Raw genomic sequence first — 60,948 nt, 5'->3', positions numbered from 1 at the left:
TCTAGCCCACTGTGTCCCACTGCTGGGCAAAGGCCTCCCCCAAATCCTTCCACGACTCTCTATTCTGGGCCGCATGTAACTAGCCTGCGCGGTAAGCGTTAAGGTCGTCTCGCCACCGCTTCCTAGGTCGCCCACGACGACGCCGTCCATTCGTTGGCTCCCATAGTGTGATGACTTTGGCCCAACGAAAATTAATTTTGCTAGAAATTAGATTAAACAAATTAAGTCAAATAATACCTACTACTAGTGGAATAATTTTATAGCATTATTCAATATAACTGGTCCAGTTTGAAGACATACATATATTTTTAAGCTTTTGTACCTCAGGGATGAAACGGAACCCTGTCCCTCAAGCTCCATCGATTGTTCATTCGTCTGTCTTAACCGTAATAGATATACACGTGAAAGATTCACTTATGAAGATTTTCTGTTTACGCTCAATCAAAAACGAATGCAAAGGTTGTGTGTGGGAATGTGTACGGTCATAATTATAACGGGCGTCAATTTTTTTTGGAAAATTGTTATTCTTTAGCCTACTACATTTATATCGGATCCCCAGTGTAGCGAGTGTGACTCGTGTTTTACCAGTTTATTAGGGGGAATGAACCTTCTACTAAATTTTAAGCCGGTGTCAACAGCTAATGGAAAATTAAAAATATTACCTTATGTAACTTAGAAATATTTTTAAATCTATTGAAGAAATAAAACAAAGTCAAAGCTTTAAAAAAACTCCCTATAAATAAAGTTTGTAAAACATCGCGACATAAAGAAGTGTGGAGCCACAGTTGACTGAAATGTATTATTTACCACAAGACTTGGGGTCTGTCTGTCTACCTATTCTGCGCATGCGTAGAATATTTATAGAGAGGGGACACGACTAGCGTTTCGTGTAAAATCGAGTCGGTAAAGTGTAGGATATTTTGGAGGCTTTTAAGATTGTCATTATTTATGTGTTTAATTTTGTGTGTAATGGATGATTTTAAATTGTCAGATAGTGTTTTAAATTGATTTTCATGTTTTTTGCATTTCGTTACTTGACGTTGTTATATAGTTGCAGGAGAAGATAAGACGTCGATAAATGCCTTGAGATTTTGATTAAGAAACGTATGTTTGGTATTCTGTTTATAATTACAAAAACTATAGCACTACAGTTCAAAATGTTATTCAAAATATGATAATATAGTATGTTGACGTAATTTACTTTACCAGACGCGATAACTTTTTTACCGACACTTGGCGTGTAGCACGTCACTATATACTCGAATAGGGTAGTTCGCGGCTGTGCGGTAGTGGCCGCGCCCGCTTCCACGTTCGGCCCGAAACAGTCCGCATTGCACTATAATATAAGCTCATTAATATCGAACCTAAAATGCAATTACCCAAAAGTTGCAAGTGACGCGTCCTTGTCAAGTGTTTTAATTAAAAGTGCGAGCGATTTTGACACATGTGGCAGAGGGGAATAAGATTCAATACCGCTTGGCACAAGCCCGGATAGCTCAGTGAAAAACAGCCCTTTGTGCGTCGGAATGACACGGTGAGTTTCTGGGTCTAATTTTAATACGCTTCAGGTACATTATGTGTGTAAAATGGGTCTATTTTGTGATATAAAGGGAAGGTTTTCTTGGTTAGAATTTTATTTTTGCGGCGGTTTTTTCTCTTACTTCTTGATGTGGGTGATTCTTTATTTACTTTTAAAGTTTAGTAAAAGTTTATTTGAAACTGTAATGCAGTTTTTAGTTTGCTTGGCTTTTCTCAACGTACAAATTCTGTTACTTTTTCTTTAATCATTCTGTTTAGTTATTTATGTATTTATGTAGATAAGGATAGTACCTGTTAGTATACACAATTTTTAAAGCATTATGGCATTGTTTAAATCTTGACCGCATTTTCATTTATATAAGTAAAATACATTGGTCAGAATACACTCATACACTTATGCTTTTTTTTACAAAATAATATTACATCATCTAGTAAATGTACTAATATTTTGGATAGCCATTTGTCATTGTCCATGTAAGCACGAAAATTTGTTCATTCTAGTTAATGTAGCCTATAATAATTATGAAAAATAATACACGAAACAATGATTCTTCAACGGCGACGTCCCCGTGCATCGTGTAAAAACATAAGGGAATGTATTTGGTGAAGACTCGTTCGCAAGAAATCTCTTCCTTTTAGAACAAGTATTATTTTGTAAAAAAAAAGTTTTTTAGCATGTAAGTAAATAGTAAGGCACTTCTCGTGATTTAAGCGTTGGGTCACATTTTTACAGATTCATATGATTCTTCTTCTGAAAGAATAACGAATTTTCTTAGCATTATTCAAAAAAATCTATACTAGCTTGCGAGTTTATACATTTGAATTATACTTATAATATAAACAATCACCATACCAATTGATTATCATTAACAACTTGAAGACAAAATCCCTAGAAAAAAGTAATTGGCGTGTAAAATATGCTTACGTTCATTGTTTTGACACCACTTAATCGTTTGGTCTTTGCTTAAACGATCTGCTTTAAAGGATAACAATGCTGTATTTTTGACGTATGTTTTTTTATACACATAGAAAACTCCGCAATGTCTCGGCAGCGACTTGGCGGCGTCTCCACCCACAAAACCCACCCATACATTTTTAGTTCAATGTGAAACATTATGCGTTTTTCCCTGGCACCCTGCCAACTACAGCGCCATGAAACCAGGGCATTGTTCACGGATTAAGAAAATTACGACAATGAGTCAACGTAGTACTAAATTGTTTGGGTTTTTAATCTAGGCTGAAATAATTACTGGCTTTTACTTGACCTCTTTTAAAAAAGAATAAAAAATTAACTACATTTTATATAAGGTGGTACATTTCATTTTTGTTTTAAGCAATACTTAAATACTACCCTTAATGCAATGATTCAGAATCATTAACTGTTTCTCAGATATAGAGATTCATCTCAGAACCTATAGTTTAAAAACTAGTTCTGGGTCTAACCTTTTGGAGTCTAATCGTCAAAAGAGTGTAAATACATTTGCAGAAGTCGTAAGTTTCTCAGTTGTTTTTTTCGGGAAACGATCAAACAAATTCTCTTAGAAAGGTATTGTTCATTTTGCCTTTGTGTGCCTTATGTGAGAGCAACGCCAACAAAGGGACCGGATTTTAACACAATGAATTTTTGTATACACAGAGACAAATCACCTTCAAAATTCTTAAGATAAAAATCTCTTAAAGAAGCTTCAGAGAGGCTGTATTGTTTGATTATATATTCAAAGATATATATACTTTGATTTATTTTGGCACAAAAGAAATATAAAACCATCCAATCTCTGCAATCAACAATTTGTCGATTCCACACAATTTACTTTCAATCCAGAATCCAGTGTTTATTCCCATGAAACAAGTTTACAGTTCGAATACAAGCCTTGGAAGTTGTTCGTTGTTGATTGCTTAAATTGACTGGTAATAAGAGTTCTGCTTGGACCTTTGAAAAACTTCGAGTAGACTGTTATATTCAGTTCAGTTAACTATTGTTGTCTTGTTAGAGACTTTTAATGCTTTAGCTTTTGTGTAATGTGAGTTTAATGAAATAGGTTTTACACTTTGAATTTATTTACTATTTTTCAGGCATTATGAGTAAATTACATTTTAGAACCTCGAAAGAAGTGACGTTTCGATTGAGTCCAAAAACGGACTAATTACTTTACTAACGGAACATCATTGTCGTTCCCTTTCCAATACGTAGTAACAGTTATTACTGCAGTATTCGAGTATTATCTATTCAAAATTTCACTTCACTACATGATTTCCCCACACTATTCATCTATGACAAGAAAGTGTCGAACCAAAGCGGTGTTAGGATTACGTATTGCCCAATACCCCGCCTTTTCCGCAACTAGTTAAATATTGCCTTGTACTTTACAAATCGCAGTCAAACTTTGAAAAATTGTTGAACTTTCATGAGATTTAAACTGAAACACGTGTTTTGAATTCGAACGCTGAAACCACATGTTTATAAAAATAATAATATGTTTTATTTTCTGGACGTCAAATGCACATTTGATTAAATTACCTATCGATACATTTTCGTAGGTACTGTATTATTTCTCGAATCTACGCTAAAGAAAATTTCCTACATATTCACAAAAAATATTTATTACCAAACCACATCCCTTATTTCCCTGGTGTGGGATATAACTAAAAGCAATTTCCAGCTTAATTGATCCGAATACTGCGTCCGACCAATCACTGGTCATAAATGGTCACCCATAACGTTTGTTGGACTTTCAACATTATAGCTGGCTCTCGTAAGTGGATTACCGATCATTTTAATTTTACTGCTACTATCAATACCATACTCTGTCCACACTAAGTTGACCTCTTAGACAGTTTGTCAAATTGAGCGTAATGCAACCTGCAGTATGTTGCTGATATGATTTTGGTCGTAATCGATTTTAAGTGAACAATCGATTATCGAAGAATCGATTTGATGTATCGATATTGATATAAAGAAAGAACGATATAAAGAACCTAAGTCTTATTCACGGTGGCGATTGGTGCCATTTTTCTGTCACTGGTTCACTAGTCTTGTTAATCTAATAAATATAATCCTTAATTTTTCGTTCGCCAAATGTCCTTTTATGTCCTTTTCTTGAGTTTAAGCACATCTTTCGTTATTTCCGTTATGAAAAGCATTTTACTCATTTAATAGCAATCTTTAACAATTTTGTATTAATTTGTTTTATTCTGTTTTTTTAATTATTTATGTTGACGATAAAAATTATCGTTCTTTATTTTGATGTCTAAAACTAGATATATTGTGCACGCAATAAAAAAATGTTGTTCACGTATTATAACTAACGGACAAGAATTTTAAGATTTTTATTTTTAACTCAACGAAAAAACATTTAGACAAAAAAGTGACATATCAAATTAAAATGAAAGTTTGATAAAACAGAAATAAAATAAACCTGAAACATAATATCATGAAAACCCGAAAAATATAGAGTTCTTTTTTAGAACCCGCGAACGTAATCTATATGTAGGCTTTATCGGACTCGGCAGGCAAATGTTTGCTAGCCAAATGGTTTCTAGGGGAGCGCAGTCAACTTTGATAGAGGTCGGTGTATGCGGCAGTTCATTTGTAAAACATGTACTCTGATAAAGTCTCTCTTTTTTACTGAACCAAATTTTTATGATCATGATCTACATATGATAGTCGTTGCCACAGATCACAGTAAGAATTCACTTTCTTTGAGCGTCAAATAGGCCATGCGTTCCAGAAAACAGAAAGAGAGAAACTCGTCGTTTACAATGACGTCGTTGTTTCACTTTTGAAAAATATTTATTATAGACAGTCCATCATCTCAGAGTACAAAGCGATGACTTATAGTTGACACCTAATTTCACTGAATTAATCTGTATCAGACGATCAATGTTTAATTACAACAGAAAACAGCTTTTTCTCAATATCATGTTTGCATTAATTATTCCGACCACTAAGTGGGTGCTTGGCATTTCTTAATTTAAATTGGGTCCCGGGGTCGTTGTTATTTGAAACCAAAAAACACCCTGTTTTTCTGTGAATTTGTTTATGGTTCTTTTGTTTTTCTCATTGTTTCGACAACCTTTTTTTTAAGCAAGCGTAGGCTGTTTGTTTTACTGGGTTTATATTTTGACGTACCAGTGGATGAATCGACCGGTTTCTATCAAACACTTGCATAAAATTTACCTTTAATACAAAACAAAAAACACAGTTTAAACACGTTTCTCAAACCGTTGACTTTAGTAGGTATATTTCTTTTGTTTAAACGTATTTCGATTTACTAAAAGTATCATTGTAAAATTTTTCGGCTACCAAGAAGTTCATGGCACTCTATCACAAGCTCATCAGTGACATAACCAATAACTGTGGTGAATGTTTAGCCAACCAAATTGAATGAGGGATGCAGAGCACTAAGTGTAATGAAAATTCAGTCCGAAATCCGAAGAGCCAACTTCCATCCCACTTCATACGTTAATTAATCATGATGGTCACTCGGATTAAACGACAATAATTCAACTGAAATTATTGCATAAAATTTGCATTCATTCAATTTTAAATAATGAACTGAATCTGAAATCCCGAGTCATTTAATGCATACCAATGACTTGTTTGCTGAATTGTCCGTTCGTGAATTGAATTTTTAAATAATATGATTTGATGCCCCGTTTATGTTTTGTTTTGTTAGCATCATTATAACAATATTCGATTATCTTTTGTTTTGCTTTTCAATAAGGTCTTTGTTTGTTTAGATTCTTTTTTAAGGGAAGGGAGAGATACGTTACCGTCGACATGATTTTTGAAATACTGCAGTAGTTCACGCTTATTAGTTGCTCAAAAATACAGGAGGAGAAAATCGTTGTGTGTTGCCAGCTCGTTCCTAGCAAGCGTCATTAATTCCTAAGTGTGCCAGAGTCTTGAAACTTTAACGCTACATTAAGCAGCGGATGCACAGTCCTTTCTTTGTCTGTCTGTCTCAAAATGTCTCCTGCAAATAATGAACGATAATAAGATCGTCCCTTTCAGAATGTTTGCCGATACATTTGTTAGAATACCAATTGAGTATCGTGTTACATTCCAGTAGAATCCTATTGTCGCTTTTGGAATCCGAGCTAGTACAGACATTGCATTCTTTTTTTTCATTTCTACGATTAACTTAAAAACTTTTTGTACACTTTTCTAAGATTTTATGTCGGTTTTAAGGGTTTAGTAGCAGAAGGATGAAACGGAACTCTACTTTCGTATGAGTCCGTCAGTTACCAGTGTATTTTGTATCTTTGATGGATGAACATTATAAGTATTTTTCGCAAATTAAGTTCTTGTTTGTCTATATTAGGAAGCCAAATTGTAGTGAGAACGAATGTCATTTGGCAGTTTATTTCAACTTCGTGTCTCACAAGCCAGTGTTATTTTTTTAGCTAGTATTTCTACTAAAGTTTTTTTCAAGGGAGCTACTATTCCTAGAAACTACTAACTGTCACGTCTATTGACTTGTAGTACAATAGAGTTCGATCCCTGACAGTATCAGAACATTGACTGCGTTGGACATTATCGTTTTACTTGATACAAGTTGCTTTACATTTGTTATCTTTCTCTTGAGAAGATTTATTCATGTTTAAGATAAAATGAAATCAGTTTTATTGAATAATTTATTTATATTAAGATATTGTACTGTCGAATCATAATGAGAAATTGATAAGTTAAGTGGTAAAATAAAGACATGAACAATATGTTTTATACAGATTTGTAGATAGAGTTGAGATAAGAACGGAAAATTTTGACACATACATGCTCCTTGATTGCCCTGTTTAAAATCATAATAAAAAGTAAAATATGTCCATTGAAAGTATTATAAAATAAACCATGGAAACAGAGTCATGTATTTTACAAAATGCAAAGTATCTGCATTTGTTCTACCTGTTACCAGTGTATGAGAACAAAGAACGATTTTTAATTTCCCACGACTGCATTGTAACTCTACCCCTCCTTTACAGAGTCATTACCGAAAAGCTACTCAAAATAAATATCGCAAAACGCCTAGCCCACCATTACTGCAGAACGTATCTTTTGTTAAGCAGTCTTGTGGAATTCCAGTCACGTTTTTGAACTGATCCGGCCTGCCTCAAAAGAAAAACTTTATAGTTTTAAGAATGACGTCACGACTTTTTAGTCCTGAATTCTTGACACGTTTGTCCTGACCTGTTTTTTTCTCACCCCAAATTTAAATGTTATTTGGACTGAACGCTGAGGTACTTTTATTTTATTGCTTATTTGGAAAGTACAGAAAGAGTGAAATAAAAATGTAGTAGGTACTTATGAGGGTTTTATTCTTAATGGTTTGTATGGGAGATGAATATCAAGTGGTTTGTTGCTACGCGGAACACGTTTTGAGTAAGTCATATTCGACATTCTCTGCAGAGTCGTGAATTGTTGAATTAATGAGAATTAATTTTGGTTTTCTACTTCCGGATTTTTCCATGCGATATTTAATATCAAAATTAAGTTAGGTTACCAATATGTTTGGAACTGAACGTGAGAATTTTTTGGTGAAGGGCCATTGGTCTAAAGGTTACCCAAGTAAAAAAGAAACAAGGAAGTAGAAAGTTGTATCACGTACTAAAAGTTTAGACTTTGAATCATACTCTAAGTTACAAAACTTTGTCGAAGCAAAACTTGTATTAGGATTATGAATCTTACTGAAAGGGAACTTGTCACAACTTTGTAAGAAATGAACTGGATAAAGAATTATCGATAACTTGCGCCCCAAATACTTTCACCCTTGAAAGCTTTCTCAAAACTCATGTAGCCATGAATATAATTGGGATAATAATTTAGACAAGTAACGGTATTCCCAATTATGTATTTCTGGTTAGGTGAGCACGAGTGAACGACTTGCAAAGTTTGGTTCTGATGTAACAGTTCGGGTATCAAAAGATCCAATTATCGCTTTAGAGTTTGGATTGGAAATCAAAGGGTTAAAAGGGCTGCGGCTACCTTGCGGTTTTGAGAAATATTACCTGTACACCTGTACCGACCATCTAAGTATTGTATGTGCTTTGCTTTATTGATACGTAACGTGATATCCCTTTCTTATTAAGGTAAGATTGGTAAAACAATGTATATTTACATGAAAACACTATTCAGTATTGAGATTGATAGTAAATAATTGGCAAGAGGCCTCCTAGACGAACCATTTTAATAAAAGGGGTTTAACAAGGAGTAGGAGTATATCATATCAGAATTATCAGAAAATTATATATTAAAACAGTTGGTGGAATTTAGACCTGCAACTATGTGCATAATAATTCAATCTTTGAAACCCTAGTACACATAAATACTTAGACCTTTGTTAAGTGTGATAATTAAATAAATAAACTAATGTCGGGATTCAGTAGATTTTATGTTTACTTAATCACGAAAATTTTAGATTGACTAGCTTTACTTGTTTGATTAAACCGGCTGTTAAAGTAGTCGATTAATCGTCTCAAATTACTAAGTGGCCCGTAATTTAGATGACTGAAGATGTCGGAGTGATGTAGGTATGAATTGCTACATTCTTCACCTTATCTTGAACTTTAAGTTGTTTAGGAGTTAAGCTCCATTAATCAGAAAAAAAATCATTTTTTAAGATTATTTCAATATACTACACGTTTGTGTTTCTCTTTTGACAAATATCTGAAATTTTAGGCAAAACCAGCACAGATGGTCGATTATTTTTGAAGATGGGACGGGACGATCTTAACATTTAAAGTTAACTGCCCTCATTTGACTATATATTGCATCTTGAACATTAAGTTGCGCTAGAAATCTCGGTGCCAGTTAAACTTTAATATAGTTTAATGTTGCAAGAGAACCTCGCTAGCTTTTAGTGCGTTTGTTATAAAACTTAATCAAACTTCATTAACATGTCAAAAAAATCGTCTTTAGTCAACTGTACAACAGGTAGTAAAGGTAAAACTAAGAATTAAAAAAAATATACTAACTAGGGATTTTACAATATTCCGAACCTTAAGATAATTAATTAGAGTTTGACAAAGTCTTTAATGAGTTCTATTTTATTTTGATGTTTTAAATTTTCTCTGTCAAGAAAACAAGATCTAGTTTAAGCTTTAAGAGTTTAAATTGTAGTACATTCATTTTAATTCAATAAGTTCTGCCTTATTTTATTAATAATTAGTAACACTTAGTTTCATTCTTTGTTTTTTAAATAATTTGTGAAAAATCCAACTAAGCTAGCATTAGCGTTCCAAAAACCAAAAATTACTAAGTAAAGCTACTTTCACCGACATTAACACTGGTAAAGTCGCAAGTAAAACTAGTGATTCATAATTTATTATAGTTTTATAAGAAACGTCAGAGGAATAAACCTGTCGTTTTTACATAGTATTATACCCACTTATTATCGCACCGGCACGCAAGCTGTAAATGTCAACTGTTCATTTCACGTTCCTAGGCGTCGAATCCTTACTTTAATTGCGTCACTGCAGTACTAAAAAGGCCATGTTTTTTGTTTAATTTATTACAAGAATTTTGTTAAAGTAGGATTAAATCCTAAGAAAATTATTTTAATTTTTACCTATTAGTTAGTGAGCGCCGGTGATATATGTAAGTTGAACAGTTCGACTCTCGACCCCGCCTCAGCTTAGAGCACCAGTTGAATCCAAAACTAGTTGGGAGATCTTGATAAATACTCGTGAATAAGCCTATATAAGAAAAATAAATAATTATAAATCCCTAAACTAGTTTTAAATTTTATTGTTTTGTTTTTAACTTACCTACCTACCAATACTACATCTTACGACTATACAATGTACTGTACACAGAGCTTTGAATACAGAACATTACGAGGCACACTATTTAGTACCTAACACAAGTGCACCATTTAAGTACTTGCGTCCACAGCTTAATAGGGTGGCAATCTGACTCAACCGCGAGCAAAGGCGCAAAGCCCGAGGCTTTATGTGTTTCTTTGTAACGAGGGTGTAACCGCCAACTCGCTAACTGCGGCCTCTGTGTAAATGAAGTCAGTTTATTGACCCGCTGAAGAATTGTTCCTTGACCTTCTGATTCATGGGTTTTTAAGTGAATAGATAACATTAGTTTACAAGGTTCAATCTGATTAGTGTATTATATATTGAATGAAAACTTTTTTATATCGCCATCAAACTAGTATTTTCAAAGATATATGCATAACAGGTAGAACCACAATTTTAACGTGCCTTCCAGAACTTGTTATGAAATAGGTGGTTATCCAAGTATCAAACTATCAATTGTAGCTGAATGTGTGATCAAATTAGAAAAAAAAAACAAAAAATAATTTAGCAACGTTGCATCAAAAGTGAAACTATGTAATGTCTATTGTCTAATGTCTGTTGTCATACCAATATCGCCAGACTATTAAACAAAGAAATCCTTTGCCCAGTAGCGAGACGGTAAATACAATTGAAAGTAAATATATACGATATCATTATACTGTATCTACACTGAACATTCTTGCAAAAGGAGTCCATGATCCGAATAGGTTGTATAACATAAAACGTCTGATATTTTCATAAGCAAGGGTATAAGCAAACTAATACAAATGTGTGCGTTATGTCAGGACTTTGTTTGTGCCAGGCTCCACCTTGTACTGATTTAAACCTTTAATATTAGGTATATTTATCACTAATGAATACAACTGATGGCTCCAACGAACTTTCCACTCTTTCAAAGTCACAAGTTTTAATTTTATGGAGACATTTCCAATGTAAATTACGTCAAAATGTTTTGCATAAAGTTTATTGAGTTGATTTTAATTAGCTAGTTTGGTTAAGAAAATGATATTGAATTAAATATTAACAAAAACAAAATATTAACAGAATGTAACCTATTCTGCTGATTGTTTTTAGTATTCGTTATCTAATCTTACTAATTAATTGGTATGAAGTATAAATTTAATATTGATTAAGGGCTTCAAGTTTAATTTTATGTAAGCACTCATTGTCATCTCAGCCCGGAATAACGACTGATGAAAATACTCCCTCCTCTCCATTTTGGTCACTCTAGAGTATTTCATACTTCATTATCTTATGAAGATTTATCTGGCATACATATTAAATAACTATGTTTATTTATTACCTTTAACTTGTAACATTATACAACAAATGAAAATACAAACCACACAGCGTTATTGCAATGAATAAAATAATAAATTCAACTTCGAAAAACAGAATTCGCAACAAATATTACATTGAAAGGAATCCACAATGCCGCATGCATGAATGGCCTGCCCGCGGCATGCGAGCTGAAAAGGGGATACTTTTCATAAAAGTTTAATGCTTGTTTGCTTGCAAACGTGAAACGAAAGTTTTTAATACCCAAGAATACTAACATCATACCTAAGTGTGAGATACAGCAAGCAGACTGTTTCTTTCTCTCTTTCTCTATATTACAGCTGGTAAGAGGAAACTGCTATGCCAATTTTAATAAAATTACAAATTAGCTTATAACAATAAAAATATCTAGGGTACTTTTGTTCCTATAACCCAGGTATATCCACACTGACAAAGCTATGGTAACTGAAATTATATTTGTTACTACAGCTAAACCAAACAGATCATTAAATTGTGTTGCCGTTGCTAGCGTATGTTAGTTAAAACCTTAAGTGTGGACACAAGCTACATTTTGCTAACACTCAATATTCTCGAAGGCGAAATTGTGGGTGACAGCCAGTCTTAATATTATCATGAAATCGTGATGTAGTGCGGTTGCTAACTTAAAGTTTAGCCATCTTGCTGCAGTACTGTCGTTAACTAAAGATATTCGTATTTCCTCCTCTTGGATAGCTTGAGAGTTAAGATAACAGACCAACTTTGGCTAGATTGGTTAACTTGGTACGTGATTTTCAGCTGCGCCAGTATTTTCGTTCTACTCTTAAAAGTTTTGTATGTTGGCTTTGGCATCCTGATTCGCACGTGTGTACATACTAGCTAATAGGTAATAACTTATTATTGACGTTTTTGCGATTTATATAGTTTTGTAGACACAAACAATCGAACGTTTTTATTGCTTTAAAATATATGAATCTCATACTAGTCTTGAAAACCAAACACAAAAACGAATAATGTACGAATACCTAATTCTATGTTGAGAAACATCCCGTATCTGGAAATCTTATCAAATGAACGATTCCTTTTTTGTTTAAATTCTCTCGTATTAAGAAATATTGTACTGCAGACGCTTTACAAACAATCAAATAGTAGGCAAAAAAATCTTCTTCACATAAACTGCCGATTAAAAAATCTCTGATCTCATATTCTCGAATGTACGTACACACGGAGGCAAAATTTAATAAAGTAAAATATTGAAAACGAATGTAGATTATATAATATTTGAACCCGCATGTTACTGGCAACATGAGGGCAATCAAAAAGAATTTTATATCGCGTAAAGATTTTTTCTTTATAATATCAAAGTGAACTTTATTCACGGGAAACGTGGTGTCGTCATTTACATATTATATTTTATACTGTGACTTTTCCTGGTTCTTTACGTACTTTTATTTCTTTTGTCTTGAAAATATCCAAAAAATCTTGTGCAAAGCCTTTGTAATGTTCTAAAAAACTTTTTAAGTTAGTCCCTTTTTCCCAGTTATTGTTAAATATGGGTTCTCAGATTCTTATATTATGGCGTTTTGAAAATACAGACCAAGTTACTTACTAACCAAACTACTGCAGATTATCCAAGCAAGATTTTGTTAACGCAAATAATTATTAGGAACTAGGTATAAACCAAAAATATTATATTTATATTTTGATGACCTTTTGATGAGGATAAATCGGAAGCGACGGAAACGATGCGGATATTACGTTATCTCGAACCAGACATGGCTGCCGCTTACAAACCCGATTAACAAGTTATTATCGTTTATGTCAGTTGACTTGAAAATAATGTTATAGATAAGTGTAGTTATAATAACAAAAAAACTACATGAAAAAGTGACTACATTTCATGTGATTATCATGAAAAAGTTTTCTAACTGACTCAAAAAAAGGAGATTTTCACATCGACTGTATCTTATATGTGTATATGTTAAGTTGTTGTTTGTTCAGATTCCCTCTTGTAATCATTTGCCCGCTATATACCAATGGTGGGCAAAAGCCTCCGCCAAAGACTTCCACGTCGATCGTCTGGCCACCGCTTTCTAGAACACCCATGGCGACGCCGTAAATCCAATGGCTCGCATAGTTTGGTAACTTTGGACCAGCGTGGCAGCGGTCACTGTCCATGTGACTGACGTGACCCGCCCAATCCCATTTTAGCCAATTTTGTTAAAACTAGATTTTTCAATTGTTTCCAAAAATGTTTTCAACCTTAAAAATCGTATGCAAAAATACAAGTATTGTATACAAGTAGATAGAAGCATATTTACTACATAAGTGCTATTTTTTACACAAATTTCAAATTGCTTCGCTAAAGAGAGGTTTAACATTCAGTGATTGCATGCACAGTTCGACTAAGTAGCCAATTCCTAAAACCGTCTGCAACGAATAAATTCTTGTCACGTCGAGCGCTTTTCCGATCGATCTCAATTTGGTTTCGTTCATTCTTTTCTGTGATTTTTAAACCTCTGTTTTGGATAAATACGGTTGAATAGAAACTAGTTTTCAAATTGCCAAACGGAGGTTCGTTTTAAGGTTTTTGCAAGACTTTTCCGGCAGCCGTTTTCATTTTGAAAAACATTTCCTTTTCGTCGGTATTTATTGAATAAACAAACTACATAATGTGTGTACAAACAACCACTACACCAGTACACGTAACAATACCCTTTTCCGAACACGAAACATGTACCCAAGGTAATACACCCTTACGCAATACTGAAAAGATAGCGGTACTTCCGAAAATTTACGCGCGTAAAGCCTTTGGGACTATCCCAAATCTCGTACTGAATCTGACACATTTTACATATATTTCTCATACTAGCGAATAGAAAATTATTAAAAGCTGACAAGCTGACAAAGCACGTTAACGTTATAATTCCATTTAATAGAGCCACTTAAACAGCATTGATATTTCTGAAAGGAAAAAATACATCGTGGCATTTGCTTTAAGCGTCAGAGAATAATTTATGAGTGGCCAGTATTCCTCTGGGAAATGTAAAAGGAAAGAAAATATTTTTACGGGAAGTCATTTTGAAACACGATTTTCTTAATAAAGTGACAACAGTGCTTTTAATGGAAGTTGCCAGTCATAGCTGATTGATTATAATTTAAAAGTATTTGACAATTTTCTCTTTGCCTTATTAAAGATTTTGTGGAAGAATATCCGATGTCTTCGAACAACAATTTCCCGTGTTGTGAGCTCGTTGTATGAGCTGTCATCATTGATCATAGCTGAGTTGTTTACTTTCTTGTTTGTCTTTTTTGATACGAGTTAAGAAATGAGGTGATAAATTCTTTGAATAATGTTGTTACAAAAAGGAACGATGTAATATTTCAGTACATGTAGACCTGCTTTCCATTCCAATTATCATCTCATGAACGTTAAACACAGTTTAATACTTTTCGAAAAATCCATATTTCAAAGCGCCGTTCGCCGATGCAATAACAACTTTGAAACTTGTGATGCAACCGGTCACAAGTTGAAAGTTGCAAATAGGTAAACAAGAAATGATGTAACAATGTAATAAAATATAAAAGATATCTTACAGCGACTAGACAGCTTTTGAAAGTAATGAAAAGGAGTGAACGCTATGATTACCATAAGTCGTAACTTTTAAAAACAGTCTTACGTACTTTAAAATAAGTATATTTTACGTTCGGCGACGCCTTGGTCGTATTTATTGGCACGAAGCCAACTCAGGAAACGGCCTCGACCCCTCACTTTTTGGGTTTATGGCTGCTATTACAGATTTCTGATTCCGTACATCAGATTCGTTTATGATAATCGTTTGTCGTCTGAAGCATGTAATTAATGTACAGACGTCGTTCTGTCGTACCAAGATATTCAATTTATATGAAGCTTATCTTTGATAAGACACGGAAGCATTTCTCTTGCCTTGCTTGGGTTTCACTTCCTTTGTATTTTTTTTAGGTTTGTTACCATTTTGTTGATTTTAATTAAATTTCCGTCAAAAACTACGCCATTTGCACCAATAACAATTTCATTAAGTTGGGCTCACTTTTTCATTTAAAGACTTTCACAACGACAATGACAATTTTATTCGACTATTTCAAATGTGTTTTTTTTTGTTGGGAAACGTTTTGATTTTATCAAATAACACAGATGCACGCTTTCAGTTTGTTAAATATTCATGACCGAAAATTGTGTCCCGAGTTAAAGCCATATACATAAAATTATTGTCAGAGACTTTTGTAAAAACAGGGTCATTTTTGGAATTAGCGCTTGTTGTACTATTTTGACCGATGAACATAAATTCTTTAGCTTTTAAGACTCATCTGCATAGCAGTAAAGATCTTTTCGATTTACTCACGGTTATTTACTAGCAAAAGTTATTTAGAAAAGCGTTTCCAAAACTGTTTTTGCTTTCACAAATGAGGTTTGATTTTACACAAATTTATGATCGTGAATCGAACCTGTGTTTAGGGACAATACAAGCAAATTACCATATTGAAGGCTTTGTAACATTTGGGTACATTTATTCTAATTGTATGGCTTCTATCTATACTGTTACCTAAAGGGTGATTTTGGGAAATAGGTAACGTGATATTGTAAATGTGGTGAACCGTTTTCGGTGAAATATACATTATGATATCAAATGTGACTAGTTATGATTGGAATTGGTGAAAATTACTCAGTAGCGGTTTGGGGTTGCGGTATTTAAATCTAGTTAGTAGCATGGTAGTAGACTAGATGTTTAAATAGTTTAATATCAATATGTAGTCAAAATACTGTTACTGCTTATCGTACTTGGTAGCGTTTCTATCAATCGGAAGGTGATTTTAGAAAAATGGATGTGTGTCTTTTGTTAGTTTATACTAGTCCATAGTAGATTCGTTTTTTATAGAAATATTAAAAATCCTATATGGGATCCGACTACTGGTTTTGCCCAGCTTTCCCCAGTTTCTCCAGCTGAGCCAATACTCTTTCGAGTTCACAAACTAATTTTCTTTAAATTTGCTGTTATATTATTGTCACAGAAGTGGCAATTAATCAATACGAGTTTTCTTTCTAAATAAATTGTAAACACCACAATATCTATTTCTTCATAAAATTCACTGTACACTGTAATTATTTAAACGTCAAAACATCACCGTTAACAGAAAAGGTTATCATGCATTTCCTTCACAAACCCACTTATCTTGAGACATAATCATCTTTCCGATCTCTCATAAATCTTCCGCCTGCATCTTTATCCACGAGAGAGTTCACCGACGGTTAGCTAAAGTGATATATATGAATTGAAATCATTATTTACGTCGTAAAACTTGAAAATTTATGATATAAAATGGTGGATGATTTATTGATCGACAATCATTATAAAGATCATGAATAAAAAGTGTTACTGCCACATTTCTTTGTTGAAATACTGTTTAAGTTAAAAATATAAATAAGTTTTTGCAAGAGTAGGAATTTTCATAGATTAAGTACTTCAATTGCCGCTTTAACAAAAAAAGGTTCAGATAAAACAACTCTAAGGGAATATTTAATGTACATTAGTTTTGAGTTAGGTATCTATTTTATCTATCTCACACTTGCCAGTTTTTATTTATAAATGAACTAGCTGCTGCCCTCGACTTCGCCCGCGTGGTTATAAGATATAAGTTAGGAATTTTTGAACGGAAACCTGTGGTTTTTGCCACATTTTCCATTGTATCTTCGCTCCTATTAGTTGCAGCTTGATGTTATATAGCCTTAAACCTCCCTCGATGAATGGTCTATTGAACACAAAAAGAATAAATTTGAACCAGTAGATCTTGAGATTAGCGCGTTCAAACAAACAAACAAACTCTTCAGCTTTATATATTAGTATAGAAGTATAGATATTTAGCTAAGTATAGATGCAGCAGAATCATATTTTGGTACATATAAGGATTAGCTAACTGCAGACAATTAAAAGTTATTGAAACCAATTAACTGCACTTGCCTGTACAATTTGGCAAAGTTATGGGTAGCCTTGAGCGAGTGTTTAACCGCGTTAAGCAATTACAGCCAAGAGCCTTAAGGTTCGAGTTATGAGGTAGGTACAAGGACTTGCGTTAGTTAAACCTCAGGAGAGTTCAATCTATTATAGCTTCTACTTTATTAAGACAATTGCTTACACTTATTGGCCCGGATTAAGTTAGCCCGAACAAGGGTCTTGGGATATTAAATACAACAGATTGAAACTTATAATATATTTTGTTGTAGTACACATGTAGTGTCATACATATGTATGAGCGCCTAAAACCAAACTAGCCAAGTATAAATCGGAGCAACGACACTCAGGGACCCGTACAAATAGGCTAAGGGTAAATCAATCAGTTTGGTGCACAAATTTATGACTGCAGCAAAATAAATTTTGCTATGCTTTGATCTCTATTTTTAGGCATAATATATCATCTGGGAAATGTCACCTGTCTAGCTATAACGGTCCATGAGATACAGCCTTTCGACGGACGGACGGATGGACAGGCTCTTTGGGCAGAACATCTCGTTCACGTTTGAAATTCTGGTCCGAGTTTAAAAAATAAAAATCTGTTTTCAAGAAAACAAAAGGCTCACACAAATAAGTAACCAACTAAAAATACTACTAACATGTTCAGATTATTTATTAATTAAGGAAAAAGCACTGAATACATTATAATTATAGATCTCTCGGGCCACATAATTTGAACTTATCAAACTGTAGCTATTAGTGACCTCGTCTAGACCAAACACGCACAAATCCCAATTGATTGGATAAATCGATATATTTCGGTCAATAGAATATAGCCTTGCCATTGACAGAGCCCTCGATACTGTTAATTTTTAATTGAAAGAGCTTATTTTCGGCATTTCCTTCACTTCACTTGCGGAAAACATTTTTTAATTTCTAAATGATTTTTGCTTAGTTTTGTGCTACTTCTTTTGTTTTTATAGAGGACGTAATTTAAAATCAATCTTCGCAGGTATAAGATATACATACATGATACAATATATGTATGTGGGGTAGGTGCCTATGCATAAAAAGACATCGAAATTGTTCTCAGTAATTGCCAATTTTCTTTGCCCTATTACATTGGACGTGTATTTTATTCGGCAAAATAATGAAGAAAAGAAGCTTATATGTGACTACTTTCTTGATGATTTGGGGTCTCAAGACATACCTTCTAACTTAGTAGGTATAAAATTGGGTGGGACTATGCCGTCATGTCTGGTACAAAAACTAATCAAATCTTTTCTAGCTATTTATTACTTGCTGTTGCTAGGCAACCAAGCTAACTCGCTTAGACTTTATGCTATTAATATGATTAATGTTTGGGCAATAAACTTGTTATTGTCATATACAGGGAGATGGGCGATGAATCATACCCGAAATATTACTAAAATCCATTAAATATTAATTAAGCTTTGTTGTCTTTATAACTTTTGGCGATATCCATTTAACACTGTTATTGTTTTTACCGACTGTCATAAACGACAGGGACTTCAATTCGACAATAAGGTAAATTTTTACGAACAGTCAACGGTACATGTGTAGTACATTGACAGCACTCTTATTTCAAAGCAGTAAAGTCCGTTTTCGCTTACATATATTATTATGATCCTTAGTACGTGTTCAAGAATTTCTGTATTCCGATAAAAAATGATATTCCACAAACAGTTACAGCTTGTATCATAATGTCAAAAAATAAGAAGCACGTGTGGCATAAAAATACTGAATACATGTCTGGACATTTGCAAAATAATATTTTAGAAACCGAGCTTTTTGTTTAACTTTTTAATTCCATGTAGATACTTCTTATGCATACAAGCACTGATTTCGAAAAAGCATGTCAAATGTGACAATTGCTGTGTCAAGCATGAGGATTGGTAGGATATTTAATCAACAAATGTTAATGTTAACCAACCTTTCTTAAGTCAGGATGTTGGCTATTTCAACTCCTTATTCTCAGCACAGTAAGTTTCATTATTGTCTAAAGCAATCCTAACCTAACAAAGTGCTCACAACACTGGTGTCGGAAAGGTTCGGCCACCCTTTTAACATATTAAGTAACTTAGCTATTCTCTCTTTGTCCTGGACAAAACCTAATTAAGAAGGTGTTATTAGTTTAAGAGACTTGTTACAGTTTCAGTTATATAAATCTAACAACTTAAAACTTCTGTAATGTTGATTCAAAAGAATTTAGAACTGTGTCTAAACATAACATTAAAAAAAGCATCAGTAATTAAATATGACCAACTCAACTCAATTCCAAATCACCTAAGAAAATATGAAAATATAAACTGCAAAACTCATATTAAGTTTAATAAAAATGCATAACCTCTTTCGATAAATAATTAAAAAAAATTAAGACTTATTTTTTGAAAAGAAACGCCGTGCTACGCAACGCAGCGCTCTGTCACGCTTCCACAAAGGCAATAACATTACTTTAGCAGTTGCTAGCATGCTTTAAAAGGCTTAAGCTTATTTTCAAGGTCTTTCTATATTTGTCCGGATATTTGACGGTGTTAAAGCAAGAAAGCGCTAAATGAAACTGCTTTCAATTATCTTTTAAGCCTTATTATTACGGTTGTTGGTTGCAAAACGACGTGCCATCGAAAATGTTACACAATACTGGCTGGTACAAAGTTGAGTGCTCTTATGCCTTTTGCAAACTTGAAATGTAAATTGAAAACTGAACAGCAAAACTTAAAAATGAAATCGTTTTAATAGTACCTAAAAGGTAAACATGGCAAAAACGAATTATAAATGAACCGAATGCACCAAAGAGATAAAAAAAATATCTCCTAAACATAGTTAAGATCTATCTGAGTATTAGAATCACATAAGAATCATTTCTGCAAACCGTAGTCTTGATGTAATCAATATGTGGTTTATTCTTGACCTACACAAAAGTCTAATTCAGTAACCGAGGTCAAAGACCATGCAAGTAAATTCTAGCGCAAAGTTGAACCTTTATAATTAGAACTTATAATTGTCTAGAACATTGACCTGGATAAATGCCTACCTCAATAAGTAACTCGTATGAGTTGACATACATTATATTTTTTTCTGCTTTCCCATAATTCGATTCTAAATTGATACTTTTTGACTTTTCATTATTATAATATTAGGTCAAATACTTGTATTCTTACGTATTTTTTTTTGCCATTGCATGCTTTTTTATTTGAAAGCTGTGACATAAAAAGTAATTATAACAAGGAAATCTACCGCTTAAATAACTCCGCGAAATACTGCAGTTGAGTCCAATGACACTACCGCACGTCAAACTTCGTGACAAACATTGGCCCAATTATTTTTAGTATTTCCGATTGACCATACATTTGTTCAAATGTATGTGCAAACATGGTTGAAATGTTTTTTTTCTGTCGGTAATGGGGAGTCCACACGCTCCGACCGCGGGTCGTAGAGGCGCCGCGCACTGCGGTATCAAAACTACGCATGCGTGGCACATACAATTGAAATACAACCTTATTTATACCAGGATTAAATATAATTTCAGTTGGAATGTAAAACTTAAGTATGGAAATTCCGAAGAAAGGTAGCTGATTGAAAAAAATGTGATTTCACACCGTTAACGTAAAAGTTACTTTCAAATGGCTTAGCTGTCACATATTGTGAGCTTTAAAATAGTTGTTCATTTTTGATAATTATAAGCATAATAACTTAATTTATAATTAAAACAGTATTCTAAGTATGTTTTTGTAAAGGGCTTTGTTGATATAATAATATTAATTATTTATTTCGTTGTTGAATTAAAATTGCCTTAATGGCATGCATTATAAACTATGCGTTTTCATACTTTAACGCTATGCGAAGTTAATTCGACGTATTATAAATGTCAATAATAACAGCTTAACTAAAGTATGATTTCATGTTGATATAAACAACCATAAATTAAATCATTCAGTAAATGTTTTTTTTTAACTATATTCCAATGAAACTATACAGCTCAATATTTAACACGGTCCGTCGACAGTAAAGTCAATTTTAAATAGTTGAGACAAGTAGCCATCCATAAAATGCAACGGAAAGAACAACATGTAATTTACAGCATTGCCGCTACAATTACGGAACACAAACTTGAAATGTTTACATTTAAAAGTAGAAAATAAATTTTGCTGAATGGCCTATTACTTATCTTTATTGCTGAAGCCACAGTAATATGACCTTTTTGAAATACAAGCATGTTTTCAATTCAGTACCATTTTCTATTTAGCATTGTATTAAATTCTGCCATTAGTGTATTGAGAGGAAAAATAAAGAAAAATCAAGGTCACTGAGTATACTCATCTATATTCTATTTGATGGTAACTATCGTGAGAATGATTCATTATTAAATAAGGTAACGGTTTACTCACGCGGCGGGGTCGGTTGACTGAAGGACTCCGGTTGGGTCTGAAACTAATCGGGCAATCCCGGTAAATACGCGTGAGTAAACCGTTGAACCACTTAATAACCTGTTTTCTTCGCATTTTTTTCTGCCGCCGCGTTTGAGTACACAATTTTCTCCCGTATGTTTACACAGCGTAACCATCCGTGACTTCACATTATTATATAAGTTGCATGATGGAGTTTCCATGTCGATCACTAATGGTGTAACGTTATCAATTAAATGTAATCTTTTGTAGTAATGAAGCTGATATGACGTCATTACAAAAATAGGGACAACTAGTATATTAGTTAGGATAAATTGATGGTTATTCTATTATTATTCATGGAAATTAGACAAAGCCTACTTTTAAATAGTTGTTGGTCTAACATGGTGTAACAGAAGTAAAATAAAAGGTTTTGAAAATATTTTTAAGGTTTTGAAAAGTTTTCATTTTAAATTCCTTAATAATACATGTTTGTTTTTTTGGTTTTGAAAATTTTTACTCATATTTTGCCTTTTAACTAACACTCCATTAGTATTCTCGTGATTTTCAATTGGATTCAAACAAAAAGGTTTTGTTGGTAGAGCCAGTTATTTTAGGTACCTACTTAAAAAAAAAACTACAAATTCCCAGGCTTTTGTAGTAAAATATAATATACAAATCTAACAAATCCGAACTCTATATTCGTAACATAGAGACGAATTTGTATTGAACTTGTGCAAATATTTGATGAAGGCTGGATACAATTCAATCATGCGAACGTAGCGTAGTCTGTTTTGTTTATTTAAAGGGTAAATTGGACTGAGCTTGTGAAACCTTTTTGCGCAAGTGTTTAATCCAGTGGAAATTTAAATGGATTGTCACTAATTAGGAACAGTATCACCTGTTATTTCATTTCAATGTTTCGGTTTAAACACGGATTAGTACCCCGATTTTATTAGCTACCGCCTTTTTTTACTTTAATGATCAAGTACAAGTGCAGATTGTTTCAGTTTTTAAATAATACATCTTTTACTATGTGAAACATTTTACGCATAATGTAAACGTGTATTAGTTTACTGCAGATGTGTTAAGTCTGGGAAGTAACCCATAACATAACGCTATTTCCTTTGGGGAGCAATTTAAAAGATTTTATTGAACCACAGTTTGCTGCTTTTTGCCTTTTCATATAGACCAATAAATACAATAAAATAAAAAAGTCATATATTGCATTGTTACGCTAAACACCAGAATAAACAAATAAGTCTGGTGTAGGTATATCAGATTTATGTAATCGCCTTTTCGTTTTTGCTCAAGCCTCAAGCTTGTTTCCTGAAGCGAATAAAACCTTTTTCACCTACTCAATGCTTTTAGAATCCCAAATTTCTTATGGGCTTAGGGTAAAATATTGGCTTCGGTCTACTTTGACACCGCAATAACATTATCTTATCATGTGTTTTACTCTTGGTAATACGCAAGGTAATTCCGGAAGCTGGCTTCTAATGGCCAGATACTTATGGTGTAACATTTGTTGACTTAAAGTTGGAGCTTCTCTATTAAAGCTTCGATTAGATAATAAGCGTCCTCAATGTCATTTAGCGACGCTCCAATATACAAGTAGGCACCATGATAATGCTGAAGCTGTGAATTCGATCCCAGAATGTGTTGTTTCACAAAAAGTCTTAGACTTAAAACGAAACAGATTAAAATACGTTCAGATTTGGAATAAAGTAAGAAAACGCTTATTGTGACAAAACACAAGGATAAACATAGCCTAGTTCTAGATTACAATCGTATTTAACAGTCACTTGTCTACAAGTTTACTGAATAAATATTGTCGCCTAAACATTTCACATTCAAATTTCTAACCCAAGCGGGAGAGCATCAAAATTCACTATTGTGACCGTGCCTTTACAAATTAAACTCTAACAAGGGAGGGTAAGGTTTCATTTAATTTTCGTCCCTAATTTGACATTTCTACGGCGTAAGCAATAAAGAGTCTTAGAAATAATAATTATTATGTGCGTGCGACACGCAGTGTTTGTGATCACGAAACTAAATCAATGCAGTGTTTTCTGCAATCCGTGTAGCTGACGCTTTTATGTTAATCATATTTGACAGAAAGCAAGTGGCGTAAAGTGGTGAAACACGTACCACGAAATTGTTCGAAAATAGGTCAGAGTTTTCAAAGGGTAACAATCCACTCAGCTGAAAGCGTTGGACCAATTAAATAGTTATGGCAACAATTACTTTCTTTGTTACGAAAATAATTAATTTATGACGGCCAAGTGGAAATTATTATATCGACTGAAAGAAAAGTTAATACTCCAGGAACAGAATTAACAATTTAAATAATTGAAATTGTTAAAGAGCTAACTAGAAAATAAGTTGTTCAAACTAACGAATCTCATTCATATTTTTCAATTATGTAAATAGATTTATTTCATGAATTGTTCTGTTTAGCAAGAGATATTTATCAGTTAATTGTTTGTTGTTTTAACATTTTGCATGTATCACTAATTTTATAGTGCTGGATACTACAGCCTTTGCTACTATCTAGCCAAAAGAACTCTGAGGAACTACTAGGATTACGTATGCACACACTGACGAAAACATAATCACTTGGTTACGCTCCAAGCTTTATCTGAAAAGCTTTGAGTTATTAAAACCATATTTTCTATTAAAATTTTAAATTAAAACCGCACCAGTTTCATATAAATTTACGACTTAAGATGTTCATTAAATTGAAAACGTATTGTTTAAATGCAGTCAAAACTTTTATGGGATAAATCATAAAGTTTATCATAAAGCCAAGCACATTGACCAAGCATTTACGATTATAGTGACACAATGGGTTAACTTTTTAGTAGAGACTCAAAACAAATCCTGAAGAGTTTCTCATCAAAAACAGTGGAGAAGTAATGGAACGAAACAAATCAAGGTTGTTAACGTTGGATAAAAAATGAGACATATTTGTAGCAGCTCACGTACTGGGAAAGACGCTGTAAAATTGTCGATTTTATGTAGGTACGAATATAAATGGGGTCGCGGGCTGTAAGAGACACTGAGCGTCCATCAAGCCGGCCCGAGGAAGGTAACCGTCACGTGCTTCCGTAATCACCGCAATGGAAAGGGGTGGGGCCTAACCCAGTACTTTTTTTTGGAGATATAGGTGTTTCCACATGTGCGAGTGACAGCTGACCAAGTTATAGGGCTGCATGGTTACAAATAAACTATTAACACCCTGCTCGAAATGGTTTTGAGAGGGTTTTTCCTATATTTATTTTGACCATGGAAAGAAAATGTCTTTTTCCTTTTAGGTAATTTTTTTTATTTATGAAAAAAAATATCATCTGATAGAAGCCAAAATTCTTCGAACCGAAAACCGAAACCCAATTAAAACAAATAAGCTTTAACTAATTTATATAGATTCTTCTGAATACTCGCACAAAGGCAATCAATTTTTTTGGGTAAATATGCGTTACACATTATTTCAAACAAAGATTTCTAAGAAAGATCGACCCAAAACTTTTTGATCGTAACTGAATATAATATTTTCTTTAAAAACTTTCTATTCAAATATAATATCTGAATCGAAAGTCTTTATGATTTCTTTGGGGACAACATTAAAACTCGCTTACCGTTATTACGATGCCCTAACAAGGTAAGTCCTTTCACATATAACTGAAGAGAAACTTTTCAAGGAAATTCCGGCTAATGGTTATTCGATATGAAGCAGACGTGAAGTGTTGTAAATTCTGTAACCTTTTTAATCTCCAAGAAGGTCGAACATTACTTTTATGAAGGGGGTTATTTTAGGATCGTTAGGTATGGATGTATTTTCTCGAGGAAAGTCTCTTAGCTTTGCTTTTCTTTTCTTCAGTACCTTCTTCTAAGTGGAAACTTTGTGAAGCTTAAATATTAATTAAACGGAATACCTAACAATGTTCTGTTCTTGAGAAGAATCTCTAATTACTTCACAACTTTTTGTTCTTTTGTTAAATTTTACGCTCAACAAGCTCTTTTAAAACGTATATTTATTTTATTTTGAAATAAAATCAAAAGTAAAATAAAGTCGTAGATTTTAAAGTAGGTGGAAACACGACAAGAAGCAGACCAAAAAGAAGATGGATGACGATAGGGTCAAGCGAAAAATCAATATGGATATGACATCAGAAAGAGAGATGGGAGAAAAACAACATTTCTGCTGATTGATAGTTATATGGGATAGAGGCGACTGAAGTGATTTCACTGATTTGGAATACTTATGCGGAACAAATATTTTCATTATTCTAAAGAAAAATGATTCAGATTTTTTGCCACGGCAAACAATGCAATATCGCGTATGACTCATTTTTTTCTAAGTAGTCAACCTAAGTTAGAATTAATGAACTATAATCACTTGATCGAGTCATGCTTCTTACATTAACAAAGAAACAACCTGTTTCACCTCTAATATTCTTTCTAAGTTATACAATAACGTGATTACAATGATGATTGATGATGTATATGAATGGCAATTTTGCGTTACCGGTAGTATGTATCAAAATACCTTTGTAAGTGAAGGAAAGAACAATATGGAACGCTTTGGGTTCGTTAATAGCAGTTGATTGTTATAATAGCGAGTTGTTATGTTGAGAGAGTGGTTAGTTTTTACTAGGTATGAATTATTGGACGAAATAATTGCACGGATAGCCGAGTGGTTGAGGTCACCACGCCAAACCCACTGTACGCGACGTGTCGCTGGTTCGATCCCCGCGTAGATCAAGCGTTTGTGTATGTTCCACGAATGCTTGTTCTGAGTCTGGTTGTCTTTGTGCATGTGATTTGTATGTTTGTAAACCCCCCGCGACACAAGAAGTAAATTCCTTACTGCGGGAGTCGTTTTTAAAAAGAAGAAAAAAAAAGAAGAAAAAATGGAAAAAATGTCCAGTCTGAATATTTATGTTACGCTCTTTGAAAATTCTGAATTAAATATTATGGATAGCGATACATGAGCCAAAACGTTATAAGTATATCTTAAGTACCTTACTTTAAACAACAACATTCTACCCTACAGGAAAATATGAAGACTTTAATTTACTGCCTATGATCTACTAAGTAATAATTTAATTTTCAAAAGTTTGGCCCACAAAATTGCTTTCCAAAAGTCTTGAGTAAGGGCTCTGGCCAATTAATAACTTGTCAAGTTCACTCTAAAAAAATATGCTCAGAACTTTGGTTACAATCTTATGAAGATGACATAAAAATAAGGAGTGTATAATCCTAACTTTTTTAATGATGTCGGTTAGAGATCTGTTCACAACTTATGTCCGGATGGCAAAAGTAAATAAACCCCTAAAAAAGGTTTAAAACTTCTTTAATATTTGGTTTTCAGTAAGTTTCCAATAAATTATTTTGATTGTGGATTGATTACGGCTTTCCAGCCCTAAAACTGAGTTGACTTTTGTCGCTGACTGTACATAGTCAGCCTAGTTCTGTTTAACAAGTAAGTCACATGAATAGCTGATAATTATAGCTCCATACATAACGTCTGTCAAGAAGAAAAGCTGTAATTACGATATGAGAATCTAAACTTAGAAGTTTTAGACCTTGCGCTACTTGTAATCATGTCAAGTGGAGATGGCAAAAAATGCTCCTTTTTATTACGCTCTCTTTGTGACTAGTAGAAGTTATCGCAAAAATTTATGGCTTTTTCCATCTATTCTTAACTTTTCATCGGCCTATCTAGGCTAAATGAGGCGAAGTATAAATACAAATGTTACTTTTAGGACAGCTTACACTTTATTAAAGGATGTAGGCTTCTTTTTGCGACAGTAATCAACATCTTCAATATTTGTTACTATGCAAAATGCACGTGGATGAAACCGCAAAAAAATAGGGCACAGATCTGAGGTTGTGTCTGTATAAATGCACTTATTCTACTGTGTAGGTTGGTATACATTCAAGCTACTTGGTAAGTACCGCGATGACATTGACAAAGGACTTGGAGCGTCTTGATAAGTGTCTTATATACAAAGCCTAAATCTACTGCATATATTGTCCTACCGCGACTAACTGATGATAGCTCACGTATAATTAATCACTTTCGTGTGCGGTTCATTGTACCGCTAATTACCTCCACAACCCGTATTTCACACAAAATTACGAATAAAACTCCTTGTAAATTCCGCAAAGGAATATTATATTATTACGTAATCCAGTAAACGTGCCAACTGCCAAACAATACAGTTTCAGGGCTCTCGAAATTCAAAGCAAAAAGCCTATTCGAAGTCATTCGCCAATATAAAATTAATTAGACTTCGCTTATTAAAAACTTAACTCATAATACCGACTGGTTTTAATTGTTTTCCCGTCCTTCGTATTTCGTTAAGGCGTATTAAGATTTGTATTTATTGAAATGAAATTGAATCGGATTGAAGTCGATTGTATGTTCGCTGAGCTGCTAAAAGAAATCGTTTATGAATTTTTAAATTGCCTGCCGACAATGCGAGGGAATTACGGTTTCTTTTTTCAATTGTGGAGCTTGCTTCGAAATGCTTTCATACAGGTTGTTATCAGAAAAAGCACTCGTGTGAGAGCTTAAAAATTTTCGGGAAACATTTTGCATGTAAGATTTCTCATGTCATGTCACGTTACGTTTAGAGTGACGTACTAAAAAATGTTCTACGTTAGTTGATAAATCATCAGACTGAATTTAAATACTTGTTAAAATCTTCAAATTAGGTCTACAATACAGTGTTTGGTTGTTAAACCTAATAAATCCGGAAATTGTTCTAACACGATACTGATATAAAAAATATATGCGACACTATTTACTCAAAAGGAAAGCTTAAAGTTTCCTTTTTAAACTGAGGTGAGTAATTGTTATTTCCATTAATATTCCGTATACATGCTATCGAGATTTATTCAAGGTCTTCGTATAGGTATGCAATAATAGAGTAATTTCTCTTATCACGTGAGTATTACTATACAAGTTTATACAATAGATGGAGTTTCCTTGTTTTGTAACTATATTCATTTTGAAAGTAAATTAACATGAAATCATTATTCGTTCGTAATGTTCAACTTTTGTTTTTCTTTCTTTAAATAATTTACCTATTGGGTCTTACGTACAATATTGATGTTATTTTATTAAATTAAAGTTTCATTAGCTCTCGTTTTCTGTATTTTTCAATGGAATAACATTAATTGTAGCATTAACATTGCTTGCTTCGTCGGTTTTAACAATTTAACTGAATATTTTATCATATATAAAGGCTGTACTGGCTTAAAATAATATTCACTATTTTCATTCCCGGAATAAAATAAAGTTACCTTAATCAACAGTACTTAATCAAAAATACACAATCTCGTTTAAATATGAATTTCGTTTCAAAGTTTGGACGTTGATAAGCCGCTAATTGCGTTAGGGTGACTAAATTAAAGATTAATTTAGTACAAAGGTAAATGAAAATTAGATTAGCTTATTATTATAATCTGGTATACGTGACATGGGTACGTTGTTTGAATTACTAATTTAATTTTGAACTTAAACTCTGTAACCTACAAAGTTCGTGACTAAATATTGTATGAAAAAGAATGTGTTTATGATGTAATGACGCGAAGTCAAGATGAATCGAAGGAAAATTGGCATTGTGCCTACATTAATCGAATGAGAATGGAGAGTCTTCCGCTACATCTTATAGGAGTCTATTTCTTTGCAGTGTAGTATGCTCTCATGCTTTTGGAGTCAAGAGCAAGTTGGACACGCTACACTGAGGGTTCGTACAAGTATGTCATAATGCTCCTTAAAGTCGATTTTTATTTTTATTTCAATTTCAAATGTTGTGCTATCACAGCTATTGTGATACAGTTGCAGTTTCAGCTTAGTGACAAACAGAAAAAAGGAAAAGGGTTCTATTTTCACCTTTAGGTTAATTCAATCTAAAATGACTGAAGGCTGAGTCAATGTCATGCCTATTTGGGGCGGTATATAAAAGTAAATAAACAAATTTTATTATTGAAGGAAAATACGAGAGAACAAAAACAGAACTTTAGATAATTAAATGTAAATAGTATTTCATTATATAACATCATTATAAAACTGGCAGAAAACTTTTTCAATATTGTTTCAGTCATGAGAAGTTTGCAGAGATTTCATTTCTTGTTACTTCATTTGCTCATTAAGAAAATAACTCGGGAGTCTTGAGATTCGTCTTAAATAAACACTCTTTAAGCAGAACCCTTATTAAAGTTCGACATTCGAAACAAACAAGACTCTTCAGTTTATCTTACATTATACATCAGTTAGTATGTTGATGTTTGTTCCTGTTTCGAGCGAAAACCACTGAACGGATTGAGACGAAACTTGGCCCACAAATAGTTTATAACTGGTATTACTTCATAGGATAATTGATAGATAGACTTTTATCGCAATTTTTTGATCATGTTGTAGTGAGGGGGCCCGTGGGCAACAGCTAGTCTCTACTAATACTTCTTTAGTACAATTAGAACCTGAACTAGAAAGCAATGAGATTGATATTTGCAATGTTTTGTATCTGTTACTATGTGGTCCAGCTTACCTTGCTAAAAGTTCAAACACCCAGAAATCGAGAAATATAGGTCACAATCGATTTGAACACAAATAGAATTTTAACCAGTTAGCAACTTCATCTGTATTAGGAATAATATTGGACGAAAATAATCCAGCTGGTTCGCTGTTTGGTGGAAACATTTCCTTGTACCATGAGCTACTATAATAGGGATTTTTATAACGTGGATGCGAAACTGCACACTACACCACGTATAAATCATCGCTTCCAAAACGACAGTATTTTTCTTATATTCTCATAGTAAAGGGAGCTTTATAGTTTTGCTTAACATGCTTTGGTCTAGACATGATGACGTCATACATATCAATGTATCCTTTGAAATTGGATATGTGAAGATAGGGCTAAGACAATGACGAGTAGAGTAATCCTGAAGGATTAATTGTTGATTAGGGATGTGAAGACCAGAGAGTAATTACAATCTTGACTTGGGATTAAGTTAAGCTTTCTGTATAAGAGTGTTACGAAAGCTGAGAATTTTCATTTTGAATTGATCTCGAACATTAATGTTACTTACACAAACGTTTATTGATTTCAGTATAATGTGTATTAGTAGTGGTTTGAATTGAAATTGTATCCGTAGATTTGACACAGGAAAATGAGAACGATGATTTTTTTGCTGTATTTTGATTTAATAATAAATTACTTGTTATAATATACATAGATACAAAACACATGATCCATATTAAAGGGCTAAACCTAAAAATGTCATTTCCTCCCATATGTTATGACAAACACGAGATAAAAGTAGGTACTCTAAAGTTTAGCTTTAAAAGTTAAATGTCCAGTGCAGTCACAAAGGATTTAATTTCAGACGTCTGAACTCACAACTATCTCGGGCTAGTAACTTCCTAGTTCTATTTGGCGATGCTTCTAAACCATTCTTCCAAAGCATGGTGAATGATTTGTAAGACCTTCATAATTGTGAACAGAGTAATAAATACCACATCTTAAAAGAACCTCTGTCGTACTTAAAAATCCCTTCTGCGCCTAAAAATAAACAACTTTCTTCAAAAACTAGGACAATTCTCAGGAATAAATATTGGTCTCATCACAAAAAAAATCTTAAGCAGATTAAAATCATATTTCAGACTAAAAAATGACTTCCTTGAAGAAAAGGAGACTAAGAATTCTTGGAAAACATTTACCAATAAAGCAATAGGTATTTAAAATACAAAAGAGGATCTGTTGAAGAGTGTTGTACATAAAATACCTCTAAAGCTGTAGAAACGATTCCAAAGATCCACGAAGCCAAAACTCGAGTAATTGAAACCAGAAATCTTGCTGACACATTTACCCATTTACCTACATGCATGTCACCCTCGCCGACTTTATTATCTTTCCTGCCAGTCGTCGTGTTCTCAATTTGCTACACGTCTTCAAGGTTATCATATTTTCCCATCTTACGCAAAACCCAGACGGAATCTTATTAGGGACGTACTTTATTAGAAAAACTGGCGAATAGAGGTCATTGCGAAGGTAGCGTTACGACGATACGATAACCCCAACGCTTGATAGGCAAACGACCCTTGAACTACTGGTGTACAAAATAGAGGCAGAAAAACAACTTTACGAAGGAAACAGTCACTTCAAATATAAGGAATTTAGTGTGATTGGTGCTTTATTGTAAGGTTTTCCTTTAAAATATCTCTAAATGTAATCGTTTTGGGTACGGAGATCCAGCAGCTATATTTTATTAGGGCTCTGTGTATCTAAACGCTTCAAGTAAAACCCTATTACTAAAGCCTTACTGTCTGTCACCAAGCTGTAGCTTATGAACTGTTATAGCTAGATAATTGCAATTTTCACTGGATGATGTATTTTCTTGCCAATAAATAACACAAAACAGCCGTTGCTTAAGCTTGATGTAATTATTGTATCTATAGTTTGATTTTCTTTTGAATTATATTTAACATAAACTTTATTTAAACGTATTTACGTAGAACGCAGGTTATAAAATTGAGTTTTATTGCAACTTTTTTTTGTCTCTCTAAATCGACATACTTAAGGCCGAGAATGGAAGCCCTAACGACATCCGAAAGGAATTTGAGACAAACATTTTGTACCTGAAAAAGGTTAAAGACTTGTGAATAACCGCAGATATACTGTTCTCAAGGATTCCATAAAAATAGACTCTAATCAGCTGGAAACAGGGTAAGAAATCGAAATACATAGTACTCTTTTATCGATAAATTGCGTTACAATATTTGGACTTGGAAGCAGTCACTGCCAACCAATAAAACTCAAAGATTTTTATCACTGCCTAACTGCCCCCTACTTGTTGAAACACTGACCGCTACTTAATTCGTCTTAATTAGTACTTAGCAACGTAAGCTGGAATCAATCTTGGGTTCTTTCAACTTCGTATTAATTATATGTAACAATACTAACTTACAAATTTTTTGGCACAAACACACACTCCACTAACTTGCAATTTTTTCTGAAAAGTTCAGCGACCTTTAAAGCTACATTTTCTTACTGTACATCAAGGTTTTCATGCGATGCATGTATTACATATACATGCATCGCATGAAAACCTTGATCCAAAATTGGGATATAAAATCTCCAACCTGCCAGTAGCGTTTCACGCTTCGCAAGATACCTGTATTTATTATTTTGCTGCTTGGGACTAAGGTACTTAACCTTTGAATGAACAATTCCAAGTCAGTATGAATTAAAATGATGATGATATGATAAATGAATGGTGAATACACCGCAATGAAAAACATATGGACAAAAAAGGAAAACCAGCGGAGATTGTGATATATGACAGTGATAATGTGGCATAGTGATTCAATTTTCCTTCTATCCATACAAAATCCTACTCTATTTAACGATAAAGGTACATCAAGTCCTATCCATAGAAGACTGATAGGCTTAACATACATTAAGTAAGGTAGAGAATACTTAATCTTTACGATGTTACCTAGTTTATCAACTAAATGGAAACACGTTAGTACCAGCGCTACGTGACATAATATCCTATGATATACCGATGGTGCGTTATCGGGCTTTGCCAAGATGATTTAGGTGGTATTAAACTTGGGGATGGATTTGTGGTACGTCGGCTATCGGTAGACTAAGTATATAGAGTTTTGTTAGATGATGTCAATGTTACTTTACATATAATGTCACTGATTACTACTAGTAACGATTTATTAGTCAGTTTTGTAGAGTTGACGCTACAAAATGTTAAATACGATGATATAAAAAAAAATGCTAAATGGGATAAAAAAAAGATTCGGTACAAATTCAGTGACTTGGCTGTAACAAATAAGTTGTATATTTTCTCGAACTAGGACCCTTGTAATCCGATATCTGAAAGATAGAATCGCAATTTTATACTACCCTGAGAAACCAGACGAATTTCATGTTTAGATAGAGTATTGACCCTTTTTACAAATACGCTTCTGAATGTTACATCATGCAAACCTGAAGTTTGTTTGAATAGAAAATCTACACTTTTGTCATACGTAATACTTAGAATGGGATGGAGTTAGAGCGAGTCAGAGCATTTTGATCGCCTCTCAATTGTGATAGATTGAAGCAATAATTCGAGAATGTTTGAGATCGCATAAAAATATTCATTTCGTTTCGCGATGTGACGTAATAACTATGGCTGCGGTATGAGTTATGACGTCATAGAAAAACTATCCTACCGTTTTTGGAATCCATTTCTTTATTTTATTCTGGATTTTAGATTTATATAATGATTAATGTACTAAAGCGTATTGTATTTATTTTTGGACAGAGATCACGAAATCGACCTTAGTAGCTTATAATGCTACATAAAAATGTTCACTGCGTATAAATTTGCTGAAGACAAACAAACTTGTAGTTAAAATAAAAACACATGAACCACAGGGATGTAACAATTTTTTAAAGAATTTTCTTTTTACTCAGTGCACATAACGTTCGTACTTCTAACATATGACCGTAATATTGTTCTTTGTCTTTTAATACAAAGCTCTGAAAAAAACACCGTATATTTTTTAAAGTTTCTCATTCATGAAACAAATGCACCTCTGAGACTGGATACAACTGCAGAGTTATAACAGACAGTAGCGAGTGTGCGACGATGGCCGAGTAAAAGTTTTTTGAACTCATACGTAATTTCATTTGGATAGTTTTGGGCGTAGAGCAGGCTGGAATGGTAGGTCTATGCTATGGTTATTTTTTGAGCTTATACAACTATTGAATCTTTATAACATTTTATTTTTCCTATCAATATTGTATTTTCGCACAACAGGAAGTTCCAAAAACATGTGTTTCTACGAACGTGGGTTTTTCTTGTTAGGATTAGTTTATTGTTCATAGTTTGTTTCTCATGTAACTCAATAAAGGACCTTTTTCCTGCGACTACGCGGAAAAATAAAGAGAGTATTTCGTAACACGTCACAACTCAAGTATTTTTCAAATGAGACTTGCGAAGCTGAATCGAATGGCAAGATAAATCCTCCTACTATTATAAAGGCGAAAGTATGTATGTATGGATGTTTGTTACTCTTTCACGTAAAAACTACTGAATGGATTTGAATGAAACTTTACCACAATATAGCTTATACATCAGAATAACACATAGGCTACAATTTTTGAGGTTTCTAATGTGAGGTCGAAAAAAACACATTTTTTGCGCTTACATTGCAAACGCTGACTGAATCCTACAAGATAGATAGAAGGCAGATAGATAGATAGATAGAAGGCAGGTATAAATTATAACTTATATCTTCTAACCACGCGGACGAAGTAGCGGGCAAAAGCTAGTAAAGTATATTTGTTTAACTGACAGGCACAAGTATCTTTCCATGCGTGGTTACATTTTTTACATAAAGGAAATGGTTCGGTAGAAAAATTCTCTGTAAATTGAATTTTTCATACATTTTATCCTTAACATCACTCCGATCAAAGTTGTGCTCTCTATGTTATTGTGTAAATGTAGAGGAGAAAACTCATGAAGTAGAGTTTCGTTTATGAGCGCATTTACTACATTCAAGGTAGACAAATAGCAGCACTGCTTATTTGTATTTTTCTTAGTAAAGAATTTCTTAGTCACATTCTGGATAAACTCCACTGGAAAGTGATAAATGAGATATTTTTTTTTCAATAAGAGATCTTAAAAAGTTCCATTTGTTTTTCGATTTCAAAAAGTTGTGTCACGTTCGGCCCTTTGTATGCTTAAAACATAAAACAATAAGGTTATTAAAATTATAATTTGAATTGTTCCAGGTACCTTATTGGCATGTGACGCGGGTGCTGTGAGCGGCATGCGAGGCGAGCGCTCTAAGCGGGCCGCGGCCTCGCTCGCCGCGCTCGCGACGCTTCTAGCGCTCAGCTTGCCTCAGCTCGGCGCTGCTGAACTTACATCCACCGGTTAGTATTATAAAAAGAAATGTTAAATGGACTACCTCTACTAAATTCGTAAAAAAATGAACCAGTCACTTTTAAGGATCAAGCTTAAAGGTAATTTTCTAATTTCATACCTTAATTTACCTTAGTCTAATTTGGAGACACTTACTACTTGGACATATTAGATGTGTCATCATTAGATACAACAATAACTATCCCTTTTTGCTATGCGCATATTTTAGTATTTTCTTAAATAAGTGAAAATTAATTAAATGTTAAATAATGAAAAGAGGAATTGTAACATCATATTATTTGTTACGTGACAGCTATCCAATGGCCCGTTACCAAATACGCTGACACCAATTTGAATTATCATCTCGCTAAAATTTATCATAATTCACATGGTATTTGGAGCATATGAATTGCGTTTCATGTCCTAGCAAACACAATGCAAGTTACATGCAGTCCATACTATGCGGTTTTATGCCAAATGTCGTGTTGCAGACAAACGGTAGACAGTATGGCGCCGTCAAGGGAAACTTCTATAAAACATTGTAAAAATAAAATAAAACTTTGTTAGCGTAACATAACTCACTGAATTAAGCTTTATTGAGAAAGCTTTATTTATAAAAATCAAATTAAAGAGGCAAATCAACACCATAATTACACATTAGATAATAATTTAAGCAACCTTATTTTAACATTTTTTTATTTACCATCAAGGAAGTCTTGACCTTCTATTCTAAGTCATTCGTTCTTTAATTTATTACTAAAACGATCCGGAATTTCTCAATATCAAATCCATTCTATTTAAAACGATACATCACTATCTTGTACATTGAATTATAGCCCACGTACAACATAGTATCACTATTGGCAATCTATTTTCAATGGGCATCGCAAAAGAGATTTCCAATACAAGCGGAACAGGAGTCCGGAAATATCCGATATCGATCCGACACACCTCTGGGGTTTTCCTTTGTCGGCCTGTATCGAAGGATCCTAATCCGATCCGGTGAAATCAATCACTTGAAATTATCTCTGAATTGAGAATGGGATGAAATTGCCGCTATTCGTGTTTAAGTAATGATTTAAGGTTTTTAGTTATAGAATAAAATACTTGAAGAAATGAAACTAGATATTTTTGGTATAATAATAACGTTATTTGAAGTTCAACTCAACTCAATGAAAATAAGATTTTATTATCATAATATTGGTATGCGTTTCTTTTAATTAACTAGGTATTAATGCATACAGCTCTCAGATTTTAAAATTCTCGAAAGTGTATCAAGAACATACATAAAGAAACATTCTTATAATTATTCATTTAAAATCTAGATCCATTTCAATTCAAAATATTCAAGTGATTTAAATAGCTATTTAGTCAGCGTCCGAAGTCAATAACTCAATCAGATTTTTAAATGTACAAGTGTACGCGATCAAATTTAATGAGTTGAGCTCTTAGGTAACAAAAGAAATTGGACACCTTGTAAACATACTAAACGCCTACAATGCTTACGTAACAAATACTGGCACGTTGGGATCTGTTAGCCTAATTTACTTACAGTCATAATGTATAAAGCTTTATAACAATCATTCAATGTAATAAAGATAGTAGTGAAACATGTTCACTCTCTGTCCGTAAACGAGAGTGCTATCAATGGAACGACGTGTCGTTTACTGAAAGTTATCGCTGACACTTGATTTGATTGAATTGAACTTGTTTCTTGTCATATGACAGTTATACTATGTTTCTGTTGTTATTATTTTTCTTTGCGTCCATCGCGATCGGAATACAATGTTGAACCGTACAATTCGTTAAATTCACTATTCTAACGCACTTTTTAGACTACAATTTTATTAAAAAAAATGTGTTCTATATTTTTCTTAAAATTGTTGGTAATAATGAACATGGTGCATTGCTTTAAAGTAGGCCATTAAATTTTAAGTTAGAAATAAGTGATTTATTTGGACAGATTTTAACAGTATCTATGTATGTATGTACTATATAAGTTGTGGAAATCTTGAAATATTAAGATTTATCTTATCTTCAAGATTCAAATGAGGATAAGATAGAGCAAGATAAACATGTTCATTTATAAAGCTAGCTAGTGCAACAACACTGCCAACTTTAAATTGGGTGACATAAGCGTACAAATTACAGAAGTTCCCAGTAGTTTGGACATTTAAAACAAACGAGTTAAGCTGTAACCATCGCTCACGTTGTTAGCTTCGTTTACTCTTATTGGCGGTAAATTGAAGTGCTCTAAAACCTTATGGCCTCATGACCTAAACGATACGAAATGGAAACTATATTGTTTCGATCAGTTCCGTAAAAGGTCCGTTTCATAAAAGGTGACGCTTACTTAATATGTGGTAGATGTACAGCCTAATATCGGAGTTTTCAACTGTCAGTTTCTTAACAAGCTTAACAGATTATTAAAGAAAGCTGAACGAATGACTTCGAGGTATTAAAAAGACAATTGATTTTATGAAATGAAAATCGGTTTGTTAATACTAGTAGATAAAGTAAAATAAGTGCTTTCATTTGGTGAGGCAAAAATGCTATTCCATTATTGAGGCTTATAGGAAGATAAAGATCTAAATGATATAAAATTAGTTAAAATCATACTATTTTAACAAACAAGATATCGTGCAAAAGAACTATAAAAAAGTAATCTAATTAAACTCACTACAAAATAATTAAATTATATTCAAATTTCATTCATGAAAATATGAAATAATGACCTAGCTTAATGACAATTGAAGTGTTATTAACTCCAGTGGCATGGCTACGTGTAATCAATATGCTAGGTGCAATGAACCGCAGTGCAGTCATCGAACGCACTGCAATTACCCCCTGTAATGGCCGCTTTAAACGCTTTATTTCCTAGTAGGCCTAGGTAGTCGACACAGTATTGATTGAAAAGTGGCAATAACCCGACAAACGGTGGTCGGTTTTCTCGGAAAAAAATGCGGTGTTACTATGGCTTGTGGCCGCCAGACTTACTTATTTTTAAACATAGTTTATTTTTATTTTTAACGACCCTCGCACTCAGGTATTTAGATCTGTGTTGCGGTGTTCGCAAATGTTCAAGTCACGAAGACACCAAGACTCAGTATAAGCAGACATCCAAAATGCTAATAATACGCGGGTATCAAATTCGCTACCGCGGTTCACGAGATACAACCTCGAGCCATAGTAATGACGGACAGACAGACGGACAGAATCAGAACCCGTACACCCGTGTGTATAGATCCGCAAAAAAACTATCGAAAAATCATTTGCGAATAGCCAAAATACTCAATGCAAACTTTAGTAAAAGTAAATTACGTGGTGGTTACTCACAAATCAAATCTTGATTACCTGTCTAAAACATTCCATGAAAATTTTGCTTTATGCAATTAACTTTTGGGGAATAAGTAGAAAATTATAAACAACTTCAAAGCAGAGTGGTAAAGTAAAAATATACAAAGAGTTTTAGATGAGGTTTCAAAAGCCTTTCAGAAAACGATACAAACTCATATATTTTATAAAGAAAACCTTATTTCTCTATCTTATTCATTGTTGCGTGTGATTTTAAGGTTCTTAAAACGTCCATGTAGTAAGGATAAAATAAAAATTTGTGTGTTAACAAATTGTGAGGAAAATAAGACTCCAAACATTTGAATCTGGAATCGCCAACTCGCAATGAGCTAGCATGGTGATCAAAGCTCAAAACTAAAGGAGAAGAGCCCTATATTTATTAAACTAATACAACTACATTGACTGAATAATAATTCGTATTTCATTCATTAATCTCTACAGATCCACTAAGACGGGGCCTGTACGGTGACCTGTGCTCGACGGTAGCGGACTGCCACTTCCAGGACGCCGTGTGCGACGACGTGCAGAAGACATGCCAGTGCCACCCCGACGTACCGATCAGCGACTACAAGGACAGATGTGGGAAACGTAAGTTATTTTTTCACGATTCTGTATTAAGAAAGGAGTCCGTTCTTCTCATGATTCTGTATGAAGTAATACGATTAGAAAGGAAAGTCTATTTCTAAAATAGAATTTTTTCTTCCTTATACTCATCCTTTTTCCTGCGTTGTTAAATCTTCAAGAGCCTTCTCGGCTTTTTTGGGATTATTAAGAGAGGAAAGAGTGGAATTTTTGATTAGAGTGACACCTACAGAAAGGAACATCTATTTCTAAATTGGGTGGAAAAAGATCAATGGCAAGTTTCTACATTAATTTTTTCCTTATAACCAATAGAGGTGAAATAATATATGAAAATAATCAAGAATATTTCGTTTGTAAGAAAACCACAAAAATAAAATATTATTGTTTATTAAGTTTTCGTAGTTTCTTACGAGTCAGAATCTAAGACACTGAAGGAATAGAAAAAACGTGATACACTTACTCCTATTGTGAAAGGGTCTCGTATATGTCTCGTATTTCATCCTCAACCTGATCCTGTAATAATAGTATACCCCTATCTATCTGTATCAAAGATGCTTTCCAGATTTTATAAAACAAAAAATAATAAATCCAAAATACATAAACATAAAGATAGAAACTGTTCTCGAAACAATGACTGAGTATTTTTATTTCGTCACTTCTCAAGCGACGCAGAGCCTCCACAATATTATTCCATCGTTTTGCGCAGTAAGGAAATACGGAAAAGCATTTTCTTTAACAAATTATGCATAAGTTGGCGGTTTTTGTCTTCAAGCTGAGTCGTTGAAGTGTATTATTACGACGTCAAAAAAATAGGAATAAATTGCTTTTAACCGTCCATTAAGTATCAAGTTTAAGAAAAGTGTAAGAAATTTTCTCGAACAGAATAGGTAAAAGATTTTTAAGTGACCCAGTGTTTAAGATTTAGTAGTAGCAATTCCAGTAAATTGGCTACAGACTTGATAAATAAGTATTATTTATCGATCAACAATGTGACATGTTTTTATTTTAATATGACTTGAAAATAGTTTATGCAATTATTTCCTCATTGCTCAAAAATACCATTTAATAAAAGCCCATTTCAGCAGAGTTTTTAAAAATGAACTTAATTTTCATCATAAATAGCTTCGATAATATTCTTAACAGTCTCATTTGACAGAATAATTCAGTTATTTTTAAAGTAGATGTTATATACATAAATCAAAAAGGTTAAATTAACAAAACGTTCCTTGTGTGATGTGACTTTAAACGGCTTCGAAATTATGATAAGCAATTTTAAAAGCAATGAATATCATTAGTCTGAAAACGACGAATGAAATTGAGTACTTAACGTTTAACAGCGAATTGCATTTAAGAGGTTTTTAAACACTTTACGTGTACGGTACATGTACGGTAGTCGAGCTGTTTTCGTGCAGGAGTTTTTTCTTTAATTTTCACGTGATACTACAAGTTTTAGTTATTTTATATCTTCGTCGCGGTTTTAAAAAGCAGAGTATCTGAAGTAAGCAGAGCTTTACAACTTCTTATAGAAAAAAAAATTAGAGTGACGTCTTTAAAAAGTTTTCCTAATCTTCCTTTAACAAAACTTTATTCTGGCTGCAAAATGAAAACTTACATAATTCATGAAGACAAGTTTCAAAGGAAAATTCTTTAGTGAAATATAAACATTAAGACAACAGAATTGCTTTGAAAAAATAATGTTAAGTTTAATTAAGCTATTCGTGACCTATGAATGAGGACAATTTAAATGATTTAGTTTTCGATACTGAATGTAGATGTTGCTAACAAAAGTCAGAAAAAACTTTGTCTATATCTGGCAATAAAAATATTATTCTTTAAATTTTCAAAACTACTAAGCTGAAAATTTTGCTGTGGGTACATCATGAAGGAAAAACCCGGATCGATGATGCAGTCCTAATGCGATGTCGCGTGTCCGGCTCCCGATGTTATGCAGTAGTTATAATGTTTATGTCCTTGCATAAATGGGTCGCGCAAACAAAGGACTAACCTTAACTTACAAGATACGAGGTTCGTTTTAATTGCCTTAGCATGCTTAGATGGGAAGATTTGATCAAGAAATTAAATACTTCAAAATTTAGAAGGACGTTCAACATCGTTCCTTATTGTAATAAACACGAAAGTTAGGTAGAGATATTTACAACGATATGCTTTCACGAAATTACTTGTTCGAGACAGTAAACAGCTATAAAATGGCATGATTTACTGCGTGTCACGAAATTCAAACAACGAAGTATTAACATGTATCGATCGGGATTTTCGCTTGACACCGAATTATTTGCAGTTGAGTGAGTTGGGCCACGCTCCTGGGACGATTGAGTTTCCATGGTGACGGCGGGTTTTACCAAAGGATTGTTGAGCGTTTAGAATTTTAAAGCGTTGTTTGCCGCACTGCCGTTGTTGGGCGACTTCTTACACGTACAATGGTTTTAGGCAATTTCTTTAAATGACTTTTCTGGCGCTCATTTCGATTATTTGAGTTTTTTAGAGCATTGAAAGCAGGATTCAATGATTTCTTGCCTTTATTGTTATTACCCAACGACATTTATTTATAGTAGACAACAGTTATAAAGCCGTATCCTAGCTAATTTGAAGGTAAAAATTACCCTAAAAAAGATTTCACATAAAAAACAAAACACGAAGACTGGTAGAGCGTATTACTCCAAAAACATAAATCCTTTTAATATTTTAAAGCAAATATTTTAAATCTAAAACGTTATATTTCAAAGAAAGCCACATTTAAAGCGGATCAGTGATCCTTAATACCTCAAACTGAAAGCCAGTACATGTAGCGTGGGGAAAACTGTAATGCTACAAGTATATGCGATGCGGTTAACCACTTTGTGCAAATCCAAGCGAGACAAACACCGAAGTTCAGTTTGTATTATGAAAGTGAATTTGGATAATTGAATGTTTGTGCAATTGTTTTTGAACGAATACTGAAATGTCAAGGGTTACAGTTTTTTCTTTAATTTTGTTCTCAACTTTAAATTTAGTATATTAGTAATATAAATATTTTGACGTCAGCTATGTGTTCTTGAATGTCTATGTGTTAGAACACATAGCTGACGTCAAACACCGCCGCTCAACGAAGTCTGCAGTCGCCGAACATGCTGAAGGCTCCAGCCATTATATTAGATTTGATCAACCACAGATCCTCGCTAAAGAATCCAAATTCCTACCAAGGATGTTTCGCGAGGCTATTGAGATTAAAAAACACCCTAATTTCAATAGAGAAGATGGCTGGAAGATATCACCTACTTGGGACCCAATAATACAAAAACTCAAGGCTAAACCCAAGAGCAGCGCTGCAAGACATCACGACACAGTGAGCTCATACTGCGTAGGTCGGACCATAAATAATTAATTAAAAATATGAAGGTAGAACGAGCAACATCTTCTGTCAAGACGAACACCATCTCAGTCTGCCCGTGACCATGATACCTGCAAAGGTGTCGAAACGTCGGGAACTAAAACCAAAAATTAAACCGCGATAAAATCCGTAAAAGTCGTTTCATTTCAATGTCATATTTATTTGTACAAACGTGATTTTTATTTTATCTACTTTAAAGAATTATATCTTTACTCCCGAATACTGCAACTGGAGTTAAGTTTCATACGTCGTCGAGTAACAAATATAATAGCATGATACTTAAAGATTATTGTACCTATAAGAGGGATCAAATATGTCAGTATTCCCTGTTTAGTCATACATCCGTTCTTAAGTTCACGTAAGCTTAAATAATCTCAAGTTTTTCGAGTTTTTTTTTCTCCAGGGTAAACTAGTTCACAAGTTAGTCACTCATGAATCATGGTATTATATGCCAAAACCAAGGGCAATAAAATGAGTTCCTAAGAATTCTTAAGTAGCTGAACACGCGATTAGTGCTTTAACTAAAAAGTTTTTAATGCGATGCAGAAACTGAAGGAAGTTTAAAAATTTTATGAGTAAGAGTTTGTTTTAGTTTGAATAAAGTGAATTTGTAAATCTAGTGTGGTTTAAGTTCTTATGTAATTTCTGAACGTCGCCGTGTAATATCATAAGTCTGAAATTCACTTTAGTAATCAGATAAATATAAACATTTTTTGCTCACGTCTCTTTCAAGTAGAAATGTGAAAATATATAATATTTATGTAAAAGATACTTTGCTCAAGGACTATTAAAAAAAATAGGTAGTGCGTGCTGAGCGAGATTCGTTTTATACTAGTACTTTTTAGATTTTTAATTTATGAAGATTCAGATTTAATTTTGAAATTTAAACATGTTTGTTATGAACCACCCTTGAATTAAATTTCGTTTTAATCATATCTCAATTTAATGTAACATTTTTACCATTTTGAGACTTACTGCATTTTTAATTACAGGCAAAACGAACATTTTGTTTAAGTGTTATGTCATTAGTTAAGGGTATGTTCGTCTATTAAATGCAAAAGCCTTAATATAACAAAAGGGTTTATAGTCTCAGGCAACAATACTGACCCATTTTCTTAGTCCCTCTTTTTGACAATATTGCATCATTACGCTTGGCTCCCAGAAACTAATATTACGCCTCGCTCGCAATTTGTTTTGGTTTGAACATAAAAGAAGGAACTTGCTTTGGGTCATATGAAACTTACCGTACAATAAAACGCTTTTATTTATCTTATATCGTGTTATATAAATGAATTTCTAACGGTTTAGTTGGTATTTTATTGTATTTTTTGGAATGAAATTGATAAGTTAGTTTAGGAATCATGGCTGTATGATCATTCTGATGTGTTTCAAGATAGATGTTTTATTTAAAACCTGGGTGATCTGAATAATTTGCTTCTGCTGGGCTGATTGGTTTACTGAGTGATTTACCACCGAGGGCACTACGCAAAGATGTAAGAAACATTATTGAAATCGTACCAGTTGTTTAGGTAGAGTTCAGTGACATAGATACAAACACTATAATTATAAATATAACAGAAACAATTTCAAAGAGCTTATGTTTTTGTCTTTTTTGCTACAAACCAAACCACAAAAGTAATTTTGATGAAATTGAAGGTCGCGACCCTTAAAGCATCGTTGTAATCAACTCGATTCACATAGATATAGGGCAACAGACATCCCAAACAAAAGAAAATCAAATTTAAAGACTATTCGTTCCAATCCAAGTTTTATGAAATCCGTAATTTCGTGAAAGCTTTCGAATACATTTTTATGCGCCTTTAATGAGTGCAGATACTATGATGAGGGGCGCAACGCGACTGCGGCAGATTTAATTATAATCGTTAGCGACATTTCAAGAGACATTAACATAAAATAGCGGGATTTTTTATCGTTATTTTATCGATTTTCTTCTTCATTTTTACCGAAAGTGAGGAAAGATAACTTTATTATAGTATTGTGTACGATAATGGTTTTCGATTCGGTACAAGGTCAGGACTCGAATTTTGAGGCAGTGTTTCAATGTACCTACTAACTACTGTTTTTATTCAATAGAACAAATTATTTATATTTTTTAGAGTCCTGGGATTTCCCTTTAAATTTTGCTGTCAGAAACATTCAATATATTTTTTTCTGTTACAAACAGTTCTTTCTGTAACCGAAAAAAGAGCCCGCGGTCAATTCTCGTGTAGGACAAGCTATTATAGGTCTTTGTGTATGTGACTTTTTGTGAAAACTCCGCGATGCAATTATCAAGAACCTGAAAGCAGGACTCGTAAAAAAAATGTCTTTAAATTAATTATTAAACAAAAACTAAATATTTTTCCAGCTGCCAGCATCAACGAGACATGTATGTTTAACGAGCAATGCGAAGACGTCTACTTCAAGACAGAATGCCGGAACGAGAGATGCGCGTGCAAGTTCGAGATGGTGCCCGAGGTGACGGTAGATGGCTCTGTCATCTGTACCTGTAAGTATTATCTAAATCTTCACCAAAATTGTAATAATACCACTTACTAATACCATGTGTATTGTACCGTAGACTGCTAGTACACTGCGTTTTGAGGTCTTGCTTCCACATTAACAAAAGTATTGGCTTAAGAACTATTAATGCCAGAGCAGAATATTTTTCCGATTGCCTACGAAATTTTAAGAACAATTAACAATAGGCCTGTTTCCACTAAGAATAAATCGGGTGGCTTAGACTTCCTAATGATTAATCATGATATGCAGTAAATGAAAAAATATTATTTTTATTAAAATAATATACGATTAATAATATTTTTGGAAAATAAAATCAGTAAAATTAGGCATTCAACCACGTGACTTCAAACACCAATCAGAGATGAGTGACGTCACGCCTCGCAAAACAATGTTGTAGCTGTCACTTTCAATAGAGTGTCAATCAATTGTCATTTTCGTCCGAAGTGATCAGTTTATTTTATGTGCTTTTAGTTTGTTTTCTTAGCAATTTATTGTTGTTAATTAAGTTGATTGATAGAAAGTTTGTGTCATACATAATGGAATCAGGATTTACCAAAGCACAGTATTTATAATAAGAGGAATGCATTATTTGTTAAAAAATCTCCTTGACTAACATATACAAACTCCAATGTTTCGCGAGGTGTGACGTCATTCAAGAGGCCATGACAGTCTTGGCCTTTTCAAATGTCAATTTGAAATTAATTTTTATAAACGCAAAATAAATACGTAAAACGCATATTTTTATAAAAATATTATATTTTTGGGGTAAAATAGATACTAAACTATAGTTTTAAACATATTTCCAAATTTTGTCAACAGGCCTATTTAAGTACTTAGAGAGAATTCTCAGTAGGTTTTCGGAGTAGCTCAGAAATACCAACTAATATTATCACAGTTTTAAATGTGTTAATGATAATGTTTTCAGCGGTAAAGCCAGTGGAGGAGTCGACGAAGACTTTGGACCCGGCGATGATCGGCGTGCTGGTCGGCATGGCGCTGATGTTCGTCATCATTTGCGTCGTGCTAAGGCTCTTCAGCAGGTGGGTTAAGCTGTATTTATTCTTGGAAAATTTTTGGTGCTTTGTTAACTTAGAAAGGTTTGTTTGAATCTTCAAATTTCGTTAAAATATTTGAAGCTTCCACTGACAATTTAACTACAATGAAGAAAACTTATATCTTTACTAGTGCGAAATCGGGAGGTTTAAAGATACAGATATTCTAGCAACAAAATCATATGGTGTTCAAAATATTACTAATATTTTGATGTAATGCGTTTCAGAGCAAGATGGAGGGAAAACCGCACAATCTTCAACACGCCCAACCCACGACTGATGAACGTGTCCCTGCTAAGAGACTCAAAACTTCTGCATTCTCAGGTAAAAAACCTGTATGAGAAAATTTTATACGTCCGTCCACCCCTGACGACTCGTGACGTAATACCTAGGAGAAAGTACACGCTGGTTATGCTACATTAATTGGCAATCTCACACGATTGATGACTGAGTGTACGTATGGTTGCTGATTGAGGAGTTATATAAGACATTGTAAAGTATGAGTATAGTAAATTAGAAGATGAGATTTTTAAAGCGCTTGAGCCAAAATTAATTTCTTGACTAATTTGAATATTTTTGGCAATGTTTGTTATTTAATAAATATTTTTTCTTCCTTCACTTCACTTAGAAAACTTAAACTATTTTAGAAGGCATTTTTACCATGGAAAGATATTCCTCACGAAAAATTTGAAAAATCGAATGTAAAATATTATTAAACATACGTTTGAACACATTCCCAGGATCGTCGTGGTTCCCGTGTCAGTGTTCGTCCTCCGTCGAGGCAGGCTAGTCAGCAGGAGCTTCGACCCCACTCGCCCAGTCCAGGTACCTTACCACTCACCTATAAGTTAAAAAAATATCTATTATCCTACATTTATTTTTTATATACGAGTACTGTAAAGGAACAACTTTGTCGATAATTTGATATAAGGCGTGAAATGTTTCCTTGCTTTATGAAAAATGAAGTTGTTCCTTTATTTTGATGTTCTTAATAAGTAAGACCAAAAAGGTATAAGAAATTGCTGTTTCACGAGCTTCTTCAGTTCTTATTAATAAACCAATCAACCATCTTGTTTCCTACTGGTTACCCTACTCAAGCTGTTTAAACTAATAGTGATTGCTTTTTTGTAATCCTTTCTTTGCCTCGTTTTTGTTCAAACCTTTTTTTTATAGCCATGCGTTTTAGTCTCTTCCTCTCTACGATAATTAATATAAAGCTGAAGAGTTTCTTTGTTTGTTTGTTTGAATGCGATAATCTCAGGAACTACTGGTCCAAATTGAAAAATTCTTTTTGTGTTGAATAGACCATTCATCGAGGAAGGCTTTAGGCTATAAACCATCACGCTGCGACTAATAGGAGCTAGGATACAATGAAAATGTGAAAAAAAAAACCGGGCAGGTATACCTAAATCATAACTTATATCTTCTACCCACGGAGACGAAGTCGCGGGCAACAGCTAGTCTAGTATAATCGCGCTAATATGTGCGCGTTGAATTGATAGTATTCAAAACAATGTGGCCATGTATTTTTAACTGTTTCCTGATTTATAAGCCATTGATTATGAACAGTTAAACCCTCACACACAAACAGCAATTTCTTAATAACCTCTAAATATTTAATACAGTTAGTTGATGCATATTAATTCAGCTTAAAAAAAATGACTGGATATCTTATGAATTTGACTATATTGAATGAAAATTTTATTTTTTCTTTTAAACTTTTTGAAATACAACTAACTGTATACAATTTTATGATATGCACTATAAATGTGGTATGTTATATGTGATAGATGTTTCAATATTGATGTGTTTAAACTATCTAAATGTGGTGTGTTTGTAAACTCCTTTTGGTTCACAATTATTGAAGGGGAACGGGCAAATTTAATTTTCAATTAGGTTTATAAGAAACGTTTTTATTTACACACACAGACACACCAATGTACAGATGACAATACTTGTTTACCTCTTTATAATATTTACTATTAATTAACACACTGTAATACACACTTGCTTGCAGTCGGCTTGCTTAACACTAACAATAAAAAATGGCTGACAATTTACTCAAAAATACGTTATGAAAACTGCAGCTAAGCTTATCAGCCTGATAACTAAACGACGTAACACCTAACAGTTCCAATTTCAAGCACTTTTGCCTCTGCAGAACTACTTGCTTCTTTAACACTATTAGCACACAGAAAACAGACGACTCTCGATTAATATTTTGCCTATTCCCCTGTTCACTGACAATGCTAATCATAATTATTTCATGTATCAACAGCACGCCACCATCAAAGTCATCAGCTACACCGAAAGCCCTCAGGTTACATACGATATCATTTTGCTTGTTATGCTCAATTGTACTTTAGTTTTTAATACTTTAGGTACACAGTAGAATTGATCTAAAGAGAGTAAAACAAATGAATAAAATCAATACCTATATTTTTTTGTACCAATATTGATATTTGAATCGACACATGTTTTACGATAAGTATGTTTGGACAGTTCCTTTTCATACTTTAATTACAATAAATTAGGTCACGTACACTGTTGACGCCTTGGCAAAGTCAAAATAAAAGGTTTTATTCCTTAAACAATTACAAGAATGTGTGCTGTAGTTTATATATTGCAATTGTGGAAGTGTGACAAAACACTACATGGTATACAGTCACTTCCAATGTCACTTTACCCTAGAAAATATAATAGTAGTAACAGTCACCAAAGTTTTTAAACTTACAATAATACATAGAATTACTCTTAGTAAAAGTTTTTATATACACGCGTCATTTATTTTAGTACACTAAATTTTACACTGAGTGTGACTAGAGAACAACTTTCACTACACTTGTTTATATTATGTATTTATGTTTGACTAACAATTTAGTTTTTCTTTCTGTGGTGTTTAATGTTTGAAACTATTGTATAGGTTAAATCCTTAATTTAGATAAAATCTCTGAAGATTAGATTGTGAAAAAAAAACGAAAGAACCTATGTAGATAAATATTTAAACAATATTTAAGTCAATGATCATGGATTTTATTTAAAACAGACGAAAAAATTCAATCTGAAATAACTTTTAAAATTAAACTCACAAGGTTTAATTCACTTTGCTGACTTTAAATATTGTTTTGAATATTCATTTCAGGATAGTTTTAGTTCAATACTTTATTTGTTTTTAGTAGTCAAAACTGGCTAGTTTCGTTTGGATTGCTACTACATAGATAACTATAGAAAACTGTCTGCTTTTATATAGCTAAAGTGGCCTTTCTCTGTGAATTAAATGAACTAAAATTCCCCTAACTCATTTCATCAGATTAAACTTGACAATCCATTTTAATATTCTTGTCATTAGAAACCATTCAAAAGTAAAATAAAATATAGATTTTATACTAAATTGTTAAATTGCATGACATTTTAAATTAAACAAACATTTTTATCAATGCAATTTAGCGACCATGATTTCGTGAAGTAACGAATTCAATCTCTAACCGAAGTTTTTTAGAATAGATATAATTATTTAAAAAATTGATTAAATTTAAGCTTCTCATAATATTTGAAAATCATTTTAGGAATCTCACAGCATGCGGTCCTTTTTGAAAATCATGCTCCAAGCATGCTTTGCCTTTAAAAATAAAAGCTTGTTTAGACTTAGCGGGAAATATCATGCTAGTTGCAATACATTACGGTGCGGTGCAGTGTTGTTCTAAACAGTAATGTAACAACACCGGCAATGAATCACAACTTGCACGATGTTTATCGCTCAATCTAAATCAGCTTTTAAGCAAAAATGAGGTTTTATATCATAATTGTTTTGTTTCCAGGATCTCGCCGCGGGTCTAGAGCCAGCAGTGGGCATTCGGCGACTTCGCTAAGATCGGCCACTCTAAGGTCCCCGACCACTCCCGGGCCAACCTCAGTTACCGTGGAAATCCGCGCTCCAGATGTGTAAATGTGACACAATGACAGAAAACAATAAATATTTCTATTATAAGAGATGAAAATGTCAAATGTCTCAGAAGGATAGGAGTGTAACCGATAATATTATGAGTAGATTGGGAAGTGTGTCAGAAAGTCATAAGAGCAATGTCCAATCCATCGTTTAAATATTTTGTGATATAAGCCGATGGTTCAACAATATATTAGACGTATATTCATCAAGTTAATAGCAATACTATGCACTGTATCTGTCGTAAAATCAGCCACTTAAAAAGTGCCTCAAAAATAACATACAATTTTCAATCACAAATATATAATTTTCGTAATAAGTAATCATAATGACACAAAACTAGGAAGTAATGTTTAATGGATAGTTATTTAACACATTCATAACCCAATTAAGTCACATTTAATAGACGTAGAGCACAGTTCAACGATTTATAGATTTATTAAAGAGTTAGGTTTACTTACTTAAGCTTTTTTAGCAATAAAAATGAAGCTTTTTGGCAAACATTTTTGTAGTTTGATAGTTTAAAAGGTCGATTATTATAGTTAGGTCCAGTCGTTTCTTCTTTTCGTAATCCCATGTAAGTACCTAATGCTAGATTCTACTCCATGCCATAGAAATAACGTTTAGCTTACAAGTAAGCATTGTAGTAACTAAAGAAAATATTTTATTTACGGGGACCATCCTCCAGAAGGGAGCGATCAGAATTTTGAACGGTGGATATTTTAAATATATGGTGGGAAGCTTCTACGCCGCTTACTATACTATAAGACTTTCAAATTTTAGCTTTAAGAGCGATAGTTTTCTTTTAACAATTTCTATGAGAGAGAGTTGTGAATCGAAGTTAAGATTTCTTTACTGAGTTCTTTAGTGTCGTTAGTCTTAATAATGTGTAAACCGGGGAAATTTACACATGTATAAAATAACTATTTCATAAGTTACTTCATTGCACTTCTGATGCTTAGACCAAAGTTTTATGCAATACGCACAAAATGTGAGTACATTTAGTGGTTCAGCAAAAATATACGACAGCAATTACCTACATGTTTAGGAAGAAATAACATAAAGACAAAAAAATATTATCATTATCATTAAAGTGTATGAGTAATACCTCAATTACGGGGAAGAATTGATGTATGACCGATACAGAATCATTCACTATGGAAACTAAATTACTGGTGTAAGTACTTAACAAAGATAAAATATGCTCACATTGTGAAAATGTATTTCGTACACAGTGCTAGTTATGTACCTATTGAAAATATATGCTGTAATCTAATTATATAAACTTTTATTATAATATAACTTATACTTCCCAATTGGTGTTTCAATTTGACTTGCTAAATTGTTTGTTGCGATGGATCCTTTCATGAAATATACTTACAAACTTGTTGCTTTCATTTAAAAAAACACTTTTCTCTAAAATATATTGAATTTCACTAAGGGCTTGGAGATCGGTGTTGGTCGGTTCAACCCATCGTCATAAATTTCATCTTTGACAGAGATTTCTTTATGAATTTAATCCTTGGGTCGCCGGAGGTTCCACAAATCTTTGAGTAATAATAAAGGATGAGAACGAGAAATATTTTAGTTCATTACACTATGTTCAACTTATGTCACTAGCGCTACCTATTATAATAATATGGAACTTTAAAGGTGGCATTTACATTATCATGAATACCTTACAGGAATCTTGTACTGTATGTACTGCTATTCCTTTCTGACTTTCCAAACTCTATTTTGGGTTGCGTCGGCTTTCTTTTAGTTCAAACTGAAATAAACAGATGGCGCTGTCACAGACCTTTATTTTAGATACATTCATCAGCGGTTCTCTAGAATTATTTGTATGACAGACAAGCACTTGAGGTAACTGGTAACTTTTTTTATTATTATTACGCTGATATGAAGTTGAGCACCTTATTTATTTAGTTGCCTATAAGCAGTAAAGCAGCCAAGACAAGAGCTAACTTTGGAACTTAACATATAAATGTTTGCGATTTAGTTTAAAAAATGATCGAATTAAGTATTTCAAAACTTTGAAGCCTATGAATCAAGTAATAAAATAGCCAACATAAAATTAAACTTTCAAACACACGTGTGCCTATACACCGTAACAAAAGTAGTGAAGCAAATATCTCATAGCATGAGAGCAAACAAGCCCAGAAGCCTTGAATATGATGGAAACATACTGTCACATTATAATTTAATTTTAAATTTATAAAATGTCACAGTACATTTTGTTACGCTCCAGGAAGTTTACCATCACCTCTTAAGGCCCTAACATAGCCTTTTTGCAACTGTTTTAAATATTATCCAATTAATGATTGGAACACGAATATTGCTAATACCTTATATTAATAAAAAATAAAACAAAATCAATAAACTGTACTCGTAAATTGAAATCCTATCTTTATGTTAGTGTTACAAACCCAAAAGATAAAAAGTGGCTATTGCTGAGGCTCATCCATCCCAAGGGCCATGATGTTTTCTTTTTATGGAATAATTGTGACCACGTTACAGTTCTGTCAAAGTATTAATTATTACTCAATATATTATCAATACCGTCGTTCAACGAGCCAGCCCCAACCGCAAGAACCCGTATATTTCCAAGGAGACGAAGCAGTCAAAAAGCTTATACTTGGAACTAGGACAGTGTAGGAACTCACTATATTTCAGTTTCAAGTGAATTTTCACTAAGTCTGACATTCAAGAGTTCTCTTTGAGTTAAATTTATTTATTTTATGTTTTATGTCGTCAACTTCATCTGTGATGCAGCTGTTATGAATACTACCAAACTATCCGTATCTATCGAATTTTTAAGTACTTGCAGTTTAATTTTTATTTTGGACATTTTAGGTTCAGAATTTCTAACATTAAATTAAGTTGACGACAAAGATATCGATAAATGAACTGATCAGACGTTCTAACACAAACATGATCGATCATGTTCGTATTGAATTATCATTAGTTGTGTAGTTCATTTTTTTTAAAGTTATTTACCGTTATCGTTACCTTTACCGTTACCGTTTTATAATTTAAAGTTTAACACGCTTAGTAGGACTAGTTTCATGTTCACAAAATAAAGTTTATTAATCTTTACTAATATTATAAAGCTGGAAAAAAGATTGTTTTTTTAAACGCGTTAAACTCAGGAACTACTACTCCGATTTGAAAAAAGCTTTCAATGTTCGATAGCTCATTTATTGAAAAAGGCTTTAGGATACCATAACGTCATGATTGATAAAATCGGAGTACTATACATATAGTTATAGCTACGCGCAACAGCTAGTTTATATTAATATAAAATAAAATACTCAACACATTGACCATATTTACATGTTGATGTTAGACTACTAAACGTTTGGCTAAATGCTAATTAGTAATTAACATAACCATGAATAACAAAATCCATTCTGAATTTAGAACCTCTCTAAGCTAAGTAATCAGAACGTAATTAATATCTAGTATTATATAATAGTAAGCTTATAACAAATTAAGTCTAACGAAATAGTTTTCAATGGTCCATTTAATTTGAACTCTCGCTGTGTCCATCACGCACGTTTCATTCATGTAATATTCATTAGGTAATTGCATAAATTACAGAACGGAGCAACTTTCAATATGAATGCAAATTTTTTGGAGTAGGTACATTATTTTCATTAACTGGGAATCAAAGAAAAATATGAATTGCCATTTTATGTTTCGATTTTCTTTGTCTTGTGTACTGATACAGTGCTTTGGATAGAACTTGAAGAAATTAATAGTCTGAATCTTCGTAAACGTGATTGTTTGTTTTATATTAGCGGTTCTTGCGCATATTCTTCGCATTACAACAGTGTCCCACTGTTGACTATTCGCAGTCATTCTGCTGCAATCATTTAAAGGACCCCCTGCGGCATACTTAATTTGGTCCGTCCATCTTATCCTATGAGTATATGCTTGAGAAATCAATGATCAATTTTATAAATGAACCTTCGGTACACCGACCGAGACGACACTTGAGACAGAAAGATATTTATCATACATTCAAGCATTATGTGTTGAATTTATTTATTCATACTCAACAAATAAAAAACTTATTTACCACTTATAATGTATAGTTTGCATTATAATGAATTGACACAAAAGTGATCTTAGATTATGGAACGCTAACGATATTTTGTTTCAATGACAAATTATATTTTCTTCCATGCACGTTCTAATCTTTTCATCTCTTCTATAGACCTCAGAATACATGGAATCTAATTTATTTCTTACCCAGCTATAGAGACACGGCCATGCAAAGCCAATTTCCCAAACTAGCTAATAAAAAGATCGCATTGAGTTTGACGCGGGTATCTAATATTTTACAAAGGTATGTCTCTGATTGGTATCCGGTTAACATAAATTTTGTCCGTGGTATTAGATTGCGGTAGTCCCTAACAAGATTTGTTACTCGATTTTGGGCTTATTCGATATGTAACCGATGTAGGTATGTTATTCGATATTTACGTTTGAAGTGAAAAATGCTAGTTCTTTTTACACGACAGCTTTAGAAGAGTACGATTTCTTTATGTGTATATAAGAGTATAATTTGAAATTTGTGGTTTTGTGTCTATATTGGTTGAATCTTATACAACCATACATTTCGAGATGATTCCATGCCAAAATCAATTTCCATTTCAAGTATTTGGAATCAAAGATTGAACTTACTTTTTTTGTCTGTTTTTTACATATTCCGTATGTTGTACCTGAGTAAACTGCTCTGTATTGACGACGTCATATCTCCTGAAACATGATGTTCCTCACAATTAAAAAAAATGAATGAATAATGAGTGGGAGCAAATCACTAGTTTTTTGAGTAGAGACTGACATGACGAACTTTTCAGGTACTTTTAAGCGTACGATATTTACAGCAATTGGAGAAACGTTTGGAAGAGAGAAACGTTTCCACAACCATTATATACTACTATTACTTTAAGACGTGGTGGTGGACTGGGAAACTAACATGACAGACTTCTATATAAATACTTGTTAACACCCTTTGAAATTCAAACAGGAACTCCAAACACAGAACAAGATAAGTAAGTAAGTTTAATACAACGTAAAATATACATTCAGTAAAATGAAAGCGACACGGAACGGCAAAACTATCTATACGAATAAAAAGTGTTCGACGTCGATTTGCAAGCGCTCTATCGGAAATTATGCCCGTGTATGTGTGGGACTTGGCAAGCATTGGTGTCGTACGAGGAAACGTACAGATTTGGGGACTCCATAGTACATTGTTATAGAGTAACTGAATTATAACGTCAGCGAGGCCCAGACAGTGATGGCGGGATGACCTGGATTTGCTCTTACCGAATTGGTCACTCGCCGGTGATGAGAGTTTCTCGTTAAAAATAGTGGGCATACTTTTGCCCACCCGTGGGACATTCCAAATTAACAAAAAAATATAGGGCAAGAGTAAATGAGATCCAATAAATAATTAGCTATTTAAGAATAGTTTCGGAAGACTCCTTCTAACCTTACGTTTTTTCAACAATCTCTTCACATCAGGTCATGAATTTGGTCTTTTAACCCAAACTCATAAAAAGAATAAATACTTCACTGGACATAAGTAATTATTTTCGTAAACAAATAGTCTAAATTAAAATAGTATATAATAATGTTGTACTTAAGGTTTTCGAAATGGATAAAAGTTTTAGTTAAACTAAAAGAAAAAAAAATAACAACATAAAACCGATAATTGCAAGAGTCAAGTTACCTTCAGTAATTTAACTAGTATGAGCTATTAAAAGTAAGTTTCCTGCTCTGTGACAGATCAAGGTATTCAAATATGTAGTCGCACTGGTACAAAATGATAGGACCAATAGCGCAGCAACATTATTACGAGCAATTTGCTCTGCGCCTACAATAAGTTCACGTCTTCGTTTTCATATTGAAACGTATTTTGTGTTTGGATACCGTATTATATTTATTATTGAGTAAGAAACAATATAGAAAGAAGTTTAATAAACGTTGTTGTTTTGTTTTTTGATACGCTCCTTTCGGTACGCGGAAAATGGACTACCTAAGTAAATTTTAATAATGTCGGAAATGATCTTAATATTCGAGAAATGGAACAAATAAAGGATGGCATATCGTTGTACTTATAACCGGAATATTAAAGGCTTAATTTCGAACAATATTGACAGCTTAAATTGCCGATGGCAATGTTGGCAATGAGATCGAACAGTAATTTCGTTGAATTTTGTTTGACTTATCAAATAACCACAGTTATTATTGAAGATGTATTGCAGTAAGCTCTTTGCATTTTGGATTAAAATTGGGATTAATCCATCACAAAATTTACGTGGTTGCGTATCGGACTCACCCATGATTTAATGGTAAAGCAAATGTACACTGTGTGCACATTTTTGTTTTTTCAGACAGTTATTTTTGTAGTATTTGTTTGATAATGTTTCTCGCTTGAGCTACTCTAATTAAGTTATTTCCTTTACTCTTAAGCTGTGTTACTGATATCTCGCCAGTTTTATCGAATTTTTAAGCCTATATTTACAGAAATCTATTTACCCTGTATTTTGGCAACCGCCAATAACTCACTGCGCCCCTAATACCTAACTAAGATTATTTATCCAAAATTTATGTTCACAGAAGGGTTATCTATGGTGTGCGGGGGTGGATTTATACGTCCGTGCGACTGTGGTTCGTAGGATTCGATATCCTGTATAGTTTAGGTCAACCTATGGACAGTAGAAGCTATGGAAATCACATGATATATTGTTTAGTTGTTCCGTATAGAAAGCACTTTCAATAAATTTGAAAATTGGTATTTTAGCGAGGAATGTGGAAGAACGTATGTAGTTAATTTGCAAAATTCATTTTTTCTGTTATTGATTGATTTTTCAACTAATATTCTCACAGGGGGTTCGATAAATATACTGGGAAAACAATGAAATTCTCGCACGTCCCGATCGAGTACCTATCAAGAATATTAACCTGTTTTACTATAGCACAGCTGTATACATACATAAGGCATTATGATACACCCTATATGATAATCCTAACAACATTTTCTATTAGCTGCATCAGTTTAGTTTTAGAACTTGGTCTTTATTCCGCAAAATTTTGGGCTAAAGCTAGCTGAATCGTTAGCTTATGTATAATACCACTTTAATAGAGCGTTCGTATTCAACGCTCTATCTCGTAGAGCGGAGATAATATTTTAGTCTGTCGCTAAAATTTTCACATACTTAAAAATGATTTTGTTAGACTGGATGCTTATTGGAAACACTTTATTATTATATTTTTTGTAAATAAATTAACACAAAAAATTGGTTTAGAGTTCGTACGATATCTAAGCCTGAGTTTTAGTGTTAATAATTGTTATAATATAATACACGTCATTTAATAGTTAGTGTAAAGTTACGATAGACTAGACCAGGGCAAAAGACCATAGGCTTAAAGATTATTCAACGGTCAAGAATCTGAGTGACACTTCCAGGCTGCTAAAGCAGTGGGACTAAAAGACTAAATGACAATATAGAAATGTTCGTTGTCTAAAAAGATAAATACTTGTCATTAATCTACTTCTATCTTCCGCAGGCAGAATAACATAGAACTGAAAACGAAAAATGTAAGTGATTAAAGTTGATATTTCATGTCAAATTTCAAACAAAATTAATACTTATTTTGTAACAGTGACAAAATTGATTGAAACGGATAATTTATCTAAAATTTCAAACAAGCTTTGGCCCCCAATTTTTTATTCGTTTGCCATCGGACATTTTATAAAGGTAGCTAAAAATTGGTTCATTTTCATTTCAAGATAAGAGTGATAAACGGAATCGTATCCAAAATGTTTGTTTATCGCTTTAACCAGGCTTTTCTGGGTAAGGTCATATTTCAAAAGGTAATTATTTAGAAATCAGGGATGGGAACATTAAAAACCAACAAAATAAATGGAAGAGAAATCGGTAAATTTCATAGATTAAAACGAATAAATATAGAAAAAAACCGGAGTTGTTTTGATAGAAATCTGTAAGAAACAATAACAGCTATAAATAATTAAAATATATTTGTCCACTACACCTAGCGTTAATGAATCTTTAGTAATAGGTAGCCGTCAGTTAAAAACCTTTTTTCACTGGTTTTTTTTGTCGCTGCCTTTGTAATACTTAACTAAACCTTTAAAGTGAAATAATTAGTAAACGCACGCAAACTACACAAAAGTAAAGTAAAATTGGGGCCATATCGATAAAGAGAAAAACTTTCATGTAACTAAGGTTAACTTAACTACGCTATTATAAGTTCAACGACCTAACTACGAAACAAGGAAACTAATATTTTGAAATTTACATATCCCTTTAAACAAGCTCTGATATTTTATTATATGTTCAGAGACCGTTCCAGTTTTCGTATTCTAAAAATCACTTCTAAAGTTAAATCTTATAATTACAATGAAAAGTCAGTCTTAACCTCCTTAGTCACGATCATCTACAAAAACCTAAAAAAGTTCTTACAAAAAGCTGATTTAATTACTGCTCTCAAAGATCAAAGTGAGCTGAAACAGTGAAGTAACTTTACACTGACGTACAAAAGGCGGACATATTGGAGGTGATACTGTGGACTTGGCTTGTTAAGGCTTTATTTTGCATTTTGAAGTGAACATCGATCGAGTTCAGAGAACAAAATTTGATGGTTCGAAAAAAGCGCTTTATATAATGCCTCGCTATTTTCCTAGTACCAGAAAGGTGCAGAAGAATACATAAAATTGAACATGGTAATAGCTAGTATATAGTTACGTGGGCTATAGCTAGATACATGAATATTTAAATAATGAAAATTAAATTAATCATAGTACACTCCCTCTCATCTTGAGTTGTGTAAACGTCAGCAGGCAGATTTTATTTGAGTATAAAAGTGTATTATAGTTAAGTAAATATCTTAATTAATTAAATATTATTATAATAATATAGAGTATTTTCCGTATTTATTCACTAATAATATGTTATTGTTGACTAGCTGTTGCCCACGACTCACGAAAATGTAGCCTACACAACCCTCCCTTTTTTTTATTAGTGATCAAAAAATTCCGTGCACCTTAACGAACATATTTACAACAATTAAATGAGCCGATATTGAAACTTTCGCGTTGCATAATTATATTAACATAGAAGAATACGGGGATTAACGCGAATTTAAGACTGACCTGCTCGTGACCACGGCCGGTGTAACCTGGTCGAAACGTTGGGCTAATCAAGGCAAAATTCGCGTTAATCCCCGTATTCTTCTATGTCAATATAAATTAGCCAAATTGGTCCAGGATGGACCAATTTGACTTATGCGCTGACCAACATTCATTTTGTTTATATAGATGATAGATGATGATGATGAGATGATTATAGTGTATTTTGTAGTACAGTACCTAAGCCTATCTTCTGCAGGTCTCACTCTTTCAGTTTTGCTGAGTAGAATACTCTTAAAAAGCTCGTCTGCGTAAATAGTATCAAATTTGGAAATTTAATTATGCATGTCTGTGTACGATAAATAAAATACGTGATTGTTGTCATATGCCGCGCAAATATCATCAGTTCTTTTATTTTCTGAATGCTTTTTGTAGCGCTGTGCAACTTATGAGGCCACACAAGTGGATAATTTAAAGTTAATTAATAGCATTTGTGTGGAACGACGTAAATGACGTATGAAAAATCTGGTGAAATACTTCGGTGTGTATCTTTAATTTTTGTATTACGAAATTTGTATGATTCACACTCATTTTGTAACAGTGACTGATATACTGATATAAAAATATGTGTATAATATTAATGTTATAATAAAATCATCCTAAATACTTTCCTCGGTTTCGCACCCGCCTCTTCCCTTAATAGATAAGATTCGAGCACTGATCACCATTCTAGCTCACAGCTTGCAAGTGTATGAATTTAATTGTCCATCATAAAACTCCTGCCTATCATTTCACTATAATAATTAGAATCACAAAATACTGCTATAGTTGTTTTCTATTTGTTCTGAAATTGTTTGTAAATCACAATTCTCACGGTATAGTGTTGAATATAAACTAGAGAATCAATTGTACCGACGACTGGTGACGGAAGCATTCAAGTACTGCGTCCCGCGGGACTTAAAAAGTTCATGGTTCTGCTAGCAA

General features: G+C 33.2%; 1 protein-coding gene across 3 annotated transcripts; it reads left to right on the top strand.

Moving 5' to 3' along the window:
• Nucleotides 1-709: 709 nt before the first annotated feature.
• Nucleotides 710-52,114, top strand: LOC113500548. Of its 3 annotated transcripts, XR_003401217.1 has the most exons (10): nucleotides 710-1,534; nucleotides 35,824-35,967; nucleotides 39,752-39,898; nucleotides 45,649-45,789; nucleotides 46,729-46,843; nucleotides 47,083-47,179; nucleotides 47,596-47,680; nucleotides 49,134-49,175; nucleotides 50,674-50,949; nucleotides 51,012-52,114. XR_003401217.1 is itself a non-coding variant. In XM_026881379.1 (9 exons), the coding sequence occupies exons 2-9, from the start codon at nucleotides 35,862-35,864 to the stop codon at nucleotides 50,799-50,801; spliced, it is 861 nt and encodes a 286-aa protein (XP_026737180.1). In that variant the 5' UTR covers nucleotides 710-1,534; nucleotides 35,824-35,861; the 3' UTR covers nucleotides 50,802-52,114. The 3 variants fall into 3 exon arrangements, 2 of the variants coding, with proteins under 2 accessions (XP_026737180.1, XP_026737181.1); XM_026881379.1 differs by having other exon boundaries at nucleotides 50,674-52,114; XM_026881380.1 differs by lacking the exon at nucleotides 49,134-49,175 and having other exon boundaries at nucleotides 50,674-52,114.
• Nucleotides 52,115-60,948: the final 8,834 nt, after the last annotated feature.

The sequence above is a fragment of the Trichoplusia ni genome, chromosome 14 (assembly GCF_003590095.1).
Source record: "Trichoplusia ni isolate ovarian cell line Hi5 chromosome 14, tn1, whole genome shotgun sequence".
Taxonomy (NCBI): Eukaryota; Metazoa; Arthropoda; class Insecta; order Lepidoptera; family Noctuidae; genus Trichoplusia; species Trichoplusia ni.
Note: the sequence above shows the minus strand (reverse complement) of the source record. Positions and strands in the feature narration are given on the sequence as shown.

What these genes read in the sequence shown, in the direction of transcription:
- LOC113500548 (XM_026881379.1), top strand. Translation starts at nt 35,862, where the DNA reads ATGCGAGGCGAGCGCTCTAAGCGGGCCGCGGCCTCGCTCGCCGCGCTC. An exon ending in TGCTGAACTTACATCCACCG is followed by an intron (nt 35,968 to 39,751) that starts GTTAGTATTATA and finishes TAATCTCTACAG; the next exon opens with ATCCACTAAGACGGGGCCTG. An exon ending in CAAAACTTCTGCATTCTCAG is followed by an intron (nt 47,180 to 47,595) that starts GTAAAAAACCTG and finishes ACACATTCCCAG; the next exon opens with GATCGTCGTGGTTCCCGTGT.